The sequence below is a fragment of the Sinohyriopsis cumingii genome, chromosome 2, assembly GCF_028554795.1.
Source record: "Sinohyriopsis cumingii isolate HCF-2022 chromosome 2, ASM2855479v2, whole genome shotgun sequence".
NCBI classification, from domain to species: Eukaryota; Metazoa; Mollusca; class Bivalvia; order Unionida; family Unionidae; genus Sinohyriopsis; species Sinohyriopsis cumingii.
In genome coordinates this window covers 67,994,025-68,066,113 of record NC_142962.1, presented here as the reverse complement: position 1 = coordinate 68,066,113, position 72,089 = coordinate 67,994,025, and the positions used below count along the sequence as shown (strand labels likewise).

The 72,089-nt window shown below is 36.0% G+C and overlaps 1 protein-coding gene across 3 annotated transcripts; it reads right to left on the bottom strand.

The window, feature by feature from the left end:
• Window positions 1-13,437: 13,437 nt before the first annotated feature.
• LOC149805091 (kyphoscoliosis peptidase-like) lies at window positions 13,438-45,304 on the bottom strand. 3 transcript variants are annotated; one of them, XM_089947261.1, is made up of 8 exons: window positions 44,644-45,304; window positions 43,291-43,422; window positions 40,561-42,294; window positions 24,864-24,974; window positions 22,533-22,643; window positions 20,978-21,093; window positions 18,884-19,000; window positions 13,438-17,120 (listed from the first exon to the last, which is right to left on the bottom strand). In XM_089947261.1, the coding sequence occupies exons 3-8, from the start codon at window positions 40,567-40,569 to the stop codon at window positions 15,821-15,823; spliced, it is 1,764 nt and encodes a 587-aa protein (XP_089803387.1). In that variant the 5' UTR covers window positions 40,570-42,294; window positions 43,291-43,422; window positions 44,644-45,304; the 3' UTR covers window positions 13,438-15,820. The 3 variants fall into 3 exon arrangements, with proteins under 3 accessions (XP_089803387.1, XP_089803404.1, XP_089803395.1); XM_089947278.1 differs by having other exon boundaries at window positions 18,884-18,989; XM_089947269.1 differs by having other exon boundaries at window positions 18,884-18,976.
• Window positions 45,305-72,089: the final 26,785 nt, after the last annotated feature.

Here is a 72,089-nt window from a genome sequence, read left to right as displayed (position 1 = left end):
AATTCGGTTTCATTAGTTAGTTATCGTTAATCTTTAATTTTTTGATGCATTTCTTTTTGATAGAAGATTCACATACCTCGGGTCTAACATGTCCAACTCACTCTCCATTGATTCTGAGGTGGGCGGCAGGATTGCCAAGGCAGCAGCAGTGATGGCCAGACTTAACCAGAGGGTCTGGAACAACCCCAACCTCACAGAGAAGACCAAACTGCGTGTCTACCAAGCGTGCGTGCTCAGCTCACTTCTCTACAGCAGCGAAACATGGACCACCTATGCAAGACACGAGAGGAAACTCAACAGCTTCCACCTGAGATGTCTGCGGCGCATTCTGCACATCCAGTGGCAGGACAAAGTACCCAACACAGAGGTTCTAGAACGCGCCAACATGAACAGCATGTTCTCCATACTCAGCGAGAGGCGCCTTCGCTGGCTCGGCCATGTCAAGAGAATGGACCCAGGTCGCATTCCCAAGGACCTGTTATATGGGGAGTTAGCAGAAGGTGCACGACCAACTGGACGACCACATCTGCGCTACAAAGATGTTTGCAAGAAGGATATGAAGACAGCAAACATCAATGTCAACGACTGGGAGAGCTGTGCAAACAACCGTTCCAGCTGGCGTCTAGCTGTCAGGCAGGGAGTTCAAAACGCAGAGGAAAAGAGAAGAATAAAGCAAGCTGAAAAGAGAGCTAAAAAGAAGGATAAGCAAAAGTGTACTTTGGAGCTATGCCATCGTCTCTCGTAGACGGACGGATGCCAAGAAGAGAAGATTTAAGGCTTTCTGGTGTTGTAACGGTATTTATGTCGTTTAGTCTGTTGATGAAATTATCTATAGCAAAGTGCTTAAGATTTTTCAGTTTTTTTTTTAATTTCAAGCCCTACAAAAGGAGACCACGTTTGTCTTGAAAGAGGATTGAAACTCTAAATTACACGGGCGTGAAGGAAAACATCGTTGTGTTCATTCTAATCATGCTTGCCGTATCTCTTTGTGTTTTAGAGGTCATATTTCTTCTTAAGTAAATACACGCATCAATAGACAGACAGATTGGGTCATCATCCTTGAGGTTCACTGTACTTTCGGTTCTTTACTTCATACAAACCCCAAATTTATTAGTTTGAAGAAAAAAAAAGGATAACATGCCCCTCAATACTGTAACACGTCTGTTCTGACTCTACCGATGTGAGTGTGAGTGTTTATCTTAAAATGTTTAAGTAAGATATAAAAAATGGTCAGCTTGAAAACGCGAACCAATACTGTGACGCTCAGTATTTTGATGTGGTAAGAAGAAATGGTACAATACACAAAGAGGGCTTGTACGTTCACATTCCAGTCTGTCTGCACTGTAATGGTAACAACGCAAGAGCGTAGGGATTATTATGCCACACAGTCCTAGAACAAAACAATGCATCACCCGTTGTAAGCCATTTCATTGGCTATACTTATTTTCTTACCGCGTTCACTTCGAATTGACTTGAGTAGCTATTCACAAAGTGACGAGAATGGCCATGCTTTACTGGGTCTATCCTATAATCGATTTATATAAAATAATATTTTAAAAAATTAAACTAATGCACGAACAATGGTACCATGGGCGATCCCATGGAAATTGTGTCCGTGTTATTGAAAAATACATCAACATTTAATTTAACCGTGCAGATCGCTAGAACAAACCTCTAATAATACACATTTTGAAAAGTGTTGTGTGACACGGATCGCCATTGTCGCTTGGTGTCTGCTTTCTTCTTCGAAAAGAGATCGTTCCGTCTTGACTATAAAAAATTTAATTTGACTAAGTTTTACGTACTACTTGAACTCATACATTTCACGTTGTAGGTGTAAGCCGTCGTTCTCAGTTTTCTGGAAGTTCGTTTTTGCGTTTCTCAGATGTGATACTATTTTTTATAAACCGAACGAAATTTCTTTTGGCGTGAATCAGGACTCGTGGTTTTGTGGCATAAATGGAGAGCATTGATTAAAGCTCAATTATATCGTCTTCGAAATCGCTGACACGGATTTGAGCTAACACTTCAGGTCTTGTGTGAGGCGACGCGGCACGTCATTGCCTTTTGCTTTCTCAATGAAATCGTTTCAGCTTATTGCAAAATTACATTTGACTAGGTTTCATACGCAGCAGGTCCCTGTTTATAGGGAGAGTGTCTTAGCGTCAGAGTATTCATTCCAGTCTCAAACGATCAAGAAGATGGAAGAGTCAGCACAGATCGACCTGCTGGTCAAATATATGCTAAAAGCCATACGAAAGCATAATTCACAGGCGAAAGTGGCAACAAAACTTACTCTTTTGGTCGTTGATTTGATGAGAGTCATACGAAAGTGTGTAAGTGCTGATGAAGTTTGCTATATCTGCAAAGGTAAATGAGTATTTGTCTCCAGAATACCTGCTTCGTCTAAGAAAGAGAGACAAAAGTCAAGATACCTAATATCGTTGTCAGGAGAAAGGACACTGGGATTCAGAGTGCCCTAAGAGAAAAGAGAAGAAACAGAAACAAGACGACAAAGAGAAGAGGGATTCAGAAGAAGAAGAAATAGAAGATGAGGAAGAACTTGAAGACATGGAAATGGAAAAATTGACAATGTGATCCGATGCGTTGGCCCTGATGTGAAATTTCATACTACCTTCTAAAAGAGAATAAACCAGAAAGAAAACGGAAGTGTCTCTTGGTCTTGACATTGTATAATAAGGATGGCGTGTTTTGGTTTTACTCACACTTTATGAAATTGTGCTCTTTCACCTCTCTCTATCCCTCTGGGTCATGTTTTAGTTAGAACTGAAATGGAAGGATGTTTTCCTTCACGCACGCTCTTTAGGCATGCAAGTCGGTAAACAATAGTCAGTCTATTCATCCATCATTTTGTGTCTTGGTGTTTATTATATCAGACACTGATGCCATAAAATAACAGGTTAAATGGGTTTTGTAATGTTGGGGGTGGGGGTGGGGTGTAGGTGTTTGGCAGAGTTGGTCATTGCAGGTGAGGGCTTAGGTGCTTTCAAAAAACTTTTTCTTCTTCACTCTGTTGATGGAATATAATGGGTTATTTTCTTCACTCTCTGTTGATAGTATATATAAAGGGTTATTTCTTCACTCCGTGTGGTTAGTGTATAATGGTTTTCTTCTTCCCTCTGTGTGGTTAGTATATTATGGCTTTTTCCTCTTCCCTCTTTGAGGATAGTGTATATTGGGTTATTTATTTCTTCTTCCCTCTGCGTGGATTGTAGATATGGGGTTTATTTTGTTACATCTCACCTCCGTGTGGATAGTAGGTATGGGATTTGTATTCTTCCTCTTCCATGTGTAGATAGTATATTTGGGGTTTGTATTATCTCCCTTCTGTGTTGATAGTATATTTGGGGTTTGTTTTTTCCTCTTCCCTGTGTGTGTGTGTTCGCGTACGTTGTGTTGATCGTATATTTGGTTGTTTTCTTTTCTTCTTCCTCCCGAGTGTGGATAGTATATTTGGGGTTTGTATGCGTTAGCGACGTCGTGTGGATAGTATATTTGGGGTTTGTATGCGTTAGCGACGTTGTGTGGATAGTATATTTGGGGTTTTATGCGTTAGCGACGTTTGTATGGATAGTATATTTGGGGCTTGTATGCGTTCGCGTACGTTTGTATGGATAGTATATTTGGGGTTTGTATGCGTTCGCGTACGTTTGTATGGATAGTATATTTGGGGTCTGTATGCGTTCGCCTACGTTTGTATGGATAGTATATTTGGGGCTTGTATGCGTTCGCGTCCGTTTGCATGGATAGTATATTTGGGGTTTGTACGCGTTAGCGACGTTGTGTGGATAGTATATTTGGTGTTTGTATGCGTTCGCCTACGTTTGTATGGATAGTATATTTTGGGGTTTGTATGCGTTCGCCTACGTTTGTATGGATAGTATATTTGGGGTTTGTACGCGTTAGCGACGTTGTGTGGATAGTATATTTGGGGTTTGTATGCGTTCGCCTACGTTTGTATGGATAGTATATTTGGGGTTTGTACGCGTTAGCGACGTTGTGTGGATAGTATATTTGGGGTTTGTATGCGTTCGCCTACGTTTGTATGGATAGTATATTTGGGGTTTGTATGCGTTCGCATCCGTTTGTGTGGATAGTATATTTTGGGGTTTGTACGCGTTAGCGACGTTGTGTGGATAGTATATTTGGGGTTTTTATGCGTTTGCGTACGTTTGTATGGATAGTATATTTGGGGTTTGTATGCGTTCGCCTACGTTTATATGGATAGTATATTTGGGGTTTGTATGCGTTCGCGTCCATTTGTGTGGATAGTATATTTGGGGTTTGTACGCGTTAGCGACGTTGTGTGGATAGTATATTTGGGGTTTGTATGCGTTCGCGTACGTTTGTATGGATAGTATATTTTGGGGTTTGTATGCGTTTGCGTACGTTTGTGTGGATAGTATATTTGGGGTTTGTATGCGTTCGCGTGCGTTTGTATGGATAGTATATTTTGGGGTTTGTATGCGTTTGCGTACGTTTGTGTGGATAGTTTATTTGGGGTTTGTATTATCTCCCTTCTGTGTTAATAGTATATTTGGGGTTTGTTTTTTCCTCTTCCTTCTGTGTGTGTGTGTGTGTGTGTATGTCTGCGCGCGTACGTTGTGTGCGTGTGTGTGTGTGTGTGTGTGTATTGGTCTCTGTTTGTCCCTATAAAACTCACTTTATCCCTATCAGATACACTCTACCTACCTACCTGCAGTAGCGTGTATTCAGGTCAGCCACTTGCAACACTGTTGACATTTATCCCCTAGTGTTCAGTACAGTGACGTCACTGACGCTTGAAATTTCGAAACTATAAATATGGACTTGGCGATTCCCACAGGTTGTAGCTATACATATTTACTAGAGTTCATAAACAGGAACGTCACTCAAGCTGAGGCTATAAAAAGATAGTGGGGTTTTCCAAAGGAATAACCCACAAGTTGTAGTATAAATAGATAGTGGGATTTCATAGGAATTTTAGCTGATTATAGCTATAAATAGATACATGGGTGTTTATCCACGATCGTCACACAAGTTGATATTGTAAGTAGTTACTAATTTTATCCATTTTAGTCTAAACCATTATAACTTAATTTTCGGGGATATGTTTATTTTCCTTTAAATTATGGGACAATTTCGTCATTTTAGCGTTACTTTTAGTCACATCCATTTTGTCGCTGAGCATTTCCTTGATTATAGCTATTTATAGCATCATTACAATTATGCAAATTTTTGAACACCCCAGCAAGATTTCAGGTCTTGGTAATGCTTTATACATAAATCTCACGCTTGTACTAGTGTATGTATGTCTCTGTCTCTGTTGTGTTTGACCCTCTACCATCATTGTCCCTTGACAATCCCACCATGTTCAATTCCCCTTGACCCTATACAGACCCACCATGTTCAATTTCCATATGTTAAATTCCCCTTGACGCTAGACAGTCCCACGATTTATTCCCATGTTAAATTCCCCTTGTCCCTAGACAGACCCAAACTCTATTCCCCATGTTCAATTCCCCTTGTCCCTAGACAGACCCAAACTCTATTCCCCATGTTAAATTCCCCTTGTCCCTAGAATTGCGTTTTATCTCCCATGTTAAATTTCCCTTGTCGCTCAACAGGCCCAAAATATATTCCCATGTTAATTTCCCATTGTCGCTAAAGTGGCCCAGGGGTTTTCTCCATGTTAAATTCCCCTTGTCGCTAGAGTGGCCCAGGGTTTTTCTCCATGTTAAATTTCCCTTGTCGCTAGAGTGGCCCAAGGGGTTCTGTAATGCTAATTCCCATTGTCGCTAGGGTGGCCCACTTCACTACTAAGGTCACCAGGTATGTTGAGTTTGAAGTACGATAGCACTTCGTGAACTTACTAACAATCGTTACGATAGCACGTCGTGTACATATTAATAATTAATCTTTTCAATATCACCTCGTGTACATACTAATAATAGTTACAATAGCACATCGTGTACATACTAATAATTAGTCGTTACGATAGCATCTCGTGTAATACTAAAAATCGTTACGATAGCACATCGTATACATACTAATAATTAATCGTTACGATAGCACAGCATGTACATACTGATAAAGGAAAAATAAACCTCAATTTTTCCTAATTCTGCTATAGATTTTTAAAATCAATCAAAACAATTAAAGTATTCAAAAATTATCAGGACATGTTTTGAACCAATGACTGTATCTTTGCAAACTATAATATCTCGGGAACTTGTGGGTGGAAGTATTCAAAAATGACACGGTAATGTGAACGAAATATCTACCATCAATATTTACACGTACCACAAGCAGTTTTATTCTTCCTTGATTCAGGTAAAGGAATATATGAGCTACCTCTTATAAATGTATATCTATCTAAGTGCAAGGTTACGATGTAATTCTGTTAAACATCAACATAGAGCTTTCATTTATTTCCTTTCCGAGTTTGATACTTAAAATGAAAAGCAAACGTTCAATTGAATCATCCATTTCCCCGCTGTTTTCATTATGTCCATAGATCTTGGTATGTGGTGAAATTCTGTGTGGTCAGCCTTCTGTATATGACATTTCATAAGCATGACAGTTAAATCTAGCTGACAAATTTACAGTAGAAATTTGATAAATTGTTCAAGTATGTTTCAGTGTCTTCGAAATATTCATTTAAGTTTTCATTGTTTCCACATTAAAATCCGTAAACATTTACACATTTCCCTTGAAATACATTCTAATTTTTTTTTTGCTAACGCCTCAGTTCTTTAAGATTTTGTAACTGTACTAAAATATTTTTTTAAAGTTACCTTTGAATAGATTCAGCAAGGATAGAAATCTTCATCTCTGATTTATTTAAGCAAATAATTTTCAATGCATGCTTTACTAAATCTTGATTTATTTATCTAACTAAATTCTGTTGTAAATATTACCAAACATTGACTTTTTTGACTAAACAAATTTCAGTGGCGACACTTTGATTTTATTTAACGTATGAAATTGAATGTACTTTTTATACACATTGTTTATTTTACCTAACTAAATTTAAATGTATATTATAATACTCATAATACTCATTGATGAATTTACATTGCATATTTAAACGCACATTGTTTAAATGAAATCATATAATTGTCCATCCGCCTGTATTCTCAAGTCCATCAATCCCTGGTGGATATTTCTGTTGAAGTTTTTTCGTTGATGTGCTAGCCATCATCATTGACAAAGTTAATCACCCTTTCTTATCTCAAGTTCGAAGAGTTGTTGCCTTGAATTAATGTTTCCATAAATTCAAAATCAAACACGCCTATCCACTCTTATGCTAAACCAATGAATCGATGAATATTTAAGAATTCAAATTGCATTATATATTGATTATCACCAATATTTGCAAAACGGTTTGTGGATTGTAATGTGTATATAATTTACATTGTTTGTTAGTTTTATTTATTTATTTATTTATTTATTTATTTATTTATTTATTTATTTATTTATTTCAGTATGTGTTGTTGATGGTGTGGCATTGTATGTTGGACTTGACCTTATTCAAAATTGAGTTCATTTTCTGCTTGCCTGAATTATTGATTTTGGTTTTGTAGTAAGCATGTTTTTCTCAATCTGTCTCTTGAACTTTGGAAATTCCTCATGTATTGCCGGGTCTACCTGTCGTTTAATACGCAGTTTGTATTACACTTTCAGTAACAGATTTCTAATTATAACTAAGATTTTATTTTGTAAACATTATGAACCTTCCAGAAGGTTATTTTCCTTTAGGTAATTCTTTTTCAAGAAAATGTTACGTGTGACCTGAGGTCAAGGGGAAGACAATATAATCTTGTTACTGGAAAAATGAATCATGTGTGCTTTAAGATCTAGCAGAATCACTTTGTATTATTGTAGTGTAGTACTTCATTGAGTCTGTAATGTATTTCTTCAGCTTATTCAAGTGATTTTTCTCTCTATTATTAAAAACTAATAGTCTTGGACAGAAACAACGAGGTTGATAAAGAATTCAAACCTGGAATTATATAACTGTGTTTCAACAAGAGGCTGTTGGTACAGCACTACGATACAAGACACCACAGACACATCAACATCTTCAGCGTCGGATTTAATTTGGTTTCATCTTGAGTGTATTTAGAACTTGTATTAATGTGTCTGTAACTCTCTGCGTTTTGGGGGTTTTAATTCGCACGACCGTACGTTCTTTTTTTTTTTTTTTTGTATTTTCACGGTGTATTAAAGGGAAGTAAATTATTCGTTGAATTTACAAAACGTTTTTTTAAGACCATAGAGTCGTAATAAGATATTTGCATACATATAAATGTTTTATACCAATTTTGTTCCAAGAGTGCAAAACATTTCATAAATTCTTTGAAGTATATTTTAATTTGGTCTAATTTTTTTAACCTTTCAATTTTAATCGCTGGTTTCTTTCAAAGTTTGTATTTAAAAATATGGTCAAGATACTACTATGGGAAGTAACTCACACAGGCCTTATCAACTCAGTAAGGTTATATTCCTTGACTTTTTGCGATTTTGGCAGTACTAGACTGCACTTATCTAAGTAGTAATGCTTCAGTAGTTTGATGGTAAGTAAACCAGTGGTCATTCACTTTATTAGGCTAGATAATAGACTTTGACACATATGCCCCCTGTACACGGTTCACTTGCTTGTTCTAAATGGTTGACGGAAAGTTTTGGCTTTCAGCCTACATTTCACTCTTGTTTTGACTATACTTATTTCTATCCAGCATTTGAATATATACTTCAGTTACCTGACCAAACGGTGGGAATTTTTTGTTTCAGTATCATTGTGGAATCATATGTATTGTATCATCCTAACATATAAAGACATCGATGCGTATTAACAGACCAATTCAAACATGTAAACTGACACCTTTGATCAAATTGCTTTCTAAACGTGCAGTCTCTGTAAATCTATTTAAGATAGTAGCATAGTAGGTTTAGAAAGACATTGGTTGATTCCTGACCACAGAGCGAATCAAATACCGTTATTAGTCTGACTTGAGGCTGATTGATTTCCCCCATTTCCCAGGACCTCAAGACAACATTTGTTGTTCTTTCCAAGCAGATAATTAGTATTGCACGATATGCGATGCAAAATACGACCCAAACGCCCAATACAAAGAATTATTCCTATATCAAACACATGTATGCCTAAAATATCCAGAGAATTCCCCATGCTAAGAAATCGAGGAGGGTACATTTTACGAGGCTAATCCACGCTGTCTCGTGAATATTGTACATTACGACATCTGCTCCTTACAATATGGTTATTTACTCAGGTTAAGTGTTACGAGCCTATGCTCTTAAAATAAGTAACAGAAAAGAGTGAAGTCAACAAGCTTTGTAAAATTTTACAATTTATTTATTTACTTTGACTACAAAGCATTTTTTAAAAATGAACTTATGATATTGCGAATTAAATCAAACTTGTGATCCAAGAACTAATACACAAATCCTATCATTGAAAAGTTCTAAGTGAATAACTGTTCAAATCCCAATGAAAATCCGAGAAAAAAGGCGATGACGTATACAGTAAGTTAGAGTTGTACTGATGTGTAAACAGTCTTTTGTTGAATCACAGAAAATATTATTCCAGTTTTTGAATTCCGTATAAATTCCGATAAATGTCTTTGTCCAAGAATTAATTTATAGCACGTTTGTATTTCTAGGGAAAACAATCATTTGAAATTCAATAATTTGAAGAAAATAAAAATTAAGTATTTCCAGGTAAAACAATCATTTGAAATTCAATAATTTGAAGAAAAAAAAAATTAAGCCCCAAACTGGGCACAACATAAAACAACACGACCTTTCAAGTGTTAAGGCACGACTGATACAATTATTATGTGTGTGAGTGTGTGTGTGTGATTGTGTGTGTTGTGTGTGTGATTTGGATTTTTAACGTAGCTTTAACAATTTTTCAGTCATATGGCTACGATGTCTGCAGTGTGGCAGTTTATAGTGATGTCTAGCACTGAGGCATCATGCCGCGGACATGTAGCATGATTTCCCACCCAGTCACATTATCCTGACACCGGGCCGACCAGTCCTAACAGTAACCTCTTAATGCTGAGCGCCAAGCGAGTCAGCTGTTAGTACCATTTTTTTTAAGTCTTTGGTATAACTCACCCGGGGATCGAACCCATGACCTCCCTCATCCGAGTCGGACGCTCTAACCAGTAGGCCACCGGAGCGGTGATAGAATTATTATCATAATATCGGTTGTAAGACTAAGAAAAACGCAAAACAGATTCCCGTATGGGAGTCAAAAGTTCATTCTTCTCGAAGAAATAGAAGTTTATTTATCAATTGACACGTGCTTTATATCACGTAGTCCATGTATGACCTTGACTCAACTTACTGATTCTTACTCTGAGACAGATTTAAAAAAAATAATAAGTTGTTTACCAGAACTGTCATTGATTTTGGAACAAGGTCAGCAACAGTGTCATCTATTAGCTGTTTACATCAATTAAAATATTTTATTTTTTTTAAATTAAAAGACCAATTTTGGACAATGTCAAATCCAATAAACAATGTCACATTAGAATAGCAGGTAAAGGAAAAACAATTTTAAATCTAACAAACAAGCACTTAAATTAAATATACATGAAAAATATCTTCCCAACATCGATTCAACTTAATGAGCAACACATTAGAAACGACGGACAAGTACCATACTGGAACACGTACGCACTTGAAAATGACACACAAATACAACACTGGAAAATGTCCTCCATGAATATTACCAGAGATATATCTACAGATCACTCTTGGTGTCTATCATTATTCAGAGCGTGCGTTTATCATATTGTTCTTGTTTGTCATTTTCCCGCGCTAGTCTATAGCTAGGCATTAATTAAAAAAAATCCCGCCATTGTCCACTGCAGTATTATTTTAATTCGAGCGTACTTGTTAGAAATGTGCAAGTCTCCTACCCCTAAACTCCGACTTGTGTAGTGACATTTCCAAATGTAGTCTCTGTTTACCATCTAAACGAGGCAATGTATTATTTACTTTAATGCGGATTGTATGGTGACTGTTCATCAGGCATTAGCTGTTCTACTGGAATGTGTTTCTTTACTTCTTTTGGAACGATATTTATTGTTAAACATACCCCCATCAAATTAAACTGGCTAGTCAACTCGCTTATGCTATAACAGAACTTCGTTAATTGCATTAAATAATTATTCTCTGGAGCTCCATGCTACGTTGTTCACTGAACTAAACGACCTATGACTACGTTCATGTTAACTTAAATGTAAACGGCAACGAGAAAAGAAATGCTTTTTCAATGGCGGTTATAGTAGAACAGGATGTAAATTTTCCAGTTATCTCCCTTTCGCCCTTTTCTTTACAGCGATTTGAAAACTGGACCGTCAATTTCAGCAGTTTAGTTTAAAATAATCTTCAGTCGTCAACCTTTATGTATGTTCAACCATAGCGCTTTACATTATTCAGCTTCAGTTTAGTTGAAGCAACGGAAAAACACAGAAATAGTCAACTTTATCATTGGTCAGGATATCAGTGTATTTGTCCTGACAGAAACATGACTTAATACACCAAGCGATGAGCTGAAGTGCGCTGATTTAACACATCCCGGTTGCTCCATCAATAGTCGTTACCCGATCACTTCCATTGTGGTGGAATTCCTGTCACTCAAAAATAATCCATACGCCACCGTCTTAACTACACTGCAACCTTCAAGTTCGACAATATCCTGTTCCAACTGGTCAAAGACATTGTCACAATGGGACAAAAGGTCAGTCCATCCATATATATATATATATATATATATATATATATATATATATATATATATATATATATATCCACTCTTTTATCTTTTTTAACTCCATTTCTAAGATTTTATTCACGCGTAAATGTAAATGTAGAATGTCAGTTTGTCAACTCTATTTTGTACACTTCATTACACTACTTTCTGTTTTACATCCACTTGTACCCTGCCTGCAGAGGAGTAATATTGTTTTATGGTCATTAGGTGTGCATCTGTGTATCTATTCATCGGTACACGTGGGTCTGGTCAGTTATAATGCGTGGTGGTTATTCGGTGTAGGTGTTGGTCAGTCGGTATGAGTATTGATCAGTAGATATGGGTGCTGGTTAGTAGAGGTTGGTATTGGACATCAGATCGTGCATGTTCATTATTGGATTTAGGTGTTCTTTGATAAGCGCGGGTGTTGATCAGTAGATATGAGGTCTGCTCAGTACTTGTGGGATGTTGATTAGTTTGTGTAGGTGTATTGTTCTGTAAAAGTGTATGTTCACGTATGAAAAATTGTACCACTACCGTTCTCCTAGTGTCCGTAGTGTCTATATGTACTAAAAACTAAAACCAATTCAATGACACTTACGGGAAGTGTCATGTTAATGGTAAATTATGTTAATTTCCCGTTGTGCCCAAAGTGTCACTTTTCAACAAAAAGAAAAGAGCATGTGGGCACAACATAGTATTAAATTCACCCTGTGCCTATAGTTTCAGACTTAAAAACAACTAACCTAAAATGAGCACGTCATCCTAAATTCACCTTGTACCCATAATGCCATTTTTTAAATTAAGATTGTATCATACTATATCGGGTGGCGTTTGATCCCACTACAATTGTTAAATGAGGTACTAAGAATGCACCCGATAAATCAGGGTGCGCTAATATGAATATATGGCGTGAAATAACGCTCGATGAAGAACAGCCTAGCCGGAAAAAAACTAAATGTCTTAAACGCAATAAATAGATGTTTCAGTGAAATTCAATCTTACAACGCATAACTTTTCTCATATTTATTTGTTCACACATATGAAAGAAAACGTTTTGTTCTAAAAACAAACTGGTAGGTACGAAACAGTCAGTCGTCAGTGTCAGCTCCAATATAAAGTTAAAAATAATCGAAGTATAGAAACCTAGACACAAGTGTTTTAATAATACATGCAATCAACACTTTGGGACGAAATTTCTTAGAAGCAATATACTTATTAGGAGTTCGTAACGAACTGCTCCTTCATTTGACATGCAGGCAGGTGTCAGCCAACCGAGGGATTCATGCACATTTCACCTCTTGTATTTTAATGGAACATTTGACCAGACCATTTTTTTCATCATGAACTTAGTACTTCATAAGGCTCGATGCCTTTTCTTCGATCCCGTAAAATGATATCCGTACCTCCTGCTATTATTTTCACCAGCTTCGTGGTTAGTACACTGTAAACACCTTTTATACCCAGCTTTCTTTGTATATAATACTTTCGAATCTATTGAGTTATATATATATGTGGATTTTTAAAGTAGCTTTAACAATTTTTCAGTCATATCGCTATATATATATATATATATATATATATATATATGACTTGTTTTAAAGAATAAGTTTATCTCCCTGAATTAAATACATAAATGTCTTATATAGTGAGAGCTGTGATGCAAACACGTGAGCAGGAAGGTGCGAGTTCGAATCCAGTCATCAAATCGTAACGTATCGGATACCAAAGTGGTACTTTACTTGCCTCGGCAGGATAAAAATTCTTAAAGTGTTGATGTACCCTAAAGTAATGTAAAAGTTTGCAAAAGATTTTTAAAAGGACCGTTATGTACATCATGACAGATTTTTTTGTTATGCCTACCCGCAACCCCAATAGATTAATGCAAAGAAAATGTTGGAAAAAGTACAAGTTCTGATTAAGAATGGGAAATTAGTTTTCGTTTTCGTCTTTGTATTTAATGGTGTTCTGACGGTCTCGTGTATATCATATTTGTGTAGGTAGGTGTTAAACCGTGATACAAACAGCTAACATAACGCGATTAGAGATCCGTTGTCATCCTAAGTCCAAATCTCCTCCAGTTTGTCTTACATGCGTTTCCAACGGAGTTTCACCATTTGCATCTAATTATGACCACGCCATGTACACTTCATTTAATATTTGCCGCCAACAACTCGTTAAAATACTTAAAGAGATTTTACCGAGAGGAGATTACATACTATGGCTGAATGGACAGCATTCAGTATATTTCAAGCTGAAGATATTAATCTGATAATCTGGTCATTCGTCGGTTTTTAAATAGCCATTAAACATGGAATATCCAACGAATATTTTCCCCATCCTCCCTGGTTTATACATTCTTTTCTTACTGTCGCATGGGCACTTTCTTGAGAAGTTAACATTAACATCCATAATGTTAACTGACACCTTTTGAAACCTACTAAATCTTGCGACTTCGTTGCTCATACCGCTACCTCTTCTATCGCCGACCGCTCCGGTGGCCTGGTGGTTAGAGCGTCCGACGCGGATGCCGAAGGTCGCGAGTTTTGATCCCCGGCCGAGAAATACCAAAGACTTATAAAAATGGCACTGGCAGCTGTCTCGCTTGGCGCTCAGGATTAAGAGGTTAGTGTTACGAGTGGTCGGCCTGGTTTCAGGATAATGTGATTGGGTGGGACATGATGCTACATGGCTGCGGAATGATGCCCAAGTGCCTGACATAACTATAAACTGCTACACTGGAGACATCGTAGCGCTAGTGCTGAAAAAAATTTGAAACTGCGTTAAAAAATGAAATCACGCACACCCTCCTTTCTCCAACTGGCCACTGGTCAGAGCAATCGCTCCTGTGTAAAATATCCTCCACGGAAGATTATCGCCACTGCTTTTCTGGTATTTCTGATACAAGCCAGGTAAACACAATTGTGAATTGGTGTTTGAAATTACAGGTAGGGTTTTATTGTTGCAGTTGTTCGGTTTTCAAGACTTTATACTAAATGATTAGCGTCTTAAACTTTTTAATTGATTCCACTAATCTTCATATTTATATACCCATAGTAAACGGTTACTTATTAAGACACCTGAAATGGAGTGTCGGATTCTTTTCTATGATCTATTCAGAAACGCCTTAATTTTATATCACTCCAAATAGTATGAAATGACCGACTTTTCTATCACATCATAAATGGATTTTTCACGCATCGGTACATTGTAGTGGTTAAATGTGACCTCTAATTGCTTTGCAATGTACATTTGATAAAACTCTGACTGGATCAACTCCTTGCAAAAACAAGCCCCATCCCCCGCCCGCCTACAGAGCAAAGAATGCTTATCATATGAGTGTATTTCCTCAGTAAAGTCAATCTGACTCTGGTCAAATTTTGTGGTTTGCTTCTCTACGGACTTTGATATCTTCGCTAGCCAAATGTAGTTGCTACACTTAATTATACATTAAAGATGAAAAAGTTGGACAAAGACCCTTAGCTATCTAAGATGGGGCTAGGTATTATAACGTCTTGTGAAGACGCTAATGAAAAACAAAAATACACGTTTCCAACTGTCAAATAATCTTAAAATTGAAAACTTGGAATTATACGGACTAAATGATCACGGTTGGTTATTTAGCAAAGTATAAATAAATCACTCTCAAAAAAGTGATCAGGTAAAATGTACACTTCAATATATATCTTACCACAATCCAATATTAAAAATAAATTATACAATTGATATATCAAGATGACAACATTTCAGTAAGTACTGTGATGCGATAGCTTTCAAAGTTCGTTATATTACCTTCAACATATTCCAAGACGAAATAAAACAATACAACTGTGTGTATTAATGCTCTAGTCTTTCTTTTGTAAGTTCTTGATATTTGTATAACTGTGAAACAATATAATTAGTCTTTGCAGCGAATATAAAAACCAAACCCTAGATTTCGTTTCTTTGTGTGGTTTTAAATTGCTGTGCTCTTTGACTCTGTTCTGTTGTTCATTTGATTGTGGTTGATGATGATTGTAACATTCTGGTTTAACTAGATACGTAAAATGTAAATAATGCTAGCAGAGATCCGTTACCATTCTCTGACCCAAACACGTTTAGATCACCTCTATCTGGTGTAATTATTGTTCCTTCAAATAAATTCTCCTCCGTTTTATCAAAATATTTGCCCGATATGTAAAACTTCTGGACCATAGGTGACTCGAGTCTGAATTTTATCTTTGTTTGGGCTGGAAGTGGATTTCTTAGTGGCTCAAGGAGGTGGCACTGGCATTTCAAGTTATATCGGACTGGAAACTTATAACATGGATCCATTGTTGTCGGACAGTCGACTAAATACGATATGGCCGGCCAATATTGTCCATCGCTCTCCTTTTTTACCAAAATCTCCAGTTCATAAAAGCCTTCTTTTGGAAATCGGGCTTCGACTACGATGCATTGAGGAACCGCCTCAACCAGACAGTAGTTTTCAAGGTTGCAAACTGCATCTTCTGCGTGCCTAATCTTGGCCATAACATCGATCAGTCGAGTGGTTGGTATACTTATTTTCACTTCCCCACTTTTGGCCGTGTAGACAGGTGTTTCCATAGCTTTTTCTGTGAACCCGTATATTTCATATTCCGGACACGAAGCCCATGGCTTTGATCTACAAGGGTAAGGTTTACTATTGTTGGCTTCATCATTGCTTTTCACGATGTATTCAATAAGGTTATCATATAGTTCTGTCTGTTTCCTTTTCGATTTCCCATAAATTTTTAAAATATATTTAGCCTGCGTTGGAGGTCTGACATTAATTCTGAGAGTTGTTTGATCCTGCATGTAGGACATTACGTAGTTACCCATTTCTGTACCGTCATCGAGGTAGAAGTTCACAATCCAGTTTTCTATGTTTCTTTTATCATCCTTGATCGTAATGGTCCCTTCAGACTGGATTTCTAAGACTCCAGAAGTATGCGAGACAGGTGTTATGCCTAACTTTAATGCATCTTTACTCAGCTTAAGTCTACGGCTATATTCTGTCAGTGAAATGGGTTTCCACAATAACTGCCATTTTGCGTCCTGCTCTTCGTTCATTTCCATCCACGGAAAGTGTGCATTGATGAAGTGCTCTGGGTCAGTTAGGAAATAAAATTCGGTGAATTCTTTCACGAATTTATGTCCATTTACATGCCCAGCGCCCCATGTACACTCTACAAATCGCCAATCACCATCAAGAAGTACTACATTCCATGCATGGTCAGCGTCTGCGGAAGGAGTGATGGATTTTTCTGGATGATAGCTGTACCCCTTCGCATATCCGCTGATTGTTTTCGCAGAAAGTCCAACTTCCCTATAATGATAGTTTCAAAAATGAAAACGTTTTGAAATTCATTCAAGGAAATATGCCTTATTTACAAATTAGACAGTGGTTTATTTTTTGCTGCTATTACTTATATCGGTATATTACTCATAAAAATTAAGTGACTTGAACACAAATAGAGATGGAAAATGTTTAAGTGGCACGAACATAAATGAAGATGAAAATGTATTCAGATTGTAAATATAACATGTTGACCCATTCTACACAAACCTATGTGAAAAAAACTACGTTTGAACAGATATATAAAATTCAGGAAATATATGGGTCGGTTTTATTCCATGTTTAATCTTTATTTTTATTTTCATTTTGAAGAAAGAAAATAAAATGGAAATCTGGGACGTGAATTATTAATTTTCCAAACTCGTTCATATATTACCCTTTCACTAATCCCTGCACTTATGCCTAATAGGACTGAGTTGTAACTCTTATTGTATTTTTCTTTCCCAAATTTCTAATAATATATAAAAGACTTTCGCTGCTGAATTTAAAGTAACTGTATTTTCAGATGTACTACATTATGCGTTGCTACTCCCGTTGAAAATAATTTCCTTTGTAACATTCTACAGTGAAACAAATTTGATAAGGTGTCAAATGCCCACTTTTGGAGAGCAAAGGTAAATGGAGATATAAAGAACAAAGAAATAATGCTTATCTAGTTTTTATTATACAGTCATAGTAAACATATAATGGTTATAATTACGATAATCTTCTAACACTACAAATCTTCTTCTTCTTAATATTATTGTTATTGTTATTATTATTATTATTATTATTATTATTATTAATAAAAAGAAGATATTACTAAAATAAGTTTACTTAATGCTCCAAAAAATGAATGACTGATAGAATGAATAGTAATTTTATGACATCTTTACCTGTGCTTGAAATCATTGTGACCTTTGGTCACAGACTAATGTTATATTGCTCTTCAGTTAACTTGCCTATAAATTATATGAATTTTAAAAATTCGCCAAGGTTTGTAAGTAAAATTAAAAGAATAGGAGAATTCGAAATTGTTTCATATGTAGCAGAGATAGTTTTAATTATTATATAATTGCTTTGTCATTACATACATCAATGATTCTACATAGTGGTTGTTGTGTGGGGTTTAACGCCATTTTTTAGCACACAATAGGCTATACATGGCGGCCATAAACTTACTGGTTGTAAATTGTGAAGTAACTGGATGCATACAGTATTTTGCCAAAAGGAAATGATGTCCATTGTGGGTAAAATAAAAGGAAATGACTATCTAAGGCAGATATAAACTTTTATTGAAAAGGACTGCTTGTGTCCCACAAGACAAGCCATGTCCCGTTGTCACCATTACTCAGTAAAACAAGAAAACTGCTTGAAATAAAACATTTTAAAGCAAATGTGTAGTGATGCAAATAAGATCATTCATATACAATTTTAAAATACGAGTTAAAATCCCAGACAGAGTTTAGAAAATAACGGTATACTCTGGCTTTATATAGTATATCTATAATATTAGGGATTTGCAATTAACGGGGGAAAAAGCTAATAATATCGGCAACATTATTATGCCCTACAATACTCACTGTGCTTAAAACGAAAGTAAAGATAATTCATCGTTGTATTCATCAATGAAGTCTAACGAGCAATGGTGATAACTACTAAGTAAATCATGTTTTAAAGGACCAAATGTCGACTCCTAATTGGTTAATACCAGTGATTATGTATTTGATACGATTATGAATACTTATATACACCTGCAGAGAGTCGTAAAGAGATCGGCGTATCCCTGACACACTGATTTTCCTGACCGCAACACATCCTCTGGTTCGCAGGAACTTGGCGAGCCACTGAAAAATCCAACTGTATCGTATCTGAAGATAATTAGAGCTATATAAATGATAAATATGTATGTGTTGTTATGTAAAAGTAATTTGTATTGTGTGATTGACGGTTGTCCACAATTAAGAGTAGGAGTCTGGACCAACTTGTCTAATGTCATTTTTTTCAACATGAGTACTTGGGATTGAATTCTAGATACAGCCGAGGTTCTGACCTTAGAATATTCTAGAATATAATTTTCTTTTCACTTTGTTGGGAATATCCATTTAGAAGTCACACTATTGTCAAAAATGGTGATTGTGAAATATGTAAAGTAGAGATCTATATAAGCTTGATTCAGTCAGAATTATTTATTCCTATCTGAACATCTGCCATGGAATCAGTCTTTTAGCTGTATTCAGTTTGAGAGGATTTTATTTAGCTAAATTATTTATTGTAATTACAACGTGCTAATTGATACTTAAGAACTAAATCAATATTTTGGAATTACTGTGAATTAATTTCAGGACATTTTGAATCATATCCCTGTGATACATCAAGACTGTTAGCACTTCCAATCAATCCAGGCTATTGGTACATAAACACAATGAAGATCGGAGTTCATTCGGGACCCCACTGGAATTCATAAGGAACATTCTATACTTTTAGTCTTTGGGATTTAATTCACAATCGTATGTTCTTTTCAAATTTTCATCTTGTATTTTAGTGAAATAAATTATTTGTTGAATTTTACGAATCTTATTGGTTATAGCTCTTTCCTGTTGTTTAACTTAAATCCATAGAGTCGTAACAGTGTTTAACAACAGATCAACTCATAAGAGGTTATATTGTGCCGAGGCATATATAGTAAGGTTCCTGTCCCACCCACACAGTACATGAGTCAAGTACGACTCATTAGCCAGTGAGCCATATCGTCCCCCATATATAAACACAACAAAGGCATAACCTCCCGACGTGTCAAACAATAATTATGTATTTTGTGGTAAAATTATGTTCTATTAAACAACTTTCATTATAACAGATGGTAAAGTTTTTTTGTGTTTTTTTTTGTGAGGAATATGGATTTAATTATTGTGAAGCTCAAGCAGTATGCTTGTTACGAATGCATACATTATATTGCAGTGAAACAATTGAAAGCCGTCACCTCAGCCAGGTGTAAATCCTACAGATGAGGTTATTGTTACATTAGTAGTTAACTGTGTCAGTGCTAGTGTTGGTCTTTATTTTGCTTGGGCAATATCGTAAACGAAATTTGGCAGCTACCTGGGAAAGTTTTGACTAAGTTTCGGTTTTATGACGTTCGTTTCAGTGTGAAAATTAAGCCCAATTCCAATTGTTTTCATTCTTCAGGGTAAAACCGATTCGACTTACAAAATAGTTTTTAATTGAAAATTTTGGAATGAAATATCGGAACGAAAAGAATAGTCGGGTATCGGAGGAATTTCAATTAAGTGAGGATTCGGTCTTAAAAGATTTGACTGGACACGTGCACCTTTGGAAAGTTGTAGATACTTATTATCAATCTGATTTTTGAGAAAAACCTTTTAGTGGTGGTGGTATGTGCTAACCTTAACATATATTTAAGAATACGTAAAAAGATTTTTAATTGTCATTTTCATGCTATTATTGGGGAAAATCTCCCAATATTTCATTTATTTTAGACATGTACTTCCCCAATGAAATTTCAGTTCATATGTATTTGGTTTTGATTTTGCCTAAACAATGTTTGTGTCTTTAATAATTTTAATGATTTATTTGGTATGAATTTAAAATGCTGTAAGGTTAACGCAAACTTTTGACGGTATATAAATCTAACACGCCGCCATTACCAGCTTCTGTCAACAGAAAAGTTACTTTGATGCAATATTATATGTTTATCATTCAGTGCATTCTTTTGAATGTGTTTTGGGTATGAAGCGAAATAATTTTCTTTTTAAGATAAAACATATTTGCTTATTTTTATACTGTATTAAAATGTATCGCAGCGTTTAAAAAACTAAGTGACGTACCTGATATTTTCAGTGATCCATCGATAGAAGGCACGGATTCGTTCCAAATCATTACGTGCCTGTTGTACCAGATACTTAGCGAGTTCACTTGCTGAATGTATAACTGAAGTGGGAGCCTTTTCAAAAAATAAATAAATAAATAAATGACATGAAACGTGTACAGGATCATGTTATCTGTTATCTGATGTGAGTCGTGTCATGCTCCACCTGAACTCAGTGCGTATATTTACATTACTTTAAAAGGAATTAACGTACCTGGATGTGAACATTTCCGTTTTTACGAATGCAGTAACCACTTTTACACGTTTTTTGAAAATTATATTAGGTATTTCAAATTTTTAGTTTGCTTTATTTAACGTAAGTTAAACTGTATTTCAATGACTGTCTTATGCGGGAATTAGCCGGTGAAAGTTTTTAAAAAAACCGTCTCTTCAAGTACAACAAAGGTATTAACAGGATTTACGAAAGAGGTGCCAAAGTTTGACTGATAAGGTCTTTAAAGCTGCATTTCCATTGAACCTAGCCTTTTCCCCTCGAAATCATAGAACTTTACTTCAACCATGACTCGTGAATACTATCATAACTGTTCTTTTTATTGGTAACTTTTGTAAAGCTGGCTCAAGTAAAATATATTCTATTCTAAATGCAGTCTTACAAGTGTCTTCTTGAATTTAAATTCACAAGGCAGAGACAAAACATTTAAACTAATTAGGCTTTAGCTATTATTGATAACTCTATAGTTACTTCGGTACTTAAAATTTGTCATCAGCCATCTTTTCATATACCCTCCAGAAACAGATCCATTTTTTTTTAAAATAAAAAATCTTGATTTCCTAAAGCCAATATGTCTCAATAAAAATATATGGCATCACGTCCGCACATAGGCAAGATGTGGCATGTGGAATATGAGTTTTATTTATATAGCCCACAGTCAAAACACTTAAACCAAAATACTACTTTTTTTAAAAACAGAATATGGCAAAAGTACACCCAAAGATGGCGGACACTTATGCACAAAATAGGTCAACTGGATCTAATTGCAGTTCCTTAGAAACTCCTTCCTTTTTCTCCGATTTTTCTTGGAGGTTTGCTGGTACTTGAAGAATGTTATTTGTGTTCAATACAAATTTGCGTTAATAGCCTACGCGTGAAATAAAATGTGTACTGAATTTAGGTTTCTGACTTTTGCTCGAAATGACAACACTAACTTGTATGATTGCAGTCGGTTCCAGAGGTAAACATTCATAGAATAAATTTTACAAAATGAAATATATAATCTAATATACGATGAACCTTTGTACGCTGTGTCCATGTTAATGCTTAACATAGGTATGAAAGCCTCAGTGTAGTTGATCTTTGAACTGATACTCCGAACTCCATTCAAACTGTAGGAAATCGACGGAATATATAATGAAGTTACTTATTGTATCGATGCCAAAATAAGAGCTTATGAGCTAATGACGCCTTACAAATACGTTTATTTTATGTTTATTGATGTTTCATACATAACAATATGGATATGTGTCTCATTCTACTTAATATTTGACTGATATACCTTAAGCGCATGTTCGTCAATTTCTTTGAAAATGGCTGGATTGGGGACAATATCCTCCTTCTTGATGTTGGATGGACGCGGAGGTACGTCTTCCTCTTTTGCAGTGCCACTCTGAATAATTCATATACGATGTATTAGAAACATATAGCAATAGTTTCTCAAAATTCAATACTTTCTTGAGATATCAGGCCCGGCCCGAGGTCGTGTGGGGCACAAGGCAGCATGCGGGGCCCAAGGCAGCAAACCATGAGTGGGGCCCACAAGTACACAAATTGCATTGAGGAGTTGATTTCCTGAAAGCGCGGGGACCAATGCGTTTGCCTCGTTCACCTTGCCCTAGGGTCGGACCTGTGAGAGATGACTTAAATACTACTATTAATTTCTGTGAAATATTTCCAGATCCATGAACCCCAGACTCACACAGGATATTCTTCGCTTTTGACATTGTAAATAGATTATCCGGCGACCAAAAGGCCAGGTCTGACAGGATTTTCCCAGGCATATAGGTATCCCATATAGTCAGCGTAGTCAGTTTTATCCGACTGAGACAATTTTTTTGACTTTAACAAATCTTTAAATCAAGTGGATTTACAGAAAAGGAAGATTATATAGTTTACAATCTCTTTATATATATATATATATATATATATATATATATATATAAGCCTTAGTGTGGTTGACCTTTAAACTAATACTTCGAACTTCAATCAAACTGCAGAAAAACAACAGAAATAGATAATGAATATACTTATTGTATCGATTCCAAGATTCGAGTTTATGAGCTAGTGACGCTTTACACATACACTTGTTTTCTGTTTCATGATGTTGTAAACATAAGTTTTGATTAAAGGTTTTGGCATGGATTTGTGTCTCTTTCTACTTAATATTTGACTGACATACCTTTAAAAATAGCTGTATCGGGGACAATATCCTTCTTGATGTTGGATGGACGTGAAGGTATGTTTTCCTTATTATCAGTGTCACTCTAAATAATTCATATACGATGTATCAGAAACTTGTAGTAATAGTTTCTCAAAATTCAATGTTTTCTTGAGAGATGACTTTTACTATTAATATCTATAAAATATTCACAGACCCATGAATCCCAGGATTATCCGGTCTCCAAATAGTCAGGTCTGATAGGTTTTCCGAGGCATATAGGCATCCTACTCGAGTAGTTAGCCTAGTCAGTTTTATCCGACACTGACAAAATTTTCGGACTTCTAAGACCCTTTAAGTCCAATGAATTGACAGGAAAGGGAATGTTGTATTGTCTGAAACATTTTATATATGAACACAGCATGTACCAGTTAAAATACTGATCTCATGGGAACGGGATGTTACCATGTTAGCAAAACTCTGCGAAACCGTGTACCATGTATACAAAATGGGAATGACAAAGGTTCCGAATTCAATGACGATACTCCAACTTTATGTGATTTCCTAATACGTTACGAACAAAGGGCCTTATTGCATTGCATAACGATTTCATCGTAGTAATGTTGGTTTAAACAAAATATGTGTCTTTATGTTGTAATTTTGTATCAATATGTATAAAATCAACACCAGATGCCAGGTTAATTGTGGCTTAAAACTATGAAGCTAAATAATGCATAGCAAAAGGTGCAACAATTGTAAAATGTAGCTATCCTTTGATGATATTTCGGTATCTTAGCCGAGAGATTTCCACCTTCCCCCAAATGGATAATATTGCATGTGTACTGGATCAAATCATTCATAATGTACAAATATAAGTACTCTTTATTCAATTCAATGTACGTCCCTACGCCACCCCATCTCCCTATTAAAACACAAACTAGGACAGGTTCATGCAGATAAAACTATTTCTTTACTTAGCTTTCATTTAGAATTCAGAGAGAAAAAAAAACTATTTTGAATTTGTATTTTAAAATACTTTTGGAATAACTTTGTATAACAAATGATTTTGCTGACAGTTTTATAAAAAATGCCGAAATTGTTCACATATCTATGCACCTGGATATAAATAATGATAAAAAGAATAATTTTATAAATGACAAAAAAATTTATTCTTATTTTTCAGGTCGCTGAACTGAATATTTTCCTTTCATCATCATGCCAGTTTTATCAATTTTTTGTTTGTATTTTGTTTTCAGATACGATTTAGTGAAGTCCCCTGTTCTCAAACATGGTCCTTGAACGTTATTTTATATCTTGTTTTCAAATTATTATTGATGTTATTTAACAGTTAATGTATGTCTTTAGTAAGTAAACATGCAAACATTACAATCATAATGTGACTAACACAAGTATATATTTTCAAACAAGCTGCCATATGTAGTGTTGACAAACCTTAGAAGCACAGTCATCGGCATCGCTGGAAATATCAGGTTTGGGGGTTACCTCCATTTTCTCAGTTTTTCGTGTGGAATCGGAAACTTTAGTCTCACGCTTGGCATTACCCTGTAAATAAAAAGCAAGCTCAGCAATTTTCGCATTAATTATATAGCACCGAGGAAGGAGTAAGTAATAGCGTGTAAATGAATAAAAGGTGGAAATAACTAGAGTTATTTTAGAACAACAAATTTCGTGTGGGTGTGACCCTGAACGGGCACTGTTACACATGAGTTGAACCTAACGTTATTTAAAACTCGGAATGAATGGACAACAGGCGTCATAGTCCAGGTTTCATTCATGTATAGTAAAAATATAGTTTTCTTCTTTACGTGCTTCGTGGAAATAATATGGATAATTTATCATCTTGTTTTCAACACTATTTGTACCTTAATTGCCTTCCCTTTGCTAATTTATCATTGTGTAGTTGTTTGACAAAAATAACGTTCGTTATAACAAACTTAAAATCCATTAAAACTACCCTTCATTATTGTTATAAAGTAAGAAAAGATAAAAGCAAAAACAACAAGTTTTGTTAAACTTACCAAATTATATAATCATCAAAGTTATCAAACGAATATTTAAAAGCAACTTACAATATTATGATACGAGTCTAAAATAATCGTAAAAAGTTATATTCAAGTCCAAAAGAACCGAATGTTCAGAATTCAAAATCCTCGAATGTACTGATCTGCCAATAGTCCTGGTGTATCACAATGTCTTTGTCCATAACTCCTTTAAATAATTCACAATGGTGTCATGTGTGTGTGTGTGTGTGTGTGTGATTCGAAAACGTCTATTGTGGGCATTACTGATTTAAGCTTGACCTTACAAGCTGAAAATCAAATTTAAGATTTTTAATTTTTATAAATTTGTTGCAATATTCCACGCAGACTAGTAAGCTAACATGGAAACGAAGTATGTAATAATGTTCTTTATATTACCTTTTCTAGTGGGTTGGGTGGCAATTTTACGACTTACCAACAATTTGGGATTTATTTAGTGCCAAGGCTAGGAGATTAAAAAGTCTTGGCCAAGCATATTTACGATGACCCACTGGTGGGAATCACACACGCATCCTTCATATCACGTTTTGAACTGTTTCTTGTATAGTTTATAGTGAGATATTTACATTTATCAGTGGGAGAAACAACTGTCGTATCACTGTTTGGAACTACTTTCTTTTCCAATTTAGGAAGTAAATCTGTTTTTGTGTGAGCTATTTAGGACAGCATAACCATATTTAGTACTGTTTAACTTTTCATCCTTTTCCTTTTCTTCTTCTTCTTCTTCTTCTCTCTGCCTCTGTCTGTCTGTCTCGCTCTCTCTCTCTCTCTCTCTTTCTGTGCACATCAAAATGTACAGACCTTAGAACGTATCATCTGTAGAATTTCTAGTGTACATTTATACAGTCAATGAGATAACATCAAGAAATTCCTAAAAACCAAATTCCTAAACAGCAATAGGTGGACTTCATTTATAGACCGTTATATTTCGTTTTTTTGGGGGGTGCATGGCCTGGGCCTGACGTCCCGCTTGCCAAAGGAAAGTGAAGCGTCTCTCATAGCCTCTCCTTCCCAGGTGTAGTGATCGCCGCAAGACCACTGTCTCGCTCTGCGGGGCGGGAGGTTACTTGCATATGGCCTCTCCTACACTATTGTGTCCACAGCAGCACCTTCACGCTGTGCCCCCTGTTTTAACAGAGCCTGCTGTGTGGCGCGACCGAGTACCCAGCGGTATAACTGGGTGGGCAGACTGGGCTCATTAGCCTTGGCAGGCAACCAGTCTAAGAGAAGGGAAACTCTGACCCCAAACCCGGGCAGATGAAGCTCGTTAGCCTTGTCAGGCAGTTCATCTAGGAGAAGGAAACTCTGATTCAAAACCAACCAAGTCCCATCCATTGGATTATGGCTCCACTGCCTTGTGGATATCTTCGGAGGAAGGAAAGGCTACGGGAGTAAACCCAGACAGAAAATCAGGAGTGGAGCCCCTAAGGCGGCTGGGGGTCGACTACGACCTCCTTCCGGCAGCTCCTGCATCCAAACTGGTGCCAAATGTCATGCTCAGCATTCCTTTGGACCCCACCAGCAAGGACGAGAGGGGGATCCTGACGTCTGGGCAACCCAGGATCTCCATACTCCACGCCCAGGCTTGCGCCCTGGAGAGGACACTCCAGTCTCGCTACTGAGTGAGGAAACAACACGGAAGCTGACAGTTTACGGGTTATAAGTCCCACCCGATTGGCGTAGGGAAGGGGCGCCACGGGTCAGCTTTGACGGTGGGAGGGATCATCGTGTCCCACTGGCCAACAATCGCCCGCCTCAAGCCGGGCAGCCCCCGGTCAATAAGGTGTTGACCCGCCATCGTCTGCCTGCTCCAGTGGGTGTCTGGAGCTCAGTGTGTTGTTCAGCATGACAAGCAGACGGTAATTCCACACCAGACAAAAGAAACAAGAAACCAATAAAGAAGACTCCAGCTCTTCGATTTGCAAGCTGGAATGTGCGCACCATGTGTACAGGCATCTCCGACGACCTCAGAGAAGTGGAAGACACCAGAAAGACGGCCATCATCGATAGAGAACTCACCAGACTAAATATCAGCATAGCTGCCCTCCAGGAAACCAGGCTCGCCTCTAGTGGCTCCCTCAGAAAGGAAAACTACACTTTCTTCTGGAAGGGTAGAGAACCTGAGGAGCCCCGTCAGCACGGAGTGGGCTTTGCCATCAAAAACAATCTCCTGGCCTCGGTTGAACCTCCCACAGGGGGCACTGAGCGTCTCTTGTCCATCCGCCTCACCACTACTTCAGGTCCTGTCAACATCATCAGTGTCTACGCCCCAACCCTCACGTCATCAGAAGACGTGAAGGATCAGTTCTATGGGCAGCTGGACGAACAGATCAAAGGATGCCCCACAAATGAACCACTATTCCTCCTCGGCGACTTTAATGCCAGAGTAGGTGCGGACCACGAGTCATGGCCTACCTGCCTCGGATATCATGGCACTGGAAAGACCAACGAAAACGGCCAGAGACTGCTGGAGCTATGCACCTACCATGGCCTGTGCATCACAAACACCTTCTTCAAGTGTAAGCCACAACACAAAGTGTCATGGAAACACCCCAGATCTCATCACTGGCACCAACTCGACTTGGTCATCACCAGGCGCTCTGCCCTTGACAGCGTCCTCTCCACCAGAACCTACCACAGTGCAGACTGTGACTCCGACCATGCCCTTGTGAGCAGCAGAGTGCGACTACAGCCACACGCGCTACACCGCTCAAAACCAAAAGGACGTCCTCGCATAAACACTGCACAGATGTCAGTCCCTGCCAAGGTGGAGGAGTATGTGTCTGCCCTGAACAAGGCTCTCCAGGACCTGCCTGAGTATAACGCTACAGCCAAGTGGAATACCATGAAGGGTGCCATCTACAGTACGGCTATGTCAACGTTTGGCAAGAAGGAACGACCCAGCCAGGACTGGTTCAATGCACACCTATCAAGGATGGAACCACAAATCGAGGAGAAACGAAAAGCCTTCATAGCTTACAAAAAATGCCCTAATGAACGGACGCTTGCTGCTCTCAGAAGTGCCCGAAGTAACACCCAACGCATTGCTAGACAGTGTGCGAACGAGTACTGGCAACAACTGTGTGAAGGGATCCAGCGCAGTGCCGAGTCCGGACACATCCAAGGCATGTACAGTGGCATCAAGAAGGCTCTAGGCCCCACAGTGAAAGGGGTCGCTCCCCTGAAATCCCTGACGGGAGAGAAGATCACAGACCGTGGGCAACAGATGGCCAGATGGGTGGAGCACTACTCAGAACTATACTCCCGAGAAACATCAGTCACTGATGCAGCCCTCAGCAGCATAAAGAATCTGCCCACCATGGAAGAGCTCGACGAAGTGCCAACCTTAGAGGAGCTCAGCAAAGCAATCGACTGCCTTCCAAACGACAAAGCACCAGGTAGTGACAGCATCCCGCCTGAAGCTATCAAACGTGGAAAACCAGCATTGATTAAACCACTGCACGAGCTACTTTGCCGCTGCTGGGAGGAAGGAGTAGTCCCCCAAGACATGCGTGATGCCACAATTGTGACCCTTTACAAAAACAAGGGCGACCGCAGTGACTGTAATAATTACAGAGGGATCTCGCTCTTGAGTATTGTTGGTAAAGTGTACGCCCGCATCATACTCAACAGGCTGCAGTTGCTGGCAGACCGTGTGTACCCTGAATCACAGTGCGGCTTCAGAGCAGGCAGGTCGACGACAGACATGATCTTCTCCCTACGACAACTCCAAGAGAAGAGCAGAGAGCAAGGTCAACCACTCTACATGATGTTCAACGACCTCACCAAGGCCTTTGACTTGGTCAGCAGGAAGGGCCTTTTTGAACTTCTGAGTAAGATTGGTTGCCCCCCAAAACTCCTCAGCATGATAATCTCTTTCCATGCAGATATGAAGGGAACAGTCCTGTATGATGGATCATGCTCAACTTCCTTCCCAATTAACAGTGGTGTGAAGCAGGGCTGCGTGCTGGCACCAACACTTTTGGGGATCTTCTTCTCCCTGCTCCTGTCCTACGCCTTCGACACGACCACGGATGGCATATATCTACACACCAGGTCCGATGGGAGGCTGTTCAACCTGGCACGACTGCGCTCAAAGACCAAAGTGAGAGCTGTGCTCATCAGGGAGATGCTTTTTGCAGATGACGCAGCTCTTGTGGCCCACACCGAGGAAGCCCTCCAGAGACTGGGAGACCGTTTTGCTGTTGCCTGCACGAAGTTTGGTCTCACAATCAGCTTGGAAAAAAACAAATGTCAGCGTGCAAGATACCACCATTGGCCCTTCAATCAAAATCAACGGTGTCACCCTGGAAGCAGTCAACAACTTTACCTACCTAGGGTCAACCATCAGCAACACTCTCTCGATTGATATGGAGCTGGACAGAAGGCTTGGAAAGGCAAACACCATCATGGCTTGATTAACAAAGAGGGTTTGGGAAAACAACGCGCTGACAGAGCACACCAAGGTCCGAGTCTACCAGGCCTGCGTTCTCAGCACCCTTCTATATGGAAGTGAGACGTGGAGTACCTACATGAGGCAAGAACGCCGGCTCAACTCCTTCCATATACGGTGCCTAAAACGCATCCTGAAAATCAGCTGGCAAGACCGTGTTCCACACAGCGAGATCCTGCAGCGTGCAAGTACCCCCAGCATGTACTCCCTGCTAATTAAACGCCGCCTTCGATGGCTGGGTCACGTCCGACGCATGGAGGATGGAAGGCTGCCAAAGGACATCTTATATGGACAGCTGGCCACTGGCATGAGAAGAGTCGGACGCCCATCACTCCGTTTCAAAGATGTGTGCAAGAGGGACATGAAGGCATGCAACATTTCACCCGATGGCTGGGAGGAGCTGGCTGAGGACCGAGGCACCTGGAGACTGATGGTAAACAATGGCATATCAGTCGCTGATGCGAGGAGAGGCCAGTTGGCGGCAGAAAAACGTAAGAGAAAGAAGAACGCAACAGCAACCACAGTAACGCAGACTTCCCAGTATGTCTGCACCAACTGCAGTAGGGACTGTCACTCACGTATAGGCCTGCACAGCCACAGCAGACGATGCCAACAGTGACAGACAACACCCCAAGGGCGCTATTCGCGTGGTCTTTCGAGACCGAGTCGCCAATGATGATGATGATGATGATGATGATGATGATATTTCGTTTTCCATATGAATCATGGAAACTATCATTGACTGAACTTGTGTGATGCGTCCCCCATACAGAATTGTTTTCCTGTAATACTAAAGGACAAACGGTACACATTTTGAGTAGAATAAAAACTTCTTGATTGGATATAGTGATACAATTATTTCAGTAGCTATTTTAACTCGCATCTCAATAATGTTTGAAAATGATGGATTAATCAGGCGTTGATTAGTTTTGATAGCAAATTGAAATTCAGTGACAATAGAAAATTTGATACAGTTTCTGCTACAAGTTATACTGTAATCTTGCAAAATTCACACAAAAATGTACGTTTAAATGTAAAAATAAAATTTTTAAATGATAATCTTTACAAGAAAACTCGCAATCATTAAAATTTCTTGTTTAAAGACCGTATGCTGTTGAATCTGATAGATACAACCACTGTTATGTTTCTCGAATCTCCAGTCTTTATTTTATAACTTGAAGCATGATATCTTGAAGATAAACTTGTTAAACGTCAATGTCCAAAATGATTGTAAACTTTAGGAACTTCTTTTCCGATATCGTAATACAATCGTTAATTGTACTGTGACAGAATGGAGAAAATCTTTGCAAAATGACTCGTGACAAATCTATATTTCCACTTCACTCGTTAAATATTTCCGTGTATCTGCCCAAGAAAACGTAGTTATCGTCTATTTATTCACTGAAACGCTGCACTTCACCGATAAAAGTACTTAATCATTTAGCTATTGGTACAAATTAGGTGACAAGCAAACACCTCTTTCCTAGGTAGCGATATGACTTGAACTGATGCAGAAATAGAAACAAATAAAGATACATGCATACATGCAAAGATAAATGCATACATACAAACATACATGCATACATACAAAGATACATGCATACATACAAACAAAGATACATGCACACATACAAACAAAGATACATGTATCATACAAAGATATATGCATACATGCAAACAAAGATACATGCATACATACAAAGATACATGCATACATACAAACAAAGATACATGCATACATACAAACAAAGATACATGCATACATGCAAACAAAGATACGTGCATCCTGTTTTATATGAATACAAATTATATGCTTCCTTTATTTTTATCGCAATTTTCTAATTTGCATGCTTAAATTAGACGTTGAAATGGTAACATATATACTGTTGAGATTTGCTATGCACACTGATCTAAATCCCTTAAAAAAGAATATAAATCTAATTTAAACATAAAGTATCGGGACAAAATCTGTACGTAGATATTTCATGAATTATGAACACCAGCGTGAATACATAAAAACTACTATTTTTCTCGAACAATATCCTCCTACCATATTCCCAAATGTCTCTTAAATTAAGGTTGGAAGGTTTCGAAATTAATCGTCAGCCTCAACTCCTTTTGCTAAGGCTTTTTTAAGTTCATGCGTGACGTCAAATTTGGGACAGGCAGGTAATTCATTGCCATGGAACAGTAATAATATAATGGTTGATTTTTTACTAAGAGTAACAGAACGTGTGTGTCGAATGCAGTAAAGCTTCCGAGAAAGAACGATGAAGCCCCCTCCCCTCCAGCCCCCAGCGTTTCCAATTTTCTTAAGGTGTAATGGCGCAAGACTATACTATTGTAAAAAAAAAAAAACTGCAATATCATCACACTATGAAGATAATTAGTGAAACAATCACAAAATCAGACTAGTTTTTACGCATAAAAATAATGTCACAAGCCTAAATTGTACAAAATCAGACTAGTTTTTACGCATAATAATAATGTCACAAGCCTAAATTGTACAACATGAGAATAGTTTTTACACACCATAAATAATGACACAAACCTAAATTCTATTAAATTCAATGGTTTTCAGAGGCTGGTGATAATTCCTAATTGAATACATGTTTAGATGGGATAAACGCATGGTTAAAGCTTGTTATGTTAAAAAAAATCATGAGAATCTGTGTTAATTTGTTGATTACAAACATGGATATAGACCTAATCTAACGTTTCAGAAAAGATGCATATTCACAGATTATTTTCGATGATGACAACACTAAAGCTAGCAGCAACAATTCCGATAGCAAGTTTGTGAAATAGCGCAGGGTGAGGAAAGAATACATTACGTTTTTGATATAGGTAAATACAAAACAATATTTCTTAATTTACAATACAGTTTTTTTAAGATACCATAAATGACAGCAGCAGATAAATAAATATGAAACAAAGTTAGATTTAAGTCCTTCACAACAAAGTGTCATCTATTGAACAGTGTAAAAAAAGGAATAATTCACCACAAAGTGTAAGCTACTGAACAGAGTAAAAAAAGGACTAGTTCACCAAAAAGTGTAAGCTATGAACAGTGTAAGAAAAAAAGAACTAGTTCACAACAAAATGCAAACTATTGAACAGTGGAAGAAAGAACTAGTTCACAACAAAATAAGCTAAAGTGTAAACTATTGAAAAGTGTAAGAAAACACTAGTTCACCACCAAAGTGTAAGCAGTGTAAAGAGCAAGACAGTCTCACAGCGTTGCCATCTGATTGATAAGAACAATATAAAGGTTTTAGATGCTTAATATTTGTTTACACAACGATTGCCTAGCGCTCTGCAAACCTTTGGAGACACAGATGTGTGTGTGTGTGATTTGGATTTTTAACGAAGCTTTACCAATTGTCAGTCATACCTAGGACTGGGGCATCATGCCGCAGACATGCAGCATCATGTCCCACCCAGTCACATTATCCGGACAACAGGCCGACCAGTCCTAACACTAACCTCTTAATGCTGAGCGCCTATTGAGGCAGATGTAAGTACCATTTTCATAAGTCTTTGGTATGACTCGGTCGGGGTTCGAACCCGCGACCTCACGCATTCGAGGCGGACGCTCTAACCACTACGATCTGACAAAACAAGTAAGATATCGCTCAATCAATCATATTTACAGCCAACATGGTTTACAAACAAAGAGAAAGCAACACGAAATGTTTGAGCTACAAGTGCAAAATAAAGAATTAAACATTTGTTGTAAGTTTGCAATGCTGAAAAATACCTCAGATATTATTTGCTACTTACGGATTTAAGACGTCATACACACTATATGCTTCACACCATAATGTCACAAAAAATTAATCAGCTTTATACACAGTTTGTATCAGCTCATATTACGAAACCAAATTACCGGATCACTTGGATACGGACTTCAAAGCTCGGTTAAAGCTAATACAACTGACGTCTTGCTTACTCGCTAGACCTTTACAAAAAGAATCGGAACATATTCTTCACAAAATAATAGATGTAGCTTTAAAAAAACAATGGGATGATTAGGAAGAGGAGAAAGAGGAAAGGAAAGAAAGAATAAAGCGGAGAAAGAGAAAAAGTGAAGGGGGAGGGGAAAAGAGGAAAGGGAGAACGCAAGCTAACCTTGATTTCGTAAGAGCTAACATTAACAGACAATATGTCAGTAGGAAACGCTAGATGACAATTTTTATTTATTAAATTCTTACTTTCGTCTTAGGATAGCCATGTGCCGAACCAGCGGCCACTGTTGTTATGTCTTATTGAGTGGCATGTAGGAGTCACTGATTAAAATGTATGCACTTTTGAAACTAACAACCTCCTACTAAGATTAAATTATGTGGTGGCTATTTTGACTCCTCCGAGTGTTTGCGTACACAATAGACATATATATTTATTCTAAGAATTTGTTCAAGTTTTTCTTTTAAGTTCATTTGATTTTTCGGTACAAACAGCACACACGTCATAAAATTTGTTTAATAACACCCTCGTATCCCATAGGGACAAGGATAGCACTATTTCTAAGCAATTTATTTAGCGGTGATACCAGTTAGTGAGTCAGTTGAAACAATATTGCTTCTCGAGGACTGTAATAAGTATATCAAGATTTGTAGATTTCGAGGCTTAAACTGACAGAACGTTAACTGCGAGCTATAGAAAAATGAAGAATAACAATGTCTCTCAATATCCCAACGAATTATTCAGAAACGTTACAATTAAACACTCTCAAATGGTTTCCATTTCTTTATCTACAACTTGGATTTTTGCAATGCACGGCCTCGGAAGAAGAAATTCATTGCGAACTGCAATTGTGCACTTTCAGGTACTTAAATCTTTTCATACTATGGATTTGCAAAAATATGTCAAGTGGACTTATAAAGGACGATAGTTACAACAGTATTGTTGGATGGTTTGCTTAAAACAAAGAACCGGACCACGTGTGTTTTAAATATGTACATTCAACAAACTTGGTAACGGTGTAAAAACAACAATTTCTCAACGTTTCGAGCTATAGTGTATGTCAAAGTGGTAATGTAGGCGCATTTACTCATTTTCAATTAAATACTAATTGTTGTTCTTTTTTTAATGCACTTAAGCAGAGAAGTTAAATTCTGATTGCTAAATGCTCTACAGCTTAGATGTCATCAAAAACTTCCAGATGAAAATCATTATGGCTGTGTACTTTTAGAATGGTTGTCATGTGCTCAAATGGGTCAGGACAAGAGTACGTCGGGTCAAGTAAACAACTAACAGGATAGTACGAATTTTGTGTTGAACACACGCAGCTCTCATTATTAGTATTACAGCGCTCGACATTGAATCCAGTTAATATTAGGTCAGTCCTTTAGGTTGACCTCGTCCGAAACTATCCACGTACTTGAACACTGATTTGTGCCGTAATTATTTATCAAGGCTTGAAAATACTGACCTTCCAAAAAGAATATTGTTGTATAAGGATCCAAGTAAAGTGCATAATCGCCATTTAAAGGTATGTGTAATCAGATTTTGTTTTAAAAAAATGACACTCAGTATTGAAATAGTCGGCACTGAACACAGTACAACTACATGACATGTATCACTTAAACTATGGACTAGCTTCGTCAGAGTAAGAGATAACTTATAATAATTATGCACTACAAAAGAAACACTGAACAGAATATTCATTAGGACTATTTCACATGGCTGAATAACATGTTTAATATACAAACAAGAGATATAAAGCGGGAAAGACAGGAAGGAACAGTTGAAAATGGTCTGAAAATTAATAAACTCTCTCTCTCTCTCTCTCTGTGAGTACTTTATATATATATATATATATATATATATATATATATATATATATATATATATATATATATATATATATATATATAAGCGGCGAGTTATCGGCATCATATTAATTCGAAATCGTACAGTACACATTGGCAAGTTCAAGTGTTTATATGATATAAACAATATAACCTACTTTCTCCTGAACATGTTTTTTTACCTGAAAAAACTGTAATTTGGATGGATATTAAACCACATATTAACAAAATATAAACAACATATACAAGTCCCAAATTAATAATAAAGATAACAGTCAGTTTCGCATGCATAATACACATATATTATTGCTAGATGACGTTTGACAGCGTCAATACTGACAACAAAACGTGGTCTAGCAACCAAAATCGAATTACTATGAGAATTATACCTTATTATATACCTATCAGTTTCCCAATAGATTAATAAAATCCCAAAACGCAACAGAAAAAAAGAAATTGCTTAATCTTTCTGGTACGAACTTCATTTCAGTTACACAACGAATTTTTTTTAACATTATGCTCATGAATATGTTTTATGAATTGCGCGTGTGTGACACAGCCTCGCATCGTTGCTACTATCACTGTTAATAAGTTCAACGCATGGGGGGGGGGGGGGGCAGAATACGCATATATGTGACTTGACGGCTGGTTTGCAGCTGTGAAAATTTGCATTCCGGAAGATATCAAATCTGATTAAACTCGATCTCCGCTCTCCTGAGTGAAGATCATACAGCAACCGCTTAGGGGTCATGTTCATGTGACTATCGGTAAATTTTACCAGCGAATCATATAAAGTCTTATATTTTCGCATTTGGGAGACTGAGCAGTATGGCTGTAGAGCATTAATGTGTGCCGAACGATCTCGTTCACTTTGAGATTTCTGAAAGCTGCATTTCCATTGGCTAATTTAAAGGTCACCAGAACATGCTAATCGGTCTTGTCAGATCTTCACGTAGAACAGTGGTGATCTGATCTGGTAATATAACGCATCGTGAACAGAAACCTTAGTAGCATGAGTATACATAGGAAAGAGTGCCGTTATTAGTTTCTAACATGATTATGACGTATTTAAAATAACTCATTCTTGAAAATGGCCAAAAAGTGATCTCATATTTTCCCTACTCCTATTTGATTTATATCTGTCATCTCATATTTTCCCTACTCCTATTTGATTTAAATCTATCATCTCATATTTCCCCTACTCCTATTTGATTTAAATCTGTCATCTCATATTTTCCCTACTCCTATTTGATTTAAATATGTCAGTATCAGAATTTTTATCCGCCATCAGTCTGAGATTCCATATGATAACTAATCAGCAGCAGTTGGTGTCAAATAAGCTGAATCTATTCGAGGCCCGGGTGACAGCTTTCGTATTGTTTCTGTCGGGACATTGTGAGAGGTTACAAACGGGGACTTGGCATGTGAATGACAGCATTGTTTTGACAGTTATTTATAGCGGGGATTGAAAAAATTATTGGAACTTGTTGATACAGATTCGTTAAAGAAAATCCTATCCATTTCCGTATGTATGTCAAGTGAGGCTACGACTTCATTATTAATACTTGTTCAGTTGCAATCAAGAAACCTAGAGGAAAAAATAGTTCCAGCCTCGTTTGAGAGTATAGTAATACGGAATATCGACAGTATCCTTTTCTTAAAATCCTTGCCCACTCTTGTGTAGAAAATATAATGGCTTATAATAAAGCTAATACTGATATAATTGTCAGTCGTTCATATGACTGCAAGTGCTGCATACATATCTGTTCATTTCTTCCCGACTGCACCCCCACACCGCTACCTTTTCATCCGGGCTAATAGAGGAATGTATCGACATTTACATTACATCTACCTAAGAAAAACAGTTTGTTTTCAATTCCTCCATTTTGGACAAAGGAAAGTATCAATTAACGGTAAAAATATAAAAATTAAAGCTGAATAATAGCTTATGGATTATTGTTATTGTATTAGAGTTATCTATCCATTTATCTGGTAATTCATATGACCATTTCCTTGTCCGATTCCAGATCTCTTTCACGTTAGAAATGAGTTAATTCTATATACATTATTCTCTGATTATTGAAGCTTTCATTATTAAAACATGCGGTATTCAAGAACAATGTTAACATCTCCGCCGTCCTGCTATACAAAAGAGTTCACTGTAGGAAGGTATCTTAGGATGTAGGCAGGCAGATAAGTAAATAGGAAAGAAGGTATGTTTTTAGTCAAAGAGGTATACCGTATGTAACAACTTTATTTCAAATACAGACTATGCGCAGACAAACATACGATCAAAATATGTAGAATATAAAATTTTCATTTCTGCAATTTTAAAATAAATAGTCTTCCAATAATGTATATGATAATGATTGGTATGATATCTATGAAGTATGAATAACCTGATCAAATAAAAAATATGTTTCTTTGCATCATACTGCATTAAGAACAATTTTGCAGTAATAATAATAGGGCGAAAAAAAATCATTCCATGTAAGTTATGAGATAATTAAACAATCACGAACATCGTCTGCCCTAATACACTATGAAGACGGAATCCTGTAACATATAAATAGCTTTACAATTCTCTTCTACATTCATTCGTACATGATAATGTGGAATAACAAATGATCTGATATAAATCAATTTATGTGCAGATCTTTATCACAAAAAATAATAAGAAATTGTCACGAATGTGGCTGGAATTGCCTGCTGCTTAATGGTGAATATAAGCCACTACGGTCAGGTACGCCATACCGTTAATATGTGTCTTGCCTATTCGAGGTCGGGATGGGGTACGGTACCGTACCGGTTAGAATTAATTTTTTTAAACTCTAACCGGTTCGTTACCGTACCCCTACCCGACCTCGTCTTTCTACCTGCACCACTTCTGCCACTGTCAGGAAAACTCAACAGTAACAATGTAAGAGTCAAAAGGTGGAATGTCCTTCACAACTTGATTATGTTAATTATGACCACTTTAGAGACAGATCGCTCCGGTGGCCTAGTGGTTTGAGCGTCCGCCTCGGAAGCAGGAGGTCGTGGGTTCGAACACCGTCTGAATCATACTAAAGACTTGCAAAAATGGTACTAACAGCTGCCTCGCTTGGCGCTCAGCATTAAGAGGTTAGTTTTAGGACTGGTCGGCCTGGTGTCAGGATAATGTGAATGTGTGGGACATCATGCTACGTGTCTGCGGCATGGTGCCCCAGTGCTAGACATCACTATAAACTGTCACACTGCAGACATCGTTGCTATATGACTGAAATTTTTTTAAAGCTACGTTAAAAATCCTAATCACACACACACACACACACACACACACACACTTAAGAAATATCACATGTGAAAATTGATATCTCACGGTGAAAACATATGCGAATTTGTGTGTAATGTTAACAAATGCAAACAAAAAAAAAACTTATCAAATGTCACAACAATTCGACATTATCTGAGAGACTGTCTGGATCACACAAGATTTGGTCGAAGCACGGACGGACAAGAAAAACTATCTCTTGATCAGTTGCTTTTGCACCTTGTTCACAAAATACACGAATTCTTGTTAAATTAGCGATAAATTGTTTGAAAGAGAAGTAATGCAGATTCTAACAATAACGTTCGTCGTATATTATACTGCGTTGAGTAATGCATGTTAAAAGAAATCTAGATTCTTTTATTTCGTACCAAATACCGTCCATGAATCTCAGTAAAGGTTTTAGCAAGACAAAATCTACATAGAGGTTAGTTAGGTCAGAAAATCACTTATAATTATGCATGCTTGCTACTTACCCCCCCCCCCGTAAATGATTCAGTTCTCTACCCATATTTTGTTTTCTGACAAAGTATTTCAAAATAAAGTTTTCACATACATTTCAAATCATAAAACGTGATATCTTTATTTTGTCTGAATACAAATTACCGAAAGATGCCCCCGTCTGTCGGTCTGTCTGTCTCACAATATATATATATATATATATATATATATATATATATATATATATATATATATATATATATATACTGAGAATACGTATCCAGAACAACAAAAAAAGCATACACTGACAACCTATGACGTCCAAGGTTCGCTTTCAAACTATCGTACTTCATAAAATAGTTTTAACATTCAATAAATGCGAATCTCAAGCCCTTGTTGTTTTGTTTTTCTTTCAGTGAGCTGACTATACGAACCCTTGTCATGATGTCAATCAGGGAGAAGGAGAGGAGATACCATTTTAAAAATATTGCATAGAAATTCAACTCCCTACTACAAACCAATCTACGGCGACACCATTACAAATAATGTAAAACCCTATCGTGATAATTTTATTTACACCTTTACTCAATCACCCTACTATATTTATTTGCGCAAAATATATGCTCTTGTTAACAACAAATTCTATCTCACCACCAATATTGGTTGCTTTTCAAAATAGTTAATTAATATAAATATAGTTCATAACATTGAGGAATGTTTCCATTGAAAGTGGGCCTGAAAGCTGCTACTCTATTGTCAGTGATGTGTTGATTTTCATACCCCATTCTACTCAAATTACTGTCCCTATCTCAGCCCCATTCTAATAATGTCTGAGGCTGATGCGATAACACTACTGCGGCATTTATATATGGTCCAATTCTGGGTGACCTCTACCCATTTGGTTAGGTACCAGTCCCTATCTTGCAATCTTGCACATTTACACAAGCGTGGAAGTTGAAGGGGGTGAGGGTGGCATGCGCTGACTGTTATCTGCTATGCATGTAGTTGCATCAGACAAATTTATCCCCACCCCCACCCCCCAAAAACCCAACATAAACACACACATACCTACCATTTTCATGTCCCATCGAAATCAGAAAACAGAAATACCGCGGTACAAACTGTAAAACACATGCCACTAACAATTTCAAAACTGGTATGCACATGAACCTCTTCTGAGATTCTTTGACTATACCGAGATTCTTTGACTGTACCGTTATTGTCGTTATCATACCAGCGTGCTGATTTTATCAGTCCAACCGGTGTTATCGATCTGCTCTTTATTACGGCAGTTCAGATATACCATAACAATATACATAGTATAAAATAACAAACGACATTCATACTAACCCACAAAACTACAGTCAAGTCGTAAGAACCTGCTTAAGACAGCAAAACAATTGTCTTAGAACCACATTTGGTGACGGGGTTGGGAGCAGGGAGTGTTTCAGAGCCGCAGTAAATTGTTTGGTTTTGATGTGGGTCATGGATTTTTATAACCGCACTGAGATTGCAGAGGAGTCATATTTATTGCTGCTATCCATCTGTTCGTCCATACGTCCGTCCCAAATCCATTAAGAAAGATAGAACAAAACAAACCCATTTCAATTAGAGCCATGAAATTGTACACACTTTCTTATTATTATAGATAGAAGACCTGGTTAGATTTTAAGAGTATTACAATTTGTTTTCTCGTTTTCGTTTTATGCATTCTGTTATTATTTGCTCACAATTCTTTGACTGAAACCATCTTAGCACGATTAAACAAAAATAACAAAAATAACTCCAGGTACACACATTAAATATGGCTGGTATATTTGAATTTGTATGTGTGGGCAAACTGATTAGATTTTACATCTGTGCGTACACGGACATGGGCACATGTTACTTCTTGGGTAAACTCAAGATTGTATCTCTTTTCTGTTAGTTTTTTTATTTTTTATTATTCAATTTTTTAAACAATATTTTTCAACTTTCTGGACTTTGACAGAAACTTTCTTTGCGCGATTAAACAATAACCATTTGCGGGGGAGAAAAGATATTTGACAATAATATCTGTATTTATATGTAAATGTCTTGATTTTCAGGCTGTTACGGCATTGTTGTACTCATTTACACATTTTTCACGCTTTTGAATTATGACGTTTTAAACATAAACCTTGCCAGCACGATCAAACAAAAACCACCTTATGCACAAAAATGAGATTTGGTATGTGTGCATTTATGCACATGCAACTGCCCTGATTATATTTTGAGGACATTACATCAATATTTAATGATCTTTTTTTTTATTTTTTTAATACTTAGACGTGTTTGGAAAGAAAACATATATTTTTTACCTGATGATAACGGTCATGAGAAAAGAGAAACGGCAGATCAGAGCTATACGCTTTCAAGAAACGAGCCCCCTTCCCCTGCACACCCTACCCCCGATCAAATGGTTGATCCCTTAATTAGTATTTAAAGTTGTAAATCTTTGTCATTTGTACAGTTATCAATACATCATGCTATACGTTTATGGGATGAAGTTTTGTTTTTTCAGGTTCATTTTTATCCACTTCTTTTACTTCTGTGTTTTTTGTATCCTCAGTTTCCTGTTTTTCGGAGTCAGTGCTATGTCCAGGTAATAAGATGTTTCTTAAGTCCGAGTTGAACAGGAAGGTCCATACACTACTGATGGAGACGAACATGCAGATAATAGTCAGCCCGAAGGAGGCGCCGTAGTAAGTCGCATCGTCCACAGCAGATAGGAGGCTGGCTTTAACACTTCCACCGTACACACAGAGAGCGAGGAGAAAAAATATCCCTGTAATAAAATTAATTTTTTTCATTTTCTGACATAATGTAAATTTTTTTTTACCTGTTCTGCTTTTGTTTAACAGAAAAGTTATGAAATTTCTCAATTTTACACATTTGCTGGTTCAAAGGAATCACAGAGCGCATGGTAACTATGTAATAAGAAGAGTCTACCCATTAGAAAAAGGTCGGGGGTGGGTGGCGAGGTGCTCGCTTATTTGACACCAACTGCTGCTGATTAGTTATCATATGGAATCTCAGACTGATGGCGGATAAAAATTCTGATACTGACATATTTAAATCAAATAGGAGTAGGGAAAATATGAGATGACAGATTTAAATCAAATAGGAGTAGGGGAAATATGAGATGATAGATTTAAATCAAATAGGAGTAGGGAAAATATGAGATGACAGATATAAATCAAATAGGAGTAGGGAAAATATGAGATCACTTTTTGGCCATTTTCAAGAATGAGTTATTTTAAATACGTCATAATCATGTTAGAAACTAATAACGGCACTCTTTCCTATGTATACTCATGCTACTAAGGTTTCTGTTCACGATGCGTTATATTACCTACTGGTTTGAATATTCATTATAAAGGCTTTATCTTGTAGTAATCGATACATGTATGTACATTAATCTAATGCTTTGCTTTGAGACAAAAGGAACATATTAATCATATTCCACTGTGCGTTCAAGCGAGCGACATAACTCTTGTCGTCAAGAAACATTGACATGTAGCTTTAAAGTAAATACTGTCACCACTGATGTCGGTGAAGAATTCTTTTTTTTTTTTTGTCTGGTTCGACTTAACACAAAAGTAATAACGCGAAAATTTTACATCTTTTGATTTATTTTTCCATCTATTGTTCTATCCATATTGGCATTAATCCATCTATACCCATGCATCCCCAAATGCATACTTTCTGAATTACCAACCTTTCCTACCCACCTACACTTAAATTAGTCTCAGAAAGTATTATAATGACCACACTAGATTACCTGCACAGACTGATGGGATGCCGGCAAACCAAACGGGAAGTACTTCAAAAAGAGCAAGAATTCCAATTACGCAGGCCCCACATATTGCAAATATTCCAAAAAGCATCATAGCGATGGTAGCATTCTCCCAGCCTAAAATTAATAATAATAATAATAATAATAATAATAATAATAATTAAAAGAAGAAGAAGAAGAAGAAGAACAACAAGAACAATAACAAGAAGAACAATGATAATAATAATAATAATAATAAGAAGAAGATGATGATGATGATGATGATGATGATGGCATAATTAAATATGAAATTAATTACAGCATTTCATTTGTAATAGTCGAATATGTATTTTTTTAAACAATAGCAATCATTGTATTTTCTCTTATAAGTAATAGCATTCCAGCTTAATTGATAATAAAGTGTATGTAGCACGCGAAAGAATGAAAATAATCATACAGATAAATTTATGTAAATAGACAATGTAATATAATTACGAGTCAGTGCAAGATAACCAACGAATGCCAAAACATGACAGAAAAGAAAAACGGTAAGCCGTGTACCCAATGCGCATACAAGATAATTTTAGTAAACCTCTGAAACACCAAAACTATTTAGAAAAAGTATAGTTTGTCCATCGCAAGGTCATTATGAGTATGGAGCCACCGTTGTATATTGTCGACTAATTACATACATGAATTTATATTTCTTGCATAACACATTAAACGGTTATAAATGTTTGCATATATGATGTATCTGTTATAATACAGTGCGTATATTCATTCATCCGTCAGGGTAAACTTGTTCAGCTTCAACTTATCAATAATAAAACTATTAGAAACTGAAATATAATACAGTTTGCTTAAAACAAAACTCAAATGTGTTTGTGTGTTTGTTTGTGTATATATATATATATATATATATATATATATATATATATATATATATATATATATATATATATATATATATATATGTTTGTGTATGTGTGTTTCTTATACCGATTGATAGATCTAACTTACACTTATATTTTAAACTAATTTTTACACTAGTTTTATTTGTGTCAACAAAATTTATTTTATCCGTGTTTTCATATGTGACAATAAGCATTATATTCAGTCCGTTATAACACTGTAATTTTAAAGTAAATAGAAATACATATGAAGATCGAAAGTATATCATTAATAATATAAGTCCGAGCATATGGGTGGCCATAAATTCGCAAAATATAAGTTAATTTTAAACGCATACCACTATATTTATACACATCTAAAAAAAGAAAACATCTGGTTCTTTAAGGAACTGAATTTATAAAATTCCTTTCTTGGATTTTTAAAAATATGATACATGCATATGCTTACCCTTTCTGTCACTATGTTTCAAAAGTGAACAGTATTGTACGTTGGTCTTCTCTCGACACGACTGCCATAATCCTCGGTAATTTCTGTAACTTACTCCTGAACTCACTGTGTCGTAATCAATCCATCGTGGTGCGCCCAGAGCAGCTACAGCAAGGATAAACACAAAAGCAGATACTCCGGCAACGACAATTGCCGCAATTTTTACCTTTTCCAATGGACATGTGGGCATCTTCTTTTAATGGAATATCTCTATCACTTACAAATGTAAGATCTATGAAAACAATGTCTATACCTTTATTGTGTCTTTCGTTTGTTATGGCAAGTATCCGAACATTACAACTACATTACCGCCTGTAATAAGCCACATTCAACGATATATTATTTTTCCCTGATGAAAAATGTTGAATCCTCAGTCTGTTTTCCTGTTTCTCAGTAGATGTATATGTTATCTTACTTGATAGTCTCTTCGCTCTATCTATGTGAGTTAAGAGAGGCCATACTTTCGTCCCAAATAGCTGTCTCTGATCAGTAATGCGATATAGACAGAAACTACTCTTTGGTTGATTGACTTGACATTCTAAATGAAGACATGGTAATTTTCAATTGGTTTCTCATTTCCACAAAGTTTTCGAGCGTCCTAAAGTTAACAGAAAGGACAAAACAAAGCATACAATACACGATAGCAAAATATATTGCACGTTTCATTTGAGCAAAGTGAATACTTTATTTAGAGCGTTTAAGAAATAATGTTCCTTTTTGCATGTACACAAATGTATATCTGTATTTTATTTTTGTCAGCTAATGTTTTAAAATTCATTTCCCTTTTTCAAAGAAAGATATGTTTGCCCATATTTCTAAAATAATTTGGCAATAACCACTCGTCCGTTCGGTAGATTAATGCAGGTTCGCAGTTTTTTAATGATTGTAACTTGTGCTTAAGGAGGTATGTTAAATTTCAACGAGATCTTACTTCATTATCTTTTTAAATGTCCATTTTTAGCAGACATTAGAAAAGTATACATTCCAAAAATATAGAACACAAATCCCATTGCAATGAAATGAAAAGCTTTTATGAATTCTGAAGACTGTGATACTATTATCAAATAAAACATATTTATTGTAAAATTTTATACTGCATTCCAAATATGCAGATGCCATGGGCTTAATATTCTTAATTCCTTGATGTATTTCATAAATTGATTTTTAAATATTACAAAGCTAGCCATACTTTGTAAAAGTACTTTACATAACAAAAAAGTGTATCTTTTCTGTTGATAGTTTTTTCTGCATTATCTGATGATCTGATTATTTAGGATGTGTTGATGTATTTAGGATGTGTTGATGTATTTAGGATGTGTTGATGCAATTAGGATGTGTTGATGCTGTTTACCATGTAACTTTAATTTATTTTTGCATATTTTTAAAATGACTAATAGTTTAATCCCCAACATAAATATCATTCCAGGAGACTGACAAAACTATTTTAACATCTTAAAATGTTCAGCTTTTCTATACGAGCAAACTCAGATATTGACGATCCTCTTTTTAACAACTTCTATGGCCCATCGAAAATTTCAGGGTATCAAGGCAATGTCAGTCCCCCGATCATCGCCTTCTGGCCTCTCTTTCAGACTCTACGAGAGGCCAAAATGTTACCTTCTCTGGCAAGCCCGTTCACATTCCGAATGATAGATATGTTGGTGTAATCTGAAAATTGGACTCTTTCCTGTGTTACAATATGCTATTTAAACAATTGGCATTACATTCCAATTTCCTGTGATACAACATGCTATTTAAACACTTGGCATTACATTCCAATTTCCTGTGATACAACATGTTATTTAAACACTTGGCATTACATTCCAATTTCCTGTGATACAACATATTATTTAAACACTTGGCATTACATTCCAATTTCCTGTGTTACAACATGCTATTTAAACACTTGGCATTACATTCCAATTTCCTGTGATACAACATGTTATTTAAACACTTGGCATTACATTCCAATTTCCTGTGATACAACATGTTATTTAAACACTTGGCATTACATTCCAATTTCCTGTGATACAACATGTTATTTAAACACATGGCATTACATTCCAATTTCCTGTGTTACAACATGCTATTTAAACACTTGGCATTACATTCCAATTTCCTGTGATACAACATGCTATTTAAACACTTGGCATTACATTCCAATTTCCTGTGATACAACATGTTATTTAAATACTTGGCATTACATTCCAATTTCCTGTGTTACAACATGCTATTTAAACACTTGGCATTACATTCCAATTTCCTGTGATACAACATGTTATTTAAACACTTGGCATTACATTCCAATTTCCTGTGTTACAACATGTTATTTAAACACTTGGCATTACATTCCAATTTCCTGTGTTACAACATGTTATTTAAACACTTGGCATTACATTCCAATTTCCTGTGATACAACATATTATTTAAACACTTGGCATTACATTCCAATTTCCTGTGTTACAACATGCTATTTAAACACTTGGCATTACATTCCAATTTCCTGTGATACAACATGTTATTTAAACACTTGGCATTACATTCCAATTTCCTGTGATACAACATGCTATTTAAACACTTGGCATTACATTCCAATTTCCTGTGATACAACATGTTATTTAAATACTTGGCATTACATTCCAATTTCCTGTGTTACAACATGCTATTTAAACACTTGGCATTACATTCCAATTTCCTGTGATACAACATATTATTTAAACACTTGGCATTACATTCCAATTTCCTGTGTTACAACATGTTATTTAAACATTTGGCATTACATTGCAAGTTAGTGTTACAACATGTTATTTAAACACTTGGCATTACATTCCAGTTAGTTATTTAAACATTTGACATTACATTCCAAGTTAGTGTTACAACATGTTATTTAACACTTGGCATTATATTCCAGTTAGTGTTACAACATGTTATTTAAACATTTGGCATTACATTCCAAGTGAGTGTTACAACATGCTATTTAAACACTTGGCATTACATTCCAAGTTGGTTTTCCAACATGTTATTTAAACATTTGGCATTACATTCCAAGTTAGGGAACATGATGACCAATATTATTTCATACTATGTGCTCTACCGTATCTACTAGCTTATAAGACGAGCACAAATGCAAACTATACACACCCAGACGTGCCGTCGCATAGATCTGTGGAGTTTGTTCGCAGTAATCAGTAGAACATAACAACATATACACTGGTTTGTAGACGCATTATTTTATGGCAGATCAGAGTCTTTGTTGTTTGCAGTTTGTCTCGACTTATAAGTGAGTACAGACGGTAGTTGTCTTAGAAGAGAATTCTCACTATCTGTCAGTATGACAATGTAGAGCAAATAAAAACAGATTCGCATAGAAATCAAGATATAGGCGACATTGGTGGATAATTAACTAGAACTAGATGAAAATGTTCTTGTGCGAAATATTTTTGGGGGGATAAATGCTTTTTAAAAATAGCAAAATAACAGAATTACTATATAAGGGAGACAATATTGAAGGATTAGACTTATGCCCCTTACTCTACCAAAAGCTCATTTTGTGATGTACGGGCAACGATCACGTTCACTCTGCAGTGATTAAATGCCAGTTTAATATGCAACTGGTTACTGAGTTATGTTACTCAATGAAATTTTAGTCTTTATTTTTATGAGACTACACTGAAGATTTTAAGAATGGTGTGCAAACGAGACAACAACAAAAAAATAATAGAAGATCGTCTGGAACGACGAAATAATGATGAGATGGCCGTACTATTCAATTGTGTCTAAGCGGTCGCGTGCGCGTGTGTGTGTGTGTGACAAAACATTTTATAACACACAAAGAACACGTGTATTGCTAATTCAAACATTTCTTCATTTAGAACGAATTCTTTAAAAGTGTTTCCTAATACTGTTGAAATATGTAACTGAAGTGCAGTGCATTGTTCTTTAATGGCGCCCCTACTGTACTACAAAGAACAGTTTTATGTCACTTGCCAAACATCCTACTTTCACACATTCCTAAAAATAAGTTTTGTGAAAAATTCCCCGTTTAACAATAATGTGAAGGTGAAATACTATGAAATTTTATTTGCGCAATAAAAGTAGATCCAAGACAGTATCCTCTTTTCCTTGAGCCCGGGGGCAATTACCCTCTCTCATCCCCACCCACCCCTCGCGCCATCACTTGTATATGGTTACCCCATGATAGCGCAGTTCAACCTGAACGGCAATCCCATAAAGCGAAAATAAATCCCTTTCAGCAAAACTCTCACATTCTGAAAAGTTTTATTATATATATAATTTGGAAGGAAGCACTGTTTCTGAAATAATGGACATGTGTGAAATCAAATTCACGAATATATCATATACATGTATGTTCATTGTTATACCTGATTTTATAGTATGCAACAAAGAAAGGTATTGTTAATGTCTGAGTGATCTCATATTTCTACTATGATGTCAAAGTGTTTGAAGGGACGCTCGCGTCGATTTTCATAAGTATTTTACTGAGTACTGTATATATACAGAACATTTAATACTGTATTATGAAAATGAGTAAAATAATAATATTCAAAGAATTAAACCTTCAAAATAGAACACATACATACATACATACATACATACATACATACATACATACATGCATGCATGCATCCATGCATGCATGCATGCATGCATGCATACATACATACATACATACATACATACATACATAAAAATAAGTATGTTCAACGATCTAATTGCTTAAATTTGTGATTATTGCTTAGAATATACCCCATATTGACTATGGCGGATTCAAAACATCGATTAGATAAATAAAAAGAAGACCACTGCATTCATAACAGTTACTCCATTGAGATTTGTATTCCGACACGTGAATATCACCGTCAGCAAATCGGCTGATCTGCTAATGTTGATAGTAACAAGTGCGGTAGGGACAACAAATCTTTACTAGTGCTCGTGTAGTTCATTCAGTCTTATCAGACCAAATTTGATGTGGATGAATATGTAACCTTAATTAGCTAGCAAATGATTTACCACTTTGATGAGTAATTCATTTTTGGGGTGCATACTGCAGTTACGCATTTTCTAGAAAATGCCATTGGCAGGTGATGTGATGTGATGTGATTTTGGATTTTTAACGTAGCTTTAACAATTTTTTCAGTCATATCGCTACGATGTCTGCAGTGTCGCAGTTTATAGTGATGTCTAGCATTGGGGCATCATGCCGCAGACATGTAGCATGATGTCCCACCCAGTCACATTATCCTGACACCAGGCCGACCAATCCTAACACTAACCTCTTAATGCTGAGCGCCAAGTAATTGCAAACGTATGTATGTATGTATGTATGTATGTATGTATGTATGTATGTATGTATGTGTGTGTGTGCGTGACAGACCGACTGATTTTATCTCCTCTTCAACAGAGATTACAGCAGATTACTCAAATTCAGGTTAACACAGATCGTGAAACACAACAGGCAAGTGACAAAAATAAAGAGTAGTACTATGTCAGCTTCCGTATTGACAAAACGAAACATCTCAATACCTACACTCATCTAAATATGTAGACATCGCATGGCACTGATCTTCGAATAGTTGCTTGGTGATAATAATACTTCAAAAATGTTAGTAGTCTATATTGGTATGTGTTTAACATTAGCTTGGAAATAGTAAAGAAAGGAAATGGAAAACTTACACAAGTGTAACAATATATGTTTCTTTCTACATGACAAATAAATGCATGTATATATGTTTGCATTCATGTGTGTGTGTGTGTGTGTGTGTGTGTGTGTATCTATGACTGACTGACTGACTTCATTTCCCCATGTGTTTTTCTTACTACAAGGCAAATGTATGCGCGTATGTATATATTTATGTTTGTGTGTATGCACACATGCATGCATGCAATGATGTATGTATGTATGTATGTATGTATGTATGCTTGGATGCATGCATGTAGGTAGGTAGGTAGGCGGGCTGGTATATGTGTACGCATGTATATATGTCTTTATCTCTACAACAACAGAGATTACATTTGATTAAAATTAAATTAAGGATGGTACAAAATCAAGAGACTTAACAATGGATCCAAACAAAACAACAACAAATAGATGAAAAATAGATTCAGTATAATTCGTGGTCCTGAAACAGTTCGATGAAAAACATTATAATTTAGAAAAGGTATACTGAATATTACGTCAGCTGTCATATTTACACATTCTAGTATCTAATTAGTTAATAATTTAAGAATATATCTTTAGATGTAAATATTGGACCTACTTCAATTACCTAGTATAGTACATGTCATTCTATAAGCATTTAGATAAGGCAAGTAATGGAATGTCATACATACATACATACATACATACATACATACATGCATGCATGCATGCATGCATACATACATACATACATACATACATACATGCATACATACATACACATCACACATATACGCTTACATACACATAAACACACACACACACACACACACACACACACACACACACATATATATATATATATATATATATATATATATATATATATATATATATATATATATATATATATATATACGTGGAATAAAATGAAACAATGTAGAAAATAATCTACTACCTATTATTGTTGTTATGTTAGGACCAGTTGGTTGATAGTAGGGTATGCATTTCATTGTAGAATGAAGCTATACTGAGAGTCGTCACCAACATGAGTCTATCCCATACATCATCGTCAATAGACGACATGCAGTCTAACCTGCTTCCAAGAAGTGTCTCCAGCAATGTATATAGTCTTCCTGATTGAATAAGTTAAACCTCTCACCCCTAAAGCGTCAATCACTCTCTGAAAGTAAACATCGCATTCTACAAGTAGCATTACGCAACCTACAATAACATGTTTCACTCTGTCGACAGTCATATACTGACATAAACGCATAGTGAAAATCTATTTCTAGATAAAACTCCACTCGCCCCTACACAGCTAGTTGAAAAAGAACAATTTTTTATTATCTATGTAAGTTTCCATTGACCAAAGTCCTACGGTACTACGCGTTGCCTCTGTAGGCTAATATTTATGGAAAGCTTGCATACATCTCGCTGCATACGTCTGACATAACTCAAGTTCTTCTATATTGGAGTTTGTGGTTCCTGACCATAGTTCGCATCCATATAGGACGGAAGGTAGAATACTTCTTTTCTAAATGTTCAGACTTGTTAATTGATTCATTTCGCCGTCTCTGATACTAATAAATTAAAACGACTTTAACAAATGTTTGCCTTTATCGCATACTTTTTTATTGCGTTGTTTGGTTTAAAGTTGTGTGTTAGTTTATGCAGGCATGCTTATTACTTTTGACTACTGGAATTGGAGATTTGTCAGAGAGAAAAGAAGGAATAACAGTCAGTCTTTTGTTAGTAAACAAGATAGTGCAACTTTTATCTGCATTGTTTCTAAGTCTCCACCTTTTCGCATAATTAGAAATTGTATCGAGAAGAAGTTGCATCGAATGATGCGAATTAGACATTACAATTGTGTTATCTGCTAATAAAACACACGTCAGGTGGAGATCGGCAAGACCACGCAATGTGTGACCCAATTCAGTGATCAAATGATCATCATTACAAGAAAGAACCACACAGAACAAGATACGGCCCTGACCTACACCCTGCTTAATAGCGAAACGTTTGGACAGTTTGCAAGCCAATAAAAAAGAGCTTGTTACGCTCTCAGCTAGTCTTTCGTGATGCGCTAGGTCTTCCTTTTGTTCCAAGTCTTTACAAATTGTAAAATAACCCGTTGTGCCAAACTGTGCTGAATGCTTTAGCACTCCCTAGAAATATAGCATAGACAAAAGTATCCCTATCCATATAATAACATATATATTCTTTGATACAGAATGCTGCAGTGTACCTGTCACGATTATATCTAAAACCCTGTTGCAATGGATTTGGAAGAGAAATATGTTTCGAAAATATAACTAGTCTATTGTATATAATTTGTTATAGGACTTTCCGAAACACTGGAACTATAGTTATATCACGGTAATTATTCATATCTAATTGAGTCTTTCTCCCTCCTTTAAATATTGGTATTACCAAAACTTTTTAAAGTGGCGCGAGTACCTATCGGTCTCGTACACTTTCTTGAATATAATTTCAAGTAAAAAATATACATTACTTGGAATATTAACAAACAGTAGATGTTCAGCAACCACACCGTAGACCTTGTTACGCTCTCAACTAGGCTTTCGTGATGCGCTAGGTCTTCCCTTTGTTCCAAGTCTTTACAAATTGTGCTGAATGCTTTAGCACTTTCTAGAAATATAGCATATACAAGAGTATCCCTATCCATATAATAATGGAGCCTGTTCAAGATGCATTACATTCATTGAGAGAACTAATTGCACAGCAGATTTATTCTCTAGCAGGGATTTTATCAACACCTTTATCGAAGTGGGGATGTGTTTCTGTGCTGTGTTTTCTAACTTCTGCTAAGACCATCTAGTAATGATTCTCATCGTACAGATAAGTATTGTCAGGTAGTGACAAATTTTATTTGCCCATAACTTTCTAATAGAGTCGTGGTCGCGTACAATTTTTCGGTTTGATTTTAAATTCGTAAGTGTAATCATGTTTATGTCTTTTCTTCCGTAAAAACTTATAGAACTTGGAAATATCGAGCTTTGCAGCCTGTTCAAGATCGCTGAACTGTTCTCTATCGTACATTTCTTAAGCTTTCAATAATTATTTTGCAAACAGTTTCTTCGCTTTCTTATAATCTGCGTACGACATATATTCCAGCATCTTAACCTACCATTAGATATCCATTCCCTACGTTTCAGCCGCTGATCATATGGCTTTTTGTACATGATGTCCGTATATATACGAATCGATCCAACCATCCATTAGTTCGTCCATCCATCCAATACAATATATAGATAATTGAATGTTTGTTTTCATTCTTTAGACGAGTACTGAGAAGGAACGACTGCTAATTCCGGAAGGTATAAAGTTCGACAGACTAATAATTTACAGAACTACAAACTGGACAGAGGAAATGCACATGAAATGTAAAGACAAGAATAACTCGGTTGACAGTATGTATTTCACACATATATGAAATTTCCGTTTATATTAGTGGTACCGACCACATTTGAACTTTATATACTGAAACACTGCTAGCCTTATGGGTTGCGGTTAATCTGTCATGGGGATATACTGAGGAAATAAAACCAATATGGCAGCCTCTTTTACATCATATTGTGTCAGGTCCCTTGGATATGCAAAATGTAACCTTGGGTATGCAAAAATGTAACCTTGGGTATGCAAAATGTAACCTTGGGTATGCAAAAATGTAACCTTGGGTATGCAAAAATGTAACCTTGGGTATGCAAAAATGTAAACATGGTATGCAAAATATAACACTTGCTGCATCTTGTTTACTCTCTTTGCAGCACGACAAGTACAATGCAATCACTCAGTTCCATTAGTATACCTTTAAACAATGTTAACTTTCCTGTTTTAGCATTAGCAAATACATTTACCGAAAAATGTACATTTTTAAAGTAAATAATGTAACATTCTCCACTTAATACATTGTATGCGTGTTATTTGGCTACATCACACCTACCGACCTTATGAATCCTGTTTACAGTAACTATGCCCCTTGACATAAGTTTGCCAATTTTTGTTTTCAAACCAACTTTATACATACTGCATACTTTCACCCACACACTTTCAGCCACTTTGACACACACACATACATACAAACACATACGCACGCACACAAGCACACACACACAGCAAGCCGGGCAACCTAATGACTAAAACACGCATCTAACATTCGTCAGACAGAATCAAGACACAAAATCCAGGGACGTGATTGGGGGGTGGGGGCAGGGGCAGCATTTGCCCCCCCCCCCCCAATTTGCATGTGCTGTAAAATTGCCTATATACGAAAATTAACAAGCCCGTCAAGTTTTGCCCCCCCCCCTCCGAAAAATTGAAATGATGTCTCTGCTATTACTATCTCTCTAATCTGTTATTCAGCCTGAGCCAGCGCGTTGATATTTGCATGAATCAAGTTCCCCCCCACCCCCCACCCCGAAAGGGGCCCCGAGTGGCCGAGTGGTCTAAAGCGCTCTCCGTTACGGACACTGCCATCTCACCTCTGCCTGCGTGGGTTCGGGTCTCGGATTCAGCCAATGTGGGTATGTGAGAAAGCTTACCACTAGCTTCTCGTGGGTCGGTGGTTCTTTCCGGGGTTTTCCCGGGTTCTTCCTCCACCATTAATACTGGCCGCCATGTATAGCCTATCGTGTGCTGAAAAATGGCGTTAAACACTACAACAACAACAACAACAACAACCCGAAAAAAGTTGATATGACGTCCCTGACAAAATCGCATAATAATGTACGCGGCAACAAAACCCATTCTGTATGTGCGTCGTAACCACACAATTGTACCTTGGTGTACACAATTCCGTGACCCTATGCTTCATACAGGGCATAGTTATCTCTGATTTAGTACATCCTAATTTGTAATGACATCACATGAGAAAAACAAAAACGCCGTCTAACCGATGTACATACAGACTAAGCAACAATTGCTTTAATGAGGAAGTATATCTGTAGAACATACAACGTAAATCTTTACAGGTCGAACAGCATTCAGAAACTTAAACGTACGCGATATAAGCGTCATGCGAAAACAAGTTGATAATGAACATGATTAAACAGTTATTGAGAGCCTAGTTTTTGTTGTAAGACCAATACAATTTCATAGCCCAATGTATTACGTCAATAGTACCACGTCATATCATAATGTACAATGTGAACCGTACAAGATCAGAATTTCATTTTTTCATCTGTTATAGGAACAACACAATAAATTCATGTATTTTATGTGAAAAGCATTGTTGAATAATTTCATGTGGTCAGCAGAGTTTCAATGTCAAGTGAACATAGCAGTTTTTATGTGTTATATATCATAGCAATATAAATCATATGTGTTCTATATACACAACATAATTTGTATTGTTGAATAGGGATCTTAAATTTCAGCACAGAATTTGAGAAGCAATATTTAGTGCAAGCTTTTACCATCTGTAGAATTTATTTGTCAACTGTAAATTGTGAACCGGAACAAAATTTTCTTGTGTAACGAAGTGTTAGAACTTACGCATGTTAGATTCTGTCTGCATTCATTGACACAACCAAAAACTATCGGAATACGTAGATTATTTTATAAGATCCTACGTCTTTACACTAACCTCCTTCTGGACACAACGGAGTATCTCATGAAATGTGAACCGTCACCCCTCGATGCAATTCATACTTCAATAGACGTACAATTCTCTATACCAACATTCGGCATGATGAATGTCTACGTTAAGTAAACAAGACTCGTGAAGACGCCACCCTCATAATTCCACGTCACACTCCTGGAGCTATTTCTTAAACTCAACAACTTTGAGTTTAACGGTTTGAATTACCTCCAGATAAATGGAACAGCCTTGGCGACTAAGACGGCCCCCTCATATGCAAATTTTTATGGGCCGATTAGAAAGCTGACTTCTCGACTCTGTAAGCCATTTAACCAAACCAGTGGGCACGTTTCCTTGATGACGTGGAAATGAAATGGATTCAGGGATGGAAGAGCTAGACGAATTCATTATGCAGATCAATGCTCAAAAAAAAAAAAAAAAATTAATATCCACAAATCAGACTGGTGTGTGTGTGTGTGTGTGTGTGTGTGTGTGTGTGTAATTATAATGTTTAACGTAGCATTAACAACTTTTCAGTCATATCGCTACGATGTCTGCAATGAGGCAGTCTATAGTATGTCTAGCACTGGGGCATCATGCCGCAGACATGTAGCATGATGTCCCACCTAATAACATTATCCTGACACCAGGCCGACAAGTCCAAACACTAACCTCTTAATCGGAGCGCCTAGCCAAACAGCTGTTAGTACCATTTTTTAAGTCTTTTGTATGACTCGGCCGGGGATCGAACCCACGACCTCCCGCTTCCGAAGGGAACGCTCTAACCACTGGGCCACCGAAGCGGTGATCAGACTGGCAAGCAAATGAAGTGGAAAGGAGCCCAATAACAGAACATTTCTTTTCCAGGCCATACTTTCAGTGATATGATCATGACTATCATCATCTTTAAATCAAAAAGAAGCACAGAGTTTAGGAAATGCATCAGAATCTGGACTCTTACAGTATTTCATGTTTTTGTAGGGTAGCTAAAGCTTCGGAAAAAAGAATCTTGCCCTATAATACTTGTGTCTATATTTTGTTTAAATTTTGGAATATCAGAGTCATCGAGCTTTACGCTGAGATCTATACTGTCTTGAGGCAAATATACTTTCATAACAGGAGTGTGTCTCTTAGAGTATTCCTAAATGGTTTAGGTATGATAGTGTTGTTACTTTTCCCGATACCTTTTCATTTCTGAGATACTTTTGCTTTTCTAAGCTGCAAAAATATTTTGTCCATTTCTCACCTTCTTCAATGCATCTAACTCAAGAACTAGTCCTAGGACCCTTAAGTCTTTTATGACTCAACTCTTGTAGTTCGTTTTGTTTTTCACCTATCAAGTTAGTATCAATTTTTTCATTATCAGTTAAAAATTATTAATCTCTTTAATTAGATTTTTCTCTCTACTCTGTCTTTGACTTGTCTTCAAAGAAGAACAAGGTCTTGTTTTTATTAAAACTAATCTATATTAGGAGACCTATGCAAGTAACTGGTCATTATATTAAATTATCTTAAATTGTATTTTGATCATTCTGAATATCATTGACATCATTTGGGATATATATATATATATATATATATATATATATATATATATATATATATATATATATATATGTATGTATATATATATATGTGTATATATATATATATATATATATATATATATATATATATATATATATATATATATATATATATATATATATATATATATATATATATATCAGACAAATATTGTGATTTAGTGTGTGTAATTATTTATTTTATATTCTCAATATATGTCTTGATTTTAAATAGCGAGTCATTGGACTTTCAAAATTATTATCACATCTTGAAGTCTTCTATTTTGTACACTAAAGTTAAAAGAGAATGGTCCGTTTTATACCCGGGTACTATATCTGCCGCTTCATTATCTGTAAGCAAGTTCGCAGGAATCAGGAAAAATGAAGCCTTGCTCTTTTGTTTCCACCCTTCGAAGTGTATGTTGTTTTTTTTTTTTTTTTTTTTTTTTTCTCAAATAATTTCTCTCCAGGTATCAATGAGCCCTAATTCATTTGTGATGTATATCAGTTTTTATTGAATTTTACGAGAAAAAATATTAATAACTTCCTTTTTCTAAATGAAATAAACATGGTACGGAATTCCACCGAAATCCTCTCTCTCTCTCACTAACTCTCTCTCTGTCTCTCTCTCTCGATCAATCGATCGATCGATGGATCGACCATAAAAAGAAAATACTGGAGAAAAATTTAAACAACGAGCGTAGCTGATTTTAGATTGTATCATGCTATGAAGATAAAATTTACTATAACACGGACCATTGCAAAGGAGAAAGATAGAAACGGAAGATAGAAGCAATCGTATGGCTGGTACAAATGTTAATTAAATCGTAATAATAACTTAGATCAACAATAAATACATTTCAATATTTGAATGACCTCTTGTTTCTTCGTCATTTCACTTAATTTCTTAGTTCCCATTTCGATTTGCAAGCTGGTGACTGAATGGCTGTGCGTTCCGTGTTCAAGTACTTAACCAGCCTTTGTTTGTAGTGTTCTACGTTCTTCATTTAAACCATGTTCCATATTTAAACCATAAATGTGTCTTATATTGATTTAATCAATATCAATGAAATCAGAATAAATAAAAGAACCAACTTAGCAATTTGCTAAAAAAGATTGTGATTAGCCTAAAAAGGTAAAACCTACACTTTTGTAGAGGAAACGCTAGACATGCATGTAGAGTTCATTCATTCCGTTAATACCTTGTTGCCTATATTCAATCATAGCTGCGTTGGAAATGCAAGTATGTGTATTTGTATGTGATATACGTAAAGTATGTATCCTGTATCGTTGATATACCACTAGTTGTAAAATTATTAATTAAAACGAATCTAGACAAGCATAATTCACTTTCAATGAAAATTGTATGCATCTCGTGGTATAACAATCTCCATATCGTGCACCGACAGTTGTGTTATTGTTTCAAGTAATGAAGGGGACCTCCACGATAATACGAGTACAATTAATCTCTTTTCCTCGTGTTTTTAGCGGGACATATCATAAGCCGTTAGCGTGCTTAACGCTTCATTAATTAAGCATTCACCATTTCTGCTTTTTTTTTCTTGTTCGCACGATGATTCCTTTGCAAAAGAGATACAACTTTCTGTCACCATTTGTCTATAATTACATGTTTTCTCATGGTATCGAGGATAGTTTACTTGAGGTTGTCGATTGTATTATGTTTATGATCATGACGTCAGCAAACAGGCTCGCAGAGATGGGGAAAAGGATTGGGTAAGATGAGGAACTCTCTGGAAAATTACTAAAGGACGAGCATGCCAGTCTTTATGTCACGCTTTGAAAGCATCTGTTGAAGGACCACCAACTGAACAGTGGCAGTTTTCCTTGATCAGCTGTCATCAACTCTACCAGTTACATGGTAAAAGCACAAGTGTTGTAGAATTATTAAAGCCAAAAATTAAAAAAGCAAGACAAGAACAAACAACAAAATTACCCCCGTAAGTTAGCCATGACAACAAAAGGAGCCTAGAGCAGATACTGAAAATAATCAGTCAGACCATGAAGATGCACAAATCATCCGCAGGCAATCAAAGTGACAGTGAATAATGGTTATCTTCTAAGAATAAATAAGGTTAGAAATTTGGTGAAACCATTTCTTGGGGATAGGATCTAGTAAGAAAAGAAGGCACACATGAAAATGAAAAATTAACAATAAATGAAAGTTACTCCTATTTTCAAATTCCCAGTGACAATGATGATCAATATGTCAGAACTGGTAGCCATAATTCCAATATAACTGAAAAGTTTTGTTTTTTTTTAAAACCGATTAACGTTCTTGTTTGGAATATATCTGTCTTAAGTTCCAAATGATGTGGATATGCAGACTGTATTGATGTTGAATATTTTCGTGACTGTATATGTAAGTATGGCTACAAGCAATGAGTGTATATATAAGTATGGATACAAGCAAATGAGCGCATATATAAGCATGGCTACAAGCAATGAGTGTATATGTAAGTATGGCTACAAGCAATGAGTGTATATATAAGTATGGCTACAAGCAATGAGTGTATATATAAGTATGGCTACAAGCCAATGAGCGCATATATAAGTATGGCTACAAGCAATGAGTGTATATGTAAGTATGGCTACAAGCAATGAGTGTGTATGTAAGCAATGAGTGTATATATAAGTATGGTTACAAGCAATGAATGTATATGTAAGTATGGCTACAAGCAATGAGTGTATATGTAAGTATGGCTACAAGCAATGAGTGTATATGTAAGTATGGCTACAAGCAATGAGTGTATATGTAAGTATGGCTACAAGCAATGAGTGTATATATAAGTATGGCTACAAGCAATGAGTGTATATGTAAGTATGGCTACAAGCAATGAGTGTATATGTAAGTATGGCTACAAGCAATGAGTGTATATATAAGAATGGCTACAAGCAATGAGTGTATATGTAAGTATGGCTACAAGCAATGAGTGTATATGTAAGTATGGCTACAAGCAATGAGTGTATATATGAGCATGGCTACAGGCAATGAGTGTATATGTAAGTATGGCTACAGGCAATGAGTGTATATGTAAGTATGGCTACAAGCAATGCGTGTATATGTAAGCATGGCTACAAGCAATGAGTGTATATATAAGTATGGCTACAAGCAATGAGTGTATATATAAGAATGGCTACAAGCAAATGAGCGCATATATAAGTATGGCTACAAGCAATGAGTGTATATGTAAGTATGGCTACAAGCAATGAGTGTGTATGTAAGCAATGAGTGTATATATAAGTATGGTTACAAGCTATGAGTGTATATATAAGTATGGCCACAAGCAATGAGTGTATATGTAAGTATGGCTACAAGCAATGAGTGTATATATAAGTATGGCTACAAGCAATGAGTGTATATGTAAGTATGGCTACAAGCAATGAGTGTATATATAAGAATGGCTACAAGCAATGAGTGTATATATAAGTATGGCTACAAGCAATGAGTGTATATGTAAGTATGGCTACAAGCAATGAGTGTATATCTAAGTATGGCTACAAGCAATGAGTGTATATATAAGTATGGCTACAGGCAATGAGTGTATATGTAAGTATGGCTACAGGCAATGAGTGTATATGTAAGTATGGCTACAAGCAATGAGTGTATATGTAAGTATGGCTACAAGCAATGAGTGTATATATAAGTATGGCTACAAGCAAATGAGCGCATATATAAGTATGGCTACAAGCAATGAGTGTATATGTAAGCATGGCTACAAGCAATGAGTGTGTATGTAAGCAATGAGTGTATATATAAGTATGGTTACAAGCTATGAGTGTATATATAAGTATCGCTACAAGCAATGAGTGTATATATAAGTATGGCTACAAGCAATGAGTGTATATGTAAGTATGGCTACAAGCAATGAGTGTATATATAAGTATGGCTACAAGCAATGACTGTATATATAAGTATGGCTACAAGCAATGAGTGTATATGTAAGTATGGCTACAAGCAATGAGTGTATATATAAGTATGGCTACAGGCAATGAGTGTGTATGTACGTATGGCTACAGGCAATGAGTGTATATGTAAGTATGGCTACAAGCAATGAGTGTATATGTAAGTATGGCTACAAGCAATGAGTGTATATATAAGTATGGCTACAAGCAATGAGTGTATATATAAGTATGGCTACAAGCAAATGAGCACATATATAAGTATGGCTACAAGCAATGAGTGTATATGTAAGTATGGCTACAAGCAATGAGTGTATATGTAAGTATGGCTACAAGCAATGAGTGTATATGTAAGTATGGCTACAAGCAATGAGTGTATATATAAGTATGGCTACAAGCAAATGAGCACATATATAAGTATGGCTACAAGCAATGAGTGTATATGTAAGTATGGCTACAAGCAATGAGTGTTTATGTAAGCAAACAGTGTATATATAAGTATGGTTACAAGCAATGAGTGTATATATAACTATGGCTACAAGCAATGAGTGTATATCTAAGTATGGCTACAAGCAATGAGTGTATATATAAGTATGGCTACAAGCAATGAGTGTATATATAAGTATGGCTACAAGCAAATGAGCGCATATATAAGTATGGCTACAAGCAATGAGTGTATATGTAAGCATGCATACAAGCAATGAGTGTGTATGTAAGCAATGAGTGTATATATAAGTATGGTTACAAGCTATGAGTGTATATATAAGTATCGCTACAAGCAATGAGTGTATATATAAGTATGGCTACAAGCAATGAGTGTATATGTAAGTATGGCTACAAGCAATGAGTGTATATATAAGTATGGCTACAAGCAATGAGTGTATATATAAGTATGGCTACAAGCAATGAGTGTATATGTAAGTATGGCTACAAGCAATGAGTGTATATGTAAGTATGGCTACAAGCAATGAGTGTATATATAAGTATGGCTACAAGCAATGAGTGTATATGTAAGTATGGCTACAAGCAATGAGTGTATATGTAAGTATGGCTACAAGCAATGAGTGTATATATAAGTATGGCTACAGGCAATGAGTGTGTATGTACGTATGGCTACAGGCAATGAGTGTATATGTAAGTATGGCTACAAGCAATGAGTGTATATGTAAGTATGGCTACAAGCAATGAGTGCATATATAAGTATGGCTACAAGCAATGAGTGTATATATAAGTATGGCTACAAGCAAATGAGCACATATATAAGTATGGCTACAAGCAATGAGTGTATATGTAAGTATGGCTACAAGCAATGAGTGTTTATGTAAGCAAATAGTGTATATATAAGTATGGTTACAAGCAATGAGTGTATATATAAGTATGGCTACAAGCAAATGAGCGCATATATAAGTATGGCTACAAGCAATGAGTGTATATGTAAGTATGGCTACAAGCAATGAGTGTGTATGTAAGCAATGAGTGTATATATAAGTATGGTTACAAGCAATGAGTGTATATATAAGTATGGCTAAAAGCAATGAGTGTATATCTAAGTATGGCTACAAGCAATGAGTGTATATGTAAGTATGGCTACAAGCAATGAGTGTGTATGTAAGTATGGCTACAAGCAATGAGTGTATATGTAAGTATGGCTACAAGCAATGAGTGTATATGTAAGTATGGCTACAAGCAATGAGTGTATATATAAGTATGGCTACAAGCAATGAGTGTATATGTAAGTATGGCTACAAGCAATGAGTGTATATGTAAGTATGGCTACAAGCAATGAGTGTATGTATAAGTATGGCTACAAGCAATGAGTGTATATGTAAGTATGGCTACAAGCAATGAGTGTATATGTAAGTATGGCTACAATCAATGACTGTATATGTAAGTATGGCTACAAGCAATGAGTGTATATATAAGTATGGCTACAAGCAAATGAGCGCATATATAAGTATGGCTACAAGCAATGAGTGTATATGTAAGCATGGCTACAAGCAATGAGTGTGTATGTAAGCAATGAGTGTATATATAAGTATGGTTACAAGCTATGAGTGTATATATAAGTATCGCTACAAGCAATGAGTGTATATATAAGTATGGCTACAAGCAATGAGTGTATATGTAAGTATGGCTACAAGCAATGAGTGTATATATAAGTATGGCTACAAGCAATGAGTGTATATATAAGTATGGCTACAAGCAATGAGTGTATATGTAAGTATGGCTACAAGCAATGAGTGTATATGTAAGTATGGCTACAAGCAATGAGTGTATATATAAGTATGGCTACAAGCAATGAGTGTATATGTAAGTATGGCTACAAGCAATGAGTGTATATATAAGTATGGCTACAGGCAATGAGTGTGTATGTACGTATGGCTACAGGCAATGAGTGTATATGTAAGTATGGCTACAAGCAATGAGTGTATATGTAAGTATGGCTACAAGCAATGAGTGTATATATAAGTATGGCTACAAGCAATGAGTGTATATATAAGTATGGCTACAAGCAAATGAGCACATATATAAGTATGGCTACAAGCAATGAGTGTATATGTAAGTATGGCTACAAGCAATGAGTGTTTATGTAAGCAAACAGTGTATATATAAGTATGGTTACAAGCAATGAGTGTATATATAACTATGGCTACAAGCAATGAGTGTATATCTAAGTATGGCTACAAGCAATGAGTGTATATATAAGTATGGCTACAAGCAATGAGTGTATATATAAGTATGGCTACAAGCAAATGAGCGCATATATAAGTATGGCTACAAGCAATGAGTGTATATGTAAGCATGGATACAAGCAATGAGTGTGTATGTAAGCAATGAGTGTATATATAAGTATGGTTACAAGCTATGAGTGTATATATAAGTATCGCTACAAGCAATGAGTGTATATATAAGTATGGCTACAAGCAATGAGTGTATATGTAAGTATGGCTACAAGCAATGAGTGTATATATAAGTATGGCTACAAGCAATGAGTGTATATATAAGTATGGCTACAAGCAATGAGTGTATATGTAAGTATGGCTACAAGCAATGAGTGTATATGTAAGTATGGCTACAAGCAATGGGTGTATATATAAGTATGGCTACAAGCAATCAGTGTATATGTAAGTATGGCTACAAGCAATGAGTGTATATATAAGTATGGCTACCGGCAATGAGTGTGTATGTACGTATGGCTACAGGCAATGAGTGTATATGTAAGTATGGCTACAAGCAATGAGTGTATATGTAAGTATGGCTACAAGCAATGAGTGTATATATAAGTATGGCTACAAGCAATGAGTGTATATATAAGTATGGCTACAAGCAAATGAGCACATATATAAGTATGGCTACAAGCAATGGGTGTATATGTAAGTATGGCTACAAGCAATGAGTGTTTATGTAAGCAAATAGTGTATATATAAGTATGGTTACAAGCAATGAGTGTATATATAACTATGGCTACAAGCAATGAGTGTATATCTAAGTATGGCTACAAGCAATGAGTGTATATATAAGTATGGCTACAAGCAATGAGTGTATATATAAGTATGGCTACAAGCAAATGAGCGCATATATAAGTATGGCTACAAGCAATGAGTGTATATGTAAGTATGGCTACAAGCAATGAGTGTGTATGTAAGCAATGAGTGTATATATAAGTATGGTTACAAGCAATGAGTGTATATATAAGTATGGCTACAAGCAATGAGTGTATATGTAAGTATGGCTACAAGCAATGAGTGTATATCTAAGTATGGCTACAAGCAATGAGTGTGTATGTAAGTATGGCTACAAGCAATGAGTGTATATGTAAGTATGGCTACAAGCAATGAGTGTATATGTAAGTATGGCTACAAGCAATGAGTGTATATATAAGTATGGCTACAAGCAATGAGTGTATATGTAAGTATGGCTACAAGCAATGAGTGTATATGTAAGTATGGCTACAAGCAATGAGTCTATGTATAAGTATGGCTACAAGCAATGAGTGTATATGTAAGTATGGCTACAAGCAATGAGTGTATATGTAAGTATGGCTACAATCAATGACTGTATATGTAAGTATGGCTACAAGCAATGAGTGTATATATAAGTATGGCTACAAGCAATGAGTGTATATGTAAGTATGGCTACAGGCAATGAGTGTATATGTAAGTATAATTACAAGCAATGAGTGTATATGTAAGTATGGCTACAAGCAATGAGTGTATATATAAGTATGGCTACAAGCAATGAGTGTATATATAAGTATGGCTACAAGCAAATGAGCGCATATATAAGTATGGCTACAAGCAATGAGTGTATATGTAAGTGTGGCTACAAGCAATGAGTGTTTATGTAAGCAATGAGTGTATATATAAGTATGGTTACAAGCTATGAGAGTATATATAAGTATGGCCACAGGCAATGAGTGTATATGTAAGTATGGCTACAAGCAATGAGTGTATATATAAGTATGGCTACAAGCAATGAGTGTATATATAAGTATGGCTACAAGCAATGAGTGTATATGTAAGTATGGCTACAATCAATGAGTGTATATGTAAGTATGGCTACAAGCAATGAGTGTATATATAAGTATGGCTACAAGCAATGAGTGTATATGTAAGTATGGCTACAAGCAATGAGTGTATATGTAAGTATGGCTACAAGCAATGAGTGTATATATAAGTATGGCTACAGGCAATGAGTGTATATGTAAGTATGGCTACAGGCAATGAGTGTATATGTAAGTATGGCTACAAGCAATGAGTGTATATGTAAGTATGGCTACAAGCAATGAGTGTATATATAAGTATGGCTACAAGCAATGAGTGTATATATAAGTATGGCTACAAGCAAATGAGCGCATATATAAGTATGGCTACAAGCAATGAGTGTATATGTAAGTATGGCTACAAGCAATGAGTGTGTATGTAAGCAATGAGTGTATATATAAGTATGGTTACAAGCTATGAGTGTATATATAAGTATGGCTACAAGCAATGAGTGTATATGTAAGTATGGCTACAAGCAATGAGTGTATATATAAGTATGGCTACAAGCAATGAGTGTATATGTAAGTATGGCTACAAGCAATGAGTGTATATGTAAGTATGGCTACAAGCAATGAGTGTATATATAAGTATGGCTACAAGCAATGAGTGTATATGTAAGTATGGCTACAAGCAATGAGTGTATATGTAAGTATGGCTACAAGCAATGAGTGTATATATAAGTATGGCTACAAGCAATGAGTGTATATATAAGTATGGCTACAAGCAAATGAGCGCATATATAAGTATGGCTACAAGCAATGAGTGTATATGTAAGTATGGCTACAAGCAATGAGTGTGTATGTAAGAAAATAGTGTATATATCAGTACGGTTACAAGCAATGAGTGTATATATAACTATGGCTACAAGCAATGAGTGTATATCTAAGTATGGCTACAAGCAATGAGTGTATATATAAGTATGGCTACAAGCAATGAGTGTATATGTAAGTATGGCTACAAGCAATGAGTGTATATGTAAGTATGGCTACAAGCAATGAGTGTATATATAAGTATGGCTACAAGCAATGAGTGTATATATAAGTATGGCTACAAGCAATGAGTGTATATGTAAGTATGGCTACAAGCAATGAGTGTATATATAAGTATGGCTACAAGCAATGAGTGTATATGTAAGTATGGCTACAAGCAATGAGTGTATATATAAGTATGGCTACAAGCAATGAGTGTATATGTAAGTATGGCTACAATCAATGAGTGCATATGTAAGTATGGCTACAAGCAATGAGTGGATATGTAAGTATGGCTACAAGCAATGAGTGCATATGTAAGTATGGCTACAAGCAATGAGTGCATATGTAAGTATGGCTACAAGCAATGAGTGTATATATAAGTATGGCTACAAGCAATGAGTGTATATATAAGTATGGCTACAAGCAATGAGTGTATATATAAGCATGGCTACAAGCAATGAGTGTATATGTAAGTATGGCTACAAGCAATAAGTGTATATGTAAGTATGGCTACAAGCAATGAGTGTATATGTAAGTATGGCTACAAGCAATGAGTGTATATATAGGTATGGCTACAAGCAATGAGTGTATATATCAGTATGGCTACAAGCAATGAGTGTATATGTAAGTATGGCTACAAGCAATCAGTGTATATATAAGTATGGCTACAAGCAATGAGTGAAGCAATGAGTGTATATATAAGTATGGCTACAAGCAATGAGTGTATATATAAGTATGGCTACAAGCAATGAGTGTATATGTAAGTATGGCTACAAGCAATGAGTGTATATATAAGTATGGCTACAAGCAATGAGTGTATATGTAAGTATGGCTACAAGCAATGAGTGTATATATAAGTATGGCTACAAGCAATGAGTGTATATGTAAGTATGGCTACAAGCAATGAGTGTATATATAAGTATGGCTACAAGCAATGAGTGTATATGTAAGTATGGCTACAAGCAATGAGTGTATATGTAAGTATGGCTACAAGCAATGAGTGTATATGTAAGTATGGCTACAAGCAATGAGTGTAGATGTAAGTATGGCTACAAGCAATGAGTGTATATGTAAGTACGGCTACAAGCAATGAGTGTATATAAAAGTATGGCTACAAGCAATGAGTGTATATATAAGTATGGCTACAAGCAAATGAGCGCATATATAAGTATGGCTACAAGCAATGAGTGTATATGTAAGTATGGCTACAAGCAATGAGTGTGTATGTAAGCAATGAGTGTATATATAAGTATGGTTACAAGCTATGAGTGTATATATAAGTATGGCTACAAGCAATGAGTGTATATGTAAGTATGGCTACAAGCAATGAGTGTATATATAAGTATGGCTACAAGCAATGAGTGTATATGTAAGTATGGCTACAAGCAATGAGTGTATATGTAAGAATGGCTACAAGCAATGAGTGTATATCTAAGTATGGCTACAGGCAATGAGTGTGTATGTACGTATGGCTACAGGCAATGAGTGTATATGTAAGTATGGCTACAAGCAATGAGTATATATGTAAGTATGGCTACAAGCAATGAGTGTATATATAAGTATGGCTACAAGCAATGAGTGCATATATAAGTATGGCTACAAGCAAATGAGCGCATATATAAGTATGGCTACAAGCAATGAGTGTATATGTAAGTATGGCTACAAGCAATGAGTGTGTATGTAAGCAAATGGTGTATATATAAGTATGGTTACAAGCAATGAGTGTATATATAACTATGGCTACAAGCAATGAGTGTATATCTAAGTATGGCTACAAGCAATGAGTGTATATATAAGTATGGCTACAAGCAATGAGTGTATATATAAGTATGGCTACAAGCAAATGAGCGCATATATAAGTATGGTTACAAGCAATGAGTGTATATGTAAGTATGGCTACAAGCAATGAGTGTGTATGTAAGCAATGAGTGTATATATAAGTATGGTTACAAGCAATGAGTGTATATATAAGTATGGCTACAAGCAATGAGTGTATATGTAAGTATGGCTACAAGCAATGAGTGTATATGTAAGTATGGCTACAAGCAATGAGTGTGTATGTAGGTATGGCTACAAGCAATGAGTGTATATGTAAGTATGGCTACAAGCAATGAGTGTATATGTAAGTATGGCTACAAGCAATGAGTGTATATATAAGTATGGCTACAAGCAATGAGTGTATATATAAGTATGGCTACAAGCAATGAGTGTATATGTAAGTATGGCTACAAGCAATGAGTGTATATATAAGTATGGCTACAAGCAATGAGTGTATATGTAAGTATGGCTACAAGCAATGAGTGTATATATAAGTATGGCTACAAGCAATGAGTGTATATGTAAGTATGGCTACAAGCAATGAGTGTATATCTAAGTATGGCTACAAGCAATGAGTGTATATGTAAGTATGGCTACAAGCAATGAGTGTATATGTAATTATGGCTACAAGCAATGAGTGTATATGTAAGTATGGCTACAAGCAATGAGTGTAGATGTAAGTATGGCTACAAGCAATGAGTGTATATGTAAGTATGGCTACAAGCAATGAGTGTATATAAAAGTATGGCTACAAGCAATGAGTGTATATATAAGTATGGCTACAAGCAAATGAGCGCATATATAAGTATGGCTACAAGCAATGAGTGTATATGTAAGTATGGCTACAAGCAATGAGTGTGTATGTAAGCAATGAGTGTATATATAAGTATGGTTACAAGCTATGAGTGTATATATAAGTATGGCTACAAGCAATGAGTGTATATGTAAGTATGGCTACAAGCAATGAGTGTATATATAAGTATGGCTACAAGCAATGAGTGTATATGTAAGTATGGCTACAAGCAATGAGTGTATATCTAAGTATGGCTACAAGCAATGAGTGTATATCTAAGTATGGCTACAAGCAATGAGTGTATATGTAAGTATGGCTACAAGCAATGAGTGTATATGTAAGTATGGCTACAAGCAATGAGTGTATATCTAAGTATGGCTACAAGCAATGAGTGTATATATAAGTATGGCTACAAGCAAATGAGCGCATATATAAGTATGGCTACAAGCAATGAGTGTATATGTAAGTATGGCTACAAGCAATGAGTGTGTATGTAAGCAATGAGTGTATATATAAGTATGGTTACAAGCAATGAGTGTATATATAAGTATGGCTACAAGCAATGAGTGTATATGTAAGTATGGCTACAAGCAATGAGTGTATATCTAAGTATGGCTACAAGCAATGAGTGTGTATGTAAGTATGGCTACAAGCAATGAGTGTATATGTAAGTATGGCTACAAGCAATGAGTGTATATGTAAGTATGGCTACAAGCAATGAGTGTATATATAAGTATGGCTACAAGCAATGAGTGTATATGTAAGTATGGCTACAAGCAATGAGTGTATATGTAAGTATGGCTACAAGCAATGAGTCTATGTATAAGTATGGCTACAAGCAATGAGTGTATATGTAAGTATGGCTACAAGCAATGAGTGTATATGTAAGTATGGCTACAATCAATGACTGTATATGTAAGTATGGCTACAAGCAATGAGTGTATATATAAGTATGGCTACAAGCAATGAGTGTATATGTAAGTATGGCTACAGGCAATGAGTGTATATGTAAGTATAATTACAAGCAATGAGTGTATATGTAAGTATGGCTACAAGCAATGAGTGTATATATAAGTATGGCTACAAGCAATGAGTGTATATATAAGTATGGCTACAAGCAAATGAGCGCATATATAAGTATGGCTACAAGCAATGAGTGTATATGTAAGTGTGGCTACAAGCAATGAGTGTTTATGTAAGCAATGAGTGTATATATAAGTATGGTTACAAGCTATGAGAGTATATATAAGTATGGCCACAGGCAATGAGTGTATATGTAAGTATGGCTACAAGCAATGAGTGTATATATAAGTATGGCTACAAGCAATGAGTGTATATATAAGTATGGCTACAAGCAATGAGTGTATATGTAAGTATGGCTACAATCAATGAGTGTATATGTAAGTATGGCTACAAGCAATGAGTGTATATATAAGTATGGCTACAAGCAATGAGTGTATATGTAAGTATGGCTACAAGCAATGAGTGTATATGTAAGTATGGCTACAAGCAATGAGTGTATATATAAGTATGGCTACAGGCAATGAGTGTATATGTAAGTATGGCTACAGGCAATGAGTGTATATGTAAGTATGGCTACAAGCAATGAGTGTATATGTAAGTATGGCTACAAGCAATGAGTGTATATATAAGTATGGCTACAAGCAATGAGTGTATATATAAGTATGGCTACAAGCAAATGAGCGCATATATAAGTATGGCTACAAGCAATGAGTGTATATGTAAGTATGGCTACAAGCAATGAGTGTGTATGTAAGCAATGAGTGTATATATAAGTATGGTTACAAGCTATGAGTGTATATATAAGTATGGCTACAAGCAATGAGTGTATATGTAAGTATGGCTACAAGCAATGAGTGTATATATAAGTATGGCTACAAGCAATGAGTGTATATGTAAGTATGGCTACAAGCAATGAGTGTATATGTAAGTATGGCTACAAGCAATGAGTGTATATATAAGTATGGCTACAAGCAATGAGTGTATATGTAAGTATGGCTACAAGCAATGAGTGTATATGTAAGTATGGCTACAAGCAATGAGTGTATATATAAGTATGGCTACAAGCAATGAGTGTATATATAAGTATGGCTACAAGCAAATGAGCGCATATATAAGTATGGCTACAAGCAATGAGTGTATATGTAAGTATGGCTACAAGCAATGAGTGTGTATGTAAGAAAATAGTGTATATATCAGTACGGTTACAAGCAATGAGTGTATATATAACTATGGCTACAAGCAATGAGTGTATATCTAAGTATGGCTACAAGCAATGAGTGTATATATAAGTATGGCTACAAGCAATGAGTGTATATGTAAGTATGGCTACAAGCAATGAGTGTATATGTAAGTATGGCTACAAGCAATGAGTGTATATATAAGTATGGCTACAAGCAATGAGTGTATATATAAGTATGGCTACAAGCAATGAGTGTATATGTAAGTATGGCTACAAGCAATGAGTGTATATATAAGTATGGCTACAAGCAATGAGTGTATATGTAAGT

What these genes read in the sequence shown, in the direction of transcription:
- LOC149805091 (XM_089947261.1), bottom strand. An exon ending in CCGATGACTGTGCTTCTAAG is followed by an intron (nt 22,644 to 24,863) that starts GTTTGTCAACAC and finishes TGAATTATTCAG; the next exon opens with AGTGGCACTGCAAAAGAGGA. An exon ending in CTCTTTACGACTCTCTGCAG is followed by an intron (nt 17,121 to 18,883) that starts GTGTATATAAGT and finishes CTATCATTATAG; the next exon opens with GGAAGTTGGACTTTCTGCGA.